The 72,089-nt window shown below is 40.7% G+C and overlaps 1 protein-coding gene across 7 annotated transcripts; it reads left to right on the forward strand.

Moving 5' to 3' along the window:
* Positions 1–4,243: 4,243 nt before the first annotated feature.
* glcci1a (glucocorticoid induced 1a) lies at positions 4,244–57,578 on the forward strand. 7 transcript variants are annotated; one of them, XM_055017690.1, is made up of 9 exons: positions 4,244–4,896; positions 26,182–26,333; positions 28,618–28,649; positions 28,752–28,864; positions 49,696–49,854; positions 50,653–50,805; positions 51,149–51,359; positions 52,912–53,032; positions 53,127–57,578. In XM_055017690.1, the coding sequence occupies exons 6-9, from the start codon at positions 50,662–50,664 to the stop codon at positions 53,440–53,442; spliced, it is 792 nt and encodes a 263-aa protein (XP_054873665.1). In that variant the 5' UTR covers positions 4,244–4,896; positions 26,182–26,333; positions 28,618–28,649; positions 28,752–28,864; positions 49,696–49,854; positions 50,653–50,661; the 3' UTR covers positions 53,443–57,578. The 7 variants fall into 7 exon arrangements, with proteins under 7 accessions (XP_054873665.1, XP_054873666.1, XP_023135908.1 ...); XM_055017691.1 differs by having other exon boundaries at positions 49,699–49,854; XM_023280140.3 differs by lacking the exons at positions 28,618–28,649; positions 28,752–28,864.
* Positions 57,579–72,089: the final 14,511 nt, after the last annotated feature.

The raw sequence follows: 72,089 nt of genomic DNA on the forward strand, positions 1-72,089 counted from the left end.
CTCCATGTTTTCAAAATTACCATCTTGTTCTTTTTTCTTAAGGTAGTTCTGGCATAGCTTGGACTTATGTTGGGTGAACCCCTGACCAACTAGGCCATACCAAAGGGTACTGCATGGCGCTGCAGAATGCTGTGGTAGCCATTTTGGTTCAGGGTTCCTCTCACTCTGTACAAATCACCGACCCTGTATCCAGCAAAACAGCCCCAGACCATCACGCTTCCTTCTCCATGTTTGACAGTTGTTGTCACACACTGAGAAACCATCCTTTCACCTACTTGACGGCATACAAAAATCATGGGTGAAGAACCAAAGATTTCATATTTTGATTCATCAGTCCCTTCTTCCAGTCTTCAATAGTCCATTGGTGGTGTTTCATGGCCCAGGCAAGCCTCTTTTTCTGACGTCTTAGCAATGTCTTTCTTGCTGCAACTCGACCTGTCAAACCTGCAACTCCAAGTCTTCTCTTCACAGTTGAAACTGAGACTTGCTTACTACAACCACTATTACAGTTTTTTTTTCTCAATTGATAAGACACTAAATTGCTTTCACTGCACACAGCCACCAACTGACTGCACACATTTCTCAAAAACAGGACTCTGCTGTCAAAATTTTGGACACTATTCATGGTTTGCACACAGTTTCCAAAACTCTTGCACTCTTATTGCAAAAGACTGAACATGTTTTTTGCTCATTTGAACACACTTTTTCACTCATAGCACACATTTTTCAAAAAGTGAACACTAGGAAGCAGAATTGGGACACTGTTCCAACACTGTTGTCACAATTAAGACACAACAGGTCAAAGCTGAAAACACTTTTGCCAATGAACTGCACACTATAAAACCTGCTGGGAAGCAGACTTTGCTGTTCAGAATGGATTTCAGAGGAGCAAGAGGTCATGTTGGAAGAAGAGGATGTGGACAACCCAGACCAGAACCAGAACCTGGACCTGCCCATGCACCTGGCCCTGGATCATTTTACATGGTATGTAAATGTTGTTTGTCACTTCAGTGACGTGTCTATACTGGAACAATAAAAGCAGTCAGAAATGTTCTGAGAATGCAGTAAAAAATCTAGTTCATAATTCTGGTTCACAAGTGCTAGTAAAATTACAGAAAGTGTACATGACTGACTTTTTCTGTGTTTTGTGTGCGTTTGTTCCAGAGAGGTTTTCAGTTGGATTCTGATGATAGACCACATGAACACACCTATGTGGATGAGGCTGGTTTCGACCTGGCCAAGAGGAGGAGAAGAGGGAGAAACATCCTTGGACAATGGGCTATAGTCAACGTCCAGGTCAGCGTAGGGGCAACGTAACCCTCTGTGCTGCAATAAACAATCTTGGAGTAATTCACCGTCATACAGTTCTGGACCCATAGAACACCCAGCATTTGTTGAATTCCCTAGATGGACTTAGAGGGCCTACTGACATGGGTGCAGCAGGGCGTTTGGCAAGAAGACACAGTTTTGTTGTTGTCTGGGACAATGTTATTTTTCATAGAGGACTATTGATTTGGGAATGGTTCAATATGAACCCTCAAGTTATTGTGATTTTTCTGCCGCCATATTCTCCCTTTCTGAATCCTATAGAAGAATTTGTCTCTACATGGAGGTGGAAGGTATATGAGCAGCAGCCATACTTTGGGAAAATCTCTTGCAATCAGTGGTCTTGGCATGTGGTGATGTTTCTGCTGATACATGTCAGGGCTGGATCAGACACACTAGGTCTTTCTTTCCACGTTGCCTGGCCAGAAAAAACATAGCTTGTGATGTTGATAAGGTCCTGTGGCTTGACCAGGCTGAAAGAACTGATGCAGACGTGGTGTAAATATTTGCATACTGTACCGTGTACAATACAGTGCTGTATTTTTTGTCTAGCATATTTTATTTTGTAATGTACAGTCAGGCACTGCAATGGCCCCCTCTGATTCATTTATAGGATGCATTTGTGTTTAAGTTTCTTGTTCCTTGAAAAAGGCCTTTTGTATAATTCTGAAATGTATATTATTTTTCAGTTTTGGGTAACCTTACCTTTTTTTAAACTCTGGCAGTTCACCATTTACTTTTGTACCATTTCAAGCTATTCATTTGACTTGACCTACTTAAATTTCAATAAAGAACTGAAAAAAATTGGGGCGTTACAAAACTTTTGACTGGTTGCTTGTGTGTGTGTGTGTGTGTGTGTGTGTGTGTGTGTGTGTGTGTGTGTGTGTGTGTGTGTGTGTGTATACACCGCCACTCACATTAAATGAATAACACTGATTACCTCTTCATCATGTCACCTGTTAGTGGGTTGGATATAGTTTTGTCCTCGCCTTTGAAGCAGGAAAAATGGGAAAGCATAAGGATTAAAGCGAGTTTGACAACGGCGAAACTGTGACGGCGAGATGACTGGGTCAGAGCATCTCAACTGCAGCTCTTGTGATGTGTTCCCGATCTGCAGTGGTCAGTATTTATCAAAAGTGGTCCAAGAAAGGAACAGTGGTGAACTGGTGACAGGGTCATGGGCAGCCAAGGCTCATTGATGCACATGAGGAGTGAAGGCTTCCTATGTGGTTCGATCCAGCAAACGAGCTACTGTTGCTCAAACTGCTTAAGACGTTAACACTGATTCTGATAGAAAGGTATCAGGATACACAGTCCATCGCAGTTTTTTGTGTATGGGGCTGCATAGCTGCAGACCAGTCAGGGTGCCCATGCTGACCCCTGTGCACCGCCGAAAGCACCGACACTGGGCACATGAACTTCAGAACTGGACCACGGAGCAATAGAAGAAGGTGGCCTGGTCTGATGAATCATATTTTCTTTTACATTTCATGTATAGCCAGGTGCATGTGCATGACTTACCTGGGGAACACATGGCACCAGGATGCACTATGGGAAGAAGACAAGCTGGCGGAGGCAGTGTGGATAATCAAATCTGCTGGGTCAAAAATCTACATACAGCAACTTGAATTATCAGTTTTGATGATGTAGAAATTAATGTTATCCACATGGCCTCTTTCGTTTGAGTAATTACGATTGACTACAGCTTCTGGCTCCTCAGAGGTAGTTTAGTTAGGATCTATTTGATGCACTCATTAGACTTATTCACAAACACCACTGTGGGACAGTCTAAGGAACAGAGTACAGATTTGAAAAACCACATCAAGAACTTGAAACAGTCATGAAAGTCACTTGGAGCCATTTTAAACCAGCTACAGATCCCACAATTAATTATGCAAAATTTCATTGCAAATTATTAGTAAGTATTAAGTACATGGTACAGTTGTGGCACTGTGACGACCAGGAAGAAAACAAAAGTTCTCACTTGCTTTGGGGAGAAAATTGGTAAGGATGATGACGAGTCAACCAAGAATCACCAAACAGCAGATCTGCAATGAGTGAATGAAGTGGAAGCTGCTGGAATACATGTGTCAGTGTCCACAGTGGTTTACATCACCATGAGCTGAGAAGCTGCTATGCAAGAGGGATCCATTCCTTTACCAGCAAGCGCTGTTCAGAACAAAGCTGCAAGACGAAAATTTGCAGAAGGACATGAAAAGGAGCTTGATATGCAGATGAGTTCCAGCATGTTTAGCAATAATCAGACCAGGACTATTGCAGTGAATGCATAGTCCTAATACTGAAGCACGGAGGTGGGAGTGTGATTATGTGGGGCTGCATGAGTGCAAAAGTTGTTGGGCAGAAAGCAAAGAACAGCTAAAAAAAAAACTAGTTCGAGGAATGACAGAACATTTCTCCAAAAATCTGGTATTGTCAAAAAAAATAAAGGTGGACTCAGAATATTAGACTAATAAATGTTATGACTCTCAGCAATAAAAGGTGTACTGACTTCCTACAGTATGGCCTACATTTTTGATACTACAGTTCTATATTAATATTAAATAGGATTCAAAATTTACTGTTCAACTTAGAAGTAATGTAGTTACTGCATGGTGATACAATGTCAAATCATTTAATATTAAAATAATATTCTACATGGGGTGCACTCACTTCTGTCATGTACTGTAATACAAATAAACCTCTTTCCCTCACTACAGCGGTCACCAACCAATAGCACGCCCTCAAATCATTTCTGGTAAACCTGATGCTCATTTCTATTGGTCACATCTTCCATATATCCAGTAAACAACTCACGGACATATTCTGGTGGCAGTTAAGCGCCAATCAGAGAGAAGTTAGTGATTTGGCCCCACCCATGGTCCAACCTCTGCTGTCAGTACTTTCTACTCATAACTGGACTGTGTTGGAGACTGTGGCAAGGCAGGAGTCGCGATAGAAACAAAGAGCAGTTTGACAGAGGTTATAAAGACGTTTAGGCTAGTTAATTCGCACTATAAATGCACTGTTTGTGCTGGTACTCTGGAAGTTCAGCAACTTAGAAGACAGAGTTTTTTGTAATGGACCGCGTTCAGGTCGTGCTGAAAACAAAAATGTTAAGCAACATTTTCAGCTGTTCAGTTAGACTTAACACTTTTATCACATGTATTGTTAACTAAGAAAACAACTTGATGAACTGAAAGCGGGTGGTCATGTCAACATCAACAGCAGCAGTCAGCTCATCCCAGCAGAGGGTGAACCACGGCGCCTCCCCGACAGCCTCCTGCTCTTCCTGTAGCAACACCACCTCCACGGTCCGGTTGCAGCCTGTCCGCGCCACGGTGTCGTACCAGCTTCTGCGTGGAAGTCAGCACAGCCCAACCCGCTTCGTTTCCTCCTCCTCCTCCTCCTCAGTGGCCGAGAGCGACACAGGACCGACGACGTCCCGTTGCTCCAGTCCCGCCATCCCCGGTGGAAGTGGCCCGGACGGCAGGCTCGTTCCCAGGAATAGGCTTTCACCGTCGCACAGCAGGAGCTCACCAGATCGCTCTTTCCATCCGTCTGTTTCCAAAGGTAACCTCAACCTCGTGTTAAGTTTGTCTTTAATTTACGCATCATCGTTCAGATAGCTTGATGCTATGCTAGGGGTCGTTCTGTCTCCTATGGCGCGATGCCAGACTAGCTTAACAAACCCAACAATTTAATGAGTTTGACGATAAATTAGCAAAATACGTGTGTTTCGAAGCGAGAACCCATCCTGTTTCCAAACAATTATATGTTAATCTTATGTTCGGCTTATGTATAGTTCACTGTCCATCATTAAACGTAAATAAAAGCTCAACTATAGTAATTCGTACCACCATTCGCGAACAAGCGCCACGTTGTGTTTTGGTAAGTCAAGCTAATGGGAATAACAGGCGAAGCAACTCAAAACATTGCATTTTTATTCAAATGTTAATAGTTATATTAACTATATATAAGCCGAATTGTAAAATAGACTGTCTTTATTCAAACGAAAACTGACAGTCTTTAAAGCTTGTATCCCTTTCTCAATAACTCAGACAACCTAAAATTGCCAAATTTTCAATTACTACGTTCAATTTACCAAAGCATTCTCTCAGTAGCTACGACAGAGCTACCAATATAGGGGCGATATGCTAGGCTACATCGCTAGCTCTCTATTTAGGTCATAATACAGTAGGGATCTGATGCTTGGTGCGAAAAACATTGAGGAGATACATCGGAAATCGCAGTATTTCCTACAATCACGTTCTTATTTCAATCATATTACCAAAAATATTTTAGCACGCTCTAACTTAGGTTATTAAAGCTCATTATTCGACCGTGTTACAATGGCGATTTAAACGGAACAATGTGTTATAATCAATAACTGATGGAGTTATTGTCTGGCGTTTTCCTGGCTGTGATGAGGTAAATATGTCAGGGTTATGGATGCCTGTGTAGTGATAATGCAGCTACTGTGTCAGAGATAAACAGGGCTCACTGGATATCATGACATGGATGATTAGCTAGATTTTCTAAAGCTGATGTGAAGATGGACACTACTATTAATTAGTTACACATAGACTGCTTACCATCATTGAAATGGAAAAAAAATAATTAGTCAGCTGGTAAGTGTATGGCTCCTATGGCAACACTGGGGCCTAGTAGTCACTGAGACATAAACTTAGCCCTCTGGGTAAGCAGGCCAGGCTCATGCACACATAAATAGTACTACCTGGCAAACATGAAGTAGCTAGAATGTGTGTACACAGAACAGTATGATGCTCTTCATTATTGATGATGTTTTTGTAATTCAACTAACACAAGCTTGTGTAATGGTTGCTACATATTTGTGTGAAGAGCTGTTAGCCTTACTGTCATTCTTCTGCTGGATCACTACAATACAGGCAGTCTCTTAGATATCATTGCTGGTAGCATGCCGTGTCCAGGGCTTTTTGATCGGGTTGGCCTAGGTGGGGCATGCATCCAGTCTGGATGGGACTGAGAATGACATTTTGTATCCTGGCCAAAAAAACAATAAAGGGACACATAGATAGCAGGCAAGGGCTGAACGGTTAATCAAAATACAATTTAAATTACAATATGAACAAGTACAATATGCAAATTGTATATATATATATATATATATATATATATATATATATATATATATATATATATATATATATATATATATATATATATATATATATATATATTAGTGGTGGGCCGCGATTAAAATTTGAGATATTTTTTGTTGTTTAGGTTATTCCTCCTCCAAGGAGGCAGAGCCTCGACGGAGTAAAAACTTAAACCACAAAAATGTTTCATTTCTATTTATCTGCATTTTTCATCTGTCTGCTACATTCACAGATTACTGCAAATCTAAGTGCAATTATAGCGATTTTATTCAACTTTTCAAGACTTTTTGTAAACTCAAGCACTGTCTAGAAAAGTGGTCTATTATGGGATGGCTACACTGTTAGCCGTTAGCATGACTCGTAGCTAACGTTAGCTCTGGTGCTAACAGCAACATGTTTTACATTGAGGTGATACCGTCGGCTTGAAGTGACGCGGTGATCAGAAAACTCTTTGTTGTACAATTTGCACACAACCAGGTTTTTATCCAAGCTGCCATCGGGAAGATTTTTAAAAGAAAACCTTCTGCCCAACAAGCTCAGTCTCTTCTTCCTTCACTGTTTACCAGTGCCTGACTTCACTCAATGCTTCCTGTGCTTCTTCTTCATGGCTACAAACAGACTTTAGGTTCATTACCGCCACCTACTGGGCTGGAGTGTTCATCAGAGTTACCGGTGTGCCAGAAATGAAGGAACTGAGGAAGGTGCAATAAATTGCGTTATTATTCTTAACGCGTTATTTTCACGGTAATTAATTGATCAAAATTAACGCGTTAAGGTCCCAGCCCTCATATATATATATATATGTATATATATGTGTTTATATATATATATATATATATATATATATATATATATATATATATATATATATATATATATATATATATATATATAAAAAAATATTATTATTAGACAGAGAGATAACCCACAAAACACAATGTAGTTTTTAAATGATGATTTATTGAAGAATTATTGAAAACCTATATCACCATTGTGAAAAAGTAATTGCCTCCCTAAACCTAATAACTGGTTGGTCCCTTAGTGGAACAACTGCAGTTAAATGTTTGTGATAACTTGTGATCAGTCTTTCTCATCACCATGGAGGGACTGACACATTCTTCTCTGCAGAATAGTTTTAATTCAACCACATTAGATGGTTTTTCAGCATGAAAAGGTTTTAAGGTCTTGCCACAGCATCTGAATTGGATTCAAATCTGGTCTTTTACTCGGCCACTCCAGAACCTTCATTTTGTTCTTTTTGAGTCACTCACAGGTGGACTTGCTTGTGTTCTTTGGTCATGCTGCATAACTGATTATTTTTGAGCTTTTGGTCATGAACTAATGGTGGATATTCTCCAGGAGGATTTTCTGATAGAGAGCAGAATTCAAGGCTCCATCAGTTATGACAAGTCATCCAGGTCTTGTGGAAGCAAAGCAGCTCCAAACCACCACACTACCACCACCATGTTTCATTGTTGGTATGATGTTCTTCTTGTGGAATGCAATATTAGCATTACATCAGATGTAATGGACCCATGTCTTCCAGAAAGTTCCACCTTTGACTCATCAGTCCACTGGATGTTATTACAAAAGTCTTGAGGCTTATCTAGATATCTTTTTGCAAATGCAGTATGAGCCTTTACCTTCTTTTAAGTCATGATATGCGCCTCGCAACTCTTTCATGGATAACATTATTGCCCAGTGTCTTCCTTATTTTGGAATCACATAGAGTGACATTAACTGAGGTGGTAAGGCCTGCAGATCTTTTGATGTTCGTCTGGCTTCTTTTGTGACCTTCTGGATGAGATGTCAACTCTTGGAGAAAATTTGGTAGGCTGCCCACTCCTGGGAAGGCTGACCACTGTTTCAATTTTTTGTCCCACTTTTTCACAGCATTGTGTATATACAGTGCTGTGAAAAAGTATTTGGACCACTCTTAAAAAAAAAACAAAAAAACATGTTTTAAAAAAAAAAAAAAAAAACTAACGCATTTAATCACACCTTTCTCAGTTCCCTAATTTCTCGCACACCGGTAACACTGATGCCCACTCCAGCCCAGTAGGCGGTAGTAATACACCTAAAATCTGTTTGCCAACCATGAAGAAGAATGGACAGGACACATTCAGTGATGTCAATGCACAAGAAAGTTTGATTAACAGTGAAGTAAGATGAGACTGCATTGAGCTGAAAGTTTTCTTTTAATAAACTTGCCGATGGCAGCTTGATAAAAGCGTGGTTGTGTGCAAATTGTGCAACAAAGAGTTTTCTTATCACTGCAGCACTTCAAGCCAACTATCACCTCAATGCAAAACATGTTGCTGTTAGCACCAGAGCTAACGTTAGCTGCAACAACGACAGTTCTGGCAAACGGTGTAGCCGTCCCATAATAGACCACTTTTCTAGATACTGAAAATGCTTCAGTTTCCAAAAAGTCTTAAAATGTTGAATGTAATTGCTATAATTGCACTTTGAGTTTGCAGTAATCTGTGAATGCAGTCGACAGATGAAAAATGTACAGATAAATATAAATGAAACCTAAATGTTTTTGTTGGTTAAGTTCATGTATATGTCTGTTCATTGATTCAGTCGTCAACCAAAATTTATTTGAATTGAAAAACTTTGCTTATTGTATCAAATATTGCTATTTGACAAAAATGCAATTAATCGTGATTAATTACAAAGTGTCTAATTACTTACAGAAATTTTTAAAATCATGTTCTACCAGTAATTTAAAGCTAAGTCAAAACGCATGCAGCACTGTTTTTTCAGACATGCAACTATAAACTTTGCTGGCTTTATTAATGTGTTAAATTCCAGTCATTCAGACATAGGTCAGTTTTCTGTTAATGCTCCTCATGGCTGCATTCAGACATAACCCCCTCAGTGCCAGAGAGAACTGTGGTATGCACATGATATTTTTCATTCACGCAAGACTGGACAATACACCAAGTGATGTGTAATAACATAGTGTAATAACAGACTCAAGCTAAATTAATAGCACCTAAACAAAGTGTCCAAATAAATAATAGCCCAGTTTATTTGTGATTCTTTAAACAGTGAAACTGAAAATGACAGCTGTGATGTAACAAAATATTTAACTGCAGCTGATAAACTGTGACTCTTAATAACAGCTCAGTTGTCTGAGGTGAACAAAGTACAGTGTGACCTGCTGTTAGATCGGTCCATAAATGCACACAGCTCTCTCTCTCTCTATACCAGACCTGGGCATCCTACGGCCCGCGGGCCACATCCGGCCCGCCAGACGACCCTGACTGGCCCGTATGAGGTCACTGGAAAATATTAAAAGTCAATGCAAATATATATCATCACAATACATGCAAGCAATACGCCTGCACTGCTTTTATTTTGAAAGATCTGCTAAGTTAGTGTTTTTCGCACGTGCTTTCCATACTTAGCGTAAGGTTCATGCACTGATTGGTTTGTTGGTCAGCTTCAGCCCGGGAACATGTCAGCTAACGGCAAAAAAGAAAGATTGATTCCGAATGCAGAGTTTTTAACAAGGCATGGACTTCCAAGTATTTCTTCACTGAAGTCAGAGGTAAAGCTGTGGGCTAGTTTGTGGCGAATAGGTCGCGGTGCTGAAGGATTATAATCTGAATCGACATTACGAGACCAAACATGCGGAGAAGTACAAACATTTGACTGATGCAGAGCGGGGAGGATGTCTGAAGGTTTGCTAGCGAAACTGCTAAAGCAGCAATGACTTTGTTTTACCAAAGCTCACATCAAGGGATGCAGCAGTCAAGATGAGTTTTGTAATATCCTACAAAATCGCCAAAAACAGTAAGCCATTCTCTGATGGAGAGTTTATAAAAGAATGTCTGGTGGACTCTGCAGCGTTTATATGCCCGGAGAAGAAAGGAGCGTTCGTTAATGTGGCCCTTTGGAGGCGAACCGTAACGAGGCGGGCGGAGAGCATTGCTGAAAATCTGGAGCTTCAGCTGCACAACAAAGTGAATGATTTTGACGTTTTGTCCTTGGCTCTGGACGAGAGCTGTGATGTCCGTGACACAGCCCAGTTACTCATCTTTGTACGTGGACTAACAAAAAACCTTTGAGATGACGGAGGAGCTGGCAGCTGTACAGCCAATGAAGGGACCATGATGGTGAGTGATTTGTTCACTGAGGTAAATACATGCATGAACAAGCTGGGACTAAAATGGGGGAATTTCGTTGGTGTTACAACTGATGGCTGTCCAAATTTGACAGGGAAAAATGTTGGACTTTTGAAACGGATGCAAGATAAAGTGACTGAAATAAACCCAGAACAGAAACTGATATTTTTGCATTGTATTATACATCAGGAGGTGCTGTGTAAGTCAGTGCTAAAAATCAACCACGTGACTGATGTTGTAGCTAAAGTAGTTAACTTCATCAGGGCAAGAGCATTGAATTACAGTTTGTTGATTTTTTGGAGGAGATGATAGTGAACATGGTGACCTTGGTTACCAGACAGCTGTCAGATGGCTCAGCCTGGACAAGGTGCTTAAACGAGTTTGGGATCTGAGAGCAGAGATTCAAGAGTTGGGCATTGTACATCATTGTATTGTTTCATTTACTGCTTTTATTGATATATATATATATATATATATATATATATATATATATATATATATATTGAGCAGAGCTTTTAAGTGTACTGGTCCGGCCCTTAACAACCGTCAAAGTTTCTCATGTGGCCCCATATGAAAATGAATTGCCCACCCCTGCTCTATACTGACACTCGTGTACTGTACCACTATCTGATGCTGCAGGTATGCAATAAAATACGAAGAAACAGACAAACAGCTGGAAACTAAACTCCAATCCTCCATGTGACAGCTCACCTTTCTGATGTGAAGACATGTAGGCATACAGTGTGACATTCCATCACATCCTGGTTTGGACTGATCCATTCCCACTGCACTCTCAGTGATAATTTACAATGAGATTGACATTACAATATTGAATGACAATAAAAATTTAATTAAGTTACCACTGCTGTTGCTCTGTGTAGAAATGTGCGCAACTCTTTCTTTGGAGGTGCATATATAGCTCCTACTGCTGTCTGATGCCGTACGTATAAAACAAACTTGGAGAGAACACTTCTTAGCAGCTGTAAGAAGGCCCGGAACATCTTGTGTGGGGGAAAAAATCTTTGGGCTGGTGATATATTGTAATTGTGTCTATTTTATTTTGTTGCCAAATAGATTTGAAATTGTAGAGCAAAATGCATTTAAAAAAGTTGTGATGTGATTTTGGTACGCAAGCTGTGTGATATACACCCTCTGCACACTCCATTTCAATACTTTGACAGCAATTTAACATGTTGACTTCATGTTTGAGTGCACACCCTAATCATGTTTTCATAAAAGTTGCGCCAGCTGTGCTTGTAGGTGGGATATAGTAACGTTTCCATATAACTTTCAACATGGCACAAGTCTGAACTGAACCGTCACATTAACGGCAAGGCACCTCACAAGCAGCGGTACTTTGAGTTGTGGGAAGTGATTTAAGGAAGAATTTTTCCACATTTCAGCATCAATATTCGCCCAAAAACATCATAGAAACACTTGATATGCAGTTAATGTGCCGAAATCACAGCGCACCTTTTTCATGCGCCTTGCTCTACAATTTCAAATCTATTGTGCTCCAAAATGACGTCCATGATAATAAAACTTTACTAACAGACACTAACAGCTTAATGATTAAGGAAACTCACCAATCATAAATGTAATCCAATTTTTTTTCCAGACAAGACATTAACAGGACAGCAGTACGATCCATACAGTCAGGTCCATAAATATTTGGACACTGACACAATTTTCAACATTTGGGCTCTATACATCACTACAATGGATTTGTAATGAAATAATCAAGATGTTATTTAAATGCAGACTTTCAGCTTTCATTTGAGAGTATTTACATCCAAATCACGTGAATGGTATTGGAACTACAAAACATTTTATATTTGCCCTCCACCTTTTTAAAGGACCAAAAGTAATTGGACAATTGGCTGCTCAGCTGTTCCATGGACAGGTGGGTGTTATTCCCTTATTTCATTTACAAGGAGCAGATAAAAGGTCTAGAGTTCTTTTCAAGCGTGGTATTTGTGTTTGGAATCTGGTGAGGTCAACTTTCAATGAAGTCCAAAGAGCTGTCACTATCAGTGAAGCAAGCCATTATTAGACTGAAAAATCCAAACAAATCCACCAGAGGGATAGCAAAAACATTAGGTGTGGCCAAATCAACTGTTGGGTACATTGTTAAAAAGAAAGAATGCACTGGTGAGCTCAGCAACGCCAAAAGACCTGGAAGACCTCGGAAAACAAGTGTGGTGGATGACAGAAGTTTTTTTTTTCTTTTTTAATTGCTTATTTTACCAGGTAACATCAATTGAGAACAATTTCCCTGGTCAAGAAAAAACCCTTCACAACAGCTGGCCAGATCAAGAACATTCTCTAGGAGGTAGACATGTCTGTGTCAGCAATTAAGAAAAGGATTCTCCAGAGTGAATACAGAGGGTCCACCACAAAGTGTAAACCATTGGTGAGCTTCAAAAACAGGAATGTCAGATTAGAGCTTGCCAAATACAATTTTAAAAAATTGAAAACAGCCTGTGAAGTTCTGTAACAAGATCCTATGGACAGATGAGACAAAGATCAACTTATTCCGGAATGATGGGAAGAGAAGACTCTTGCGAAGGGAAGGAACTGCTCAACATCCAAAGCATACCAGCTCATCAGTGAAGCATAGCGGTGGTAGTATCATGGTGTGGGCATGTATGGCTGCCAATGGAATTGGTTCTCTTTATTACATTTTTTTTGATGATGTGACTGCTGACAAAAGCAGTAGGATGAATTCTGCAGTGTTTCAGGCAATATTATTTGCTCATATTCAGCCAAACGCTTCAGAACTCATCGGATGGTTTTTCATTGTGCAGATGGACAATGACCTGAAGTATACAGCGAAAGCAACCAGTTTTTTAAGGCAAAGAAGTGGAATGTCCTGCAATGGCCAAGTGAATCGCCTGACCTGAATCCAACTGAACATGTATTTCAGTTTCTGAAGACAAAACTGAAAGGAAAATGCCCCAAGAACAGGGAGGCAGTGAAGACAACAGCAGTAGAAGCCTGGCAGAGCATCACCAGGGACCAAACCCAGCATCTAGTGATGTCTGTGGGTTTGAGATTTCAGACTGTCATTGACGGCAAAGAATTTGCAACTACTTATTTAAAGTTTTGATTTGATTTTTGATTATGTTTGTTTGCCCAGTTTACTTTTGGACCCAGAAAAAGGGTGGAGAGTGTACATATAAAATGTGTTAAAATTCCTACCATGAATTAATCTGCAATATATGAAATGATTTAGATGTGAGCAGACATGCTTTTTAGATTTCTGATAACCTCATCAGATCGATGTGTCCGAGTTGGCTTCGAGCAACTACGCAGCCTTAGGGCATGATAGTAAATGTTTAGCTCTCATCTGTTTTAAAAGCTGATTGGTTGTGATGTTGGCTCAACGGTTTATTCTGTTAACAGTGGGCTTGTGTGGTTGATTTAGTGCCAGAGATGCTGAATATCGTATGTCAGTTCTTGTCTGTTGTATGTTACCATTACAGGGATTTAATTCAACAACAGAAAAATGTCTAAGTGGATTGTGGTGATTCCTCAAATAACATCTGTGCAGATAAATCTGTGGATGTTCTCAGACATCCAGGTCATGATAAGTCTCAAGCAAGCATAAGTTATGGCAACTGGACTAACCTCGTGTGAGTCGAAAACGTTTCACCTCTCATCCAAGAGGCTTCTTCAGTTCTGAAAGCCTGGTGGGGAGTACCAGATATTTATCCACCAGGAGGGTGGTGGCAAAAACAAGTGGACAAAGACCCGAAACCAACAGACTCGTTAGGTGTTAATGTGAGTCGTTAGCCTTTGATGGGCGGTCGTTACCCCTCCCAGCCCTCTAGGAGGGTGGTTGGGGGTCACCTGACTGCAAGTGGGACAGATGGCTGCACCTCCTTGGGAGGGCTCTAAGAACGGCGTTGTAAGTGGGAGACAAGTGGTGTCTGAGGCCCCCTCCTCTGTTCAAAGATGGCCGTTCTAGTTTGACATGAATGGCTTCTTTTACCCCTCTCTCAAACCATCTGTCCTCTCTGGCTAGAATGCGCACCTTGTGGTCATCAAAGGAGTGCCCCTTCTCCTTGAGGTGGAGGTGGACTGCTGAATCCTGGCCTGTGGTCGTGGCAGATGTTTCAGCCCTCACTGAATATCTGACAGACCAGTAATAAAAGCTGTTGTCTTGTATTTCTGTCATCTGTATTTGACTGTTTATTGATATTTTTAGTATATGTGTACATATTTATGCCTGTACAGTATACAAAGAAGCATGGACATCCATGTGTAGTATCACTTAAATATCAATGATTCTAAATTGTATTTCTAATTTGACTAGAAGGTATTTGCTATTACGTAAATTTAGCTTTGCTCTTGTAATAATAATATAGGTCCAACAGTATGGAGACTCAACTGAAACTCAAATCTTATTTTCTCGATGTCCACCTTTATTTTTGATAACAGACTTGATCTTTCTCAGCATGGAGAATACCAGTGTTGCACAAATTCCTAGACAGATGATCTGTCATTCTTCAGAAACAATTTTTTCAGCTGCTCTTTGCTAGAGGGCTTGTGTTGCTCTAACTTTGTCTTTAAAGTTCCCAAGAGGTGTTCTATTGCATTCAAGTCAGGTGTCATACTTGTCTAGGGCATAGATATTACCTGTTTCTTCTTAAGAAACTCTTGTGTGAGTTTCAATATAATTGAATTTTATTTATATAGTTTATCTCCAACATTGTAAACATTGCACATTGTAAGGCAAAGACCTTACAAAATTTATACAGAGAAGCCCGGCACATCCAAAGTTTTCTTTGGATTTCATGTGAGCAAGCACTTGGCAACATTGGGGAGGAAAAAAAACTCCTTTACTGCGAAGGTCAAGACAAAACTCAGAAACAGGCTCAGGGAGGTGGCCATCTGCCTCGACTGATTGGGGTGACCGAGAGGATGGCAGATAGAGAATGACAAACAATGCCTAAGAGAACAATAAACACTTTGGAGATCAAACACATGTAATTACAGATCCATAAATACCTGTAGAGAGAGCAAAACCCAAACTACATTAGAGAGAATATTCAAAATTAGTGACAAGCTGCAGGCTGGGAGTAATCGTCACAGCCAATATTTTGGTATACCAACAGACAGTTAATGGTGCCATCTATAAATGTCATCACTCAAACACTCATGCAGCTCCATGTCATTGCACACCCATGCTGTGTTTCACTGCCAGGACGATGCATTCACTGTATTCACTAGTCCTGCTCAGATTCACGCCAGACATCCTGAACCACATCTGAGCTGAACAAGATTATCTTGGTCTCATCTGAGCAAGGAATGATGGCCCTGTATTTTCAGTTTAATCTTTCTAAAGGATTTGTGCTTGTTACCGTGGTCTCAAGCTAATTAATATTAATTTTAATAAAACAATGAAATACAGTTGTGAACAAAAGTTTACATACAATTGTAAAGATCGTGTTTATCATTTCCGTCTTGAGTTTTCAATGACTACTATAGCTGAGAATTTTCTCTTATGGAATTATATCCAACCTTCTGGCTGGTGATTTTAGATTTTCCTGAAGAATATGGAGGTAATCCTCCTCCTTCATTTTTATATTTATTTTGTGTAAAGCACCAATACGACTGGCACCAAAACTGCTCCATAATACTACCACCACCATGCTTGATGGTAGGTTTGGTTTTCTTAGGATTAAAGGCCTCACCTTCTCTCCTCCAAACATATTTCTGGTCACTGTGGCCAAGTGGCTAAATTTTTGTTTAATCTGATCGCAGAACTGTCCTCCAGAAGACATGTCCATGTGATCAGCAGCAAATTTGAGTTGAGCTTTAAAGTCCCGCTTCTGAAGGAAGCGCTTCGTACTCGCACAGCATTATCTCACCCCATTTTGATATAAAACCTGCCTGGCTATGGACACTGACACCTCTATTCTAGTAGCTTCTAATTCATTGCATGTAGGTTTTTGGTGATTCTTCCTGACCAATTGTCTCTCAGTGGCAGGTGATAGCTTGTGTTTTTTTTCTGATTGTAGCAGTGACACAACTGTACCCAATTGCACTTTATACTGACAAACTACTGTTTGCACAGTTGATTTAGGGATCTGTAGCTGCTTTGAGATGGCTTCATGTGACTTTATTGACTTGTTGAAGTCAAGGATTTCCTTTTTCAAATCTTTGCTGAGCTCCTCAGACTTTTTCATTGTCATGTTTGTGGCTGAATCTAATCAGTGTAGGAAGCCACTAGCTACAGTCAATGCAGATTGATTGATTATCGGGAAGACTGATTATCGAGGCCGAAGTTTGGACACACCTTCTCATTCAATGTTTCTTATTTATTTTAATTATTTTCAACATTATAGATTAATACAAAGACATCAGAACTATGAAAGAACACATATGGTATTATGTTGTGGAAAACAATGTGTTAAACAAATCAGAATATATTTAATATTTTAGATTCTTTAAAATAGCCACCCTTTGCTTTGATTACTGCTTGGCACACTCTTGGCATTCTCTCGATGAGCTTCATGAGGCAGTCACCTGAAATTGATTTCCAGCAGTCCCCCAACAGTGTCCCCGGCAAAGCACCCCACACCATCACACCTCCTCCTCCAAGCTTCTTGGTGGGAACTATGCATGTAGAGACCATCCATTCACCTTTTCTGCTACTTCACTCTTCACTCTGTGAAGAATTTATGTGGGCTCTAATCTGAGGTCCTGTTAATTTGTGGTTTCTCAGGCAGGTACCTTCAATGAACTTATCCTCTGCAGCAGAGGCCACTATTGGTCTTCCTTTACTGGGGCGATCCCCAGTTTCATCATAGTGTTTGACGGTTTTTTCAAAGTTCTTGAAATTTTCCTGATCGGCTGACCTTCATGTCTTAAAGTAATGATGGACTGTCATGTCTCTTTACTGAGTTGAGTGGTTCTTGCCATACTATGGATTACAACAGCAAAGAGAGCTATCCACTGTGCACTAATCCTACCTCTGCACAACTTAACTGATGGTCTCAAACACGAAGAAGGCAAGTAATTGTACAAACTGACTCTTGACGAGGCACACCAGTTAATTGAAAACCATTTCAGGTGACTGTCTCATGAAGCTGGCTGAGAGAATACCAAGAGTGTGCAAAGCTGTCATCAATGCAGAAAGGGGGCTACTTTAAAGAATCTAAAATTTACAAAAAAAAGGTTTTCTGAACACTTTTTTGTTTACTACATAAATCCATATGTGTTCTTTCATAGTTTTGATGTCTTCAAAACTAAACTGTAGAAAATAATTAAAGTAAATAAAAACCATTGAATGAGGAGGTGCAACCAAATTTTTGACTGGTACTATCAACCATTGGCATTTCTTGACAATAACTGATATTGACCCTGAAAGAAACATATCGGTCGATCACTACAAGATAGTTTGTGAGCCAGTGTTTTGCACATAATTCAATCCTATTTGTAGTGGCACCTGATAGGAGGATGGAGGGCACAGTCATAATGATCAAAGAATGATCTACCACAGAAACTAACAATGATTTCAGTCTCCTGAACAGTGAAGCACAGAACTTTGCATCCTCACTATTACATTCACAATATATAGAGTATAATTGGAATCTGTCTTGCTGTTGGAATATTGCAGCCACTATATTTGAGTTTATAATACATTTTTATTTGATTTGTAGAGGCTAAGCCAATGCTTGAAGCCCTGAGGTGCTTCACCACAATTTGAAGAGTTGACGCGCCGACAAACTTTACCGCATCTGATGAAGAGAGCCGAGACCAATGCTTGCAGTTCCAATAATCAGTGCTTTATTACTCCAAACAATTGTAGTCCAACAGTTTTTATCTAAAACAAACAATTCATTATTACCAGCTTCTTCGGCGGCTTCTTCAACAGTCAAAACTGTTTTTCCTTCCGGGCGGAACACATGCCCAGACAAAGATTCTATTTATAATATCCTATTTTATAGGATATTATATTTATAATACAACGAGCTCATTGGCTCCTACATGATTATTGTATTTTTACCAGCTTTTGCTCCCCCGAGCAACCCATAGATAATAACTGAAGTTTTGTGCTAAGTAATAATCTTTTAGTTTTATTTTAAAGTTTACTATGTTCCTCTGTTGAGTTACATAATTGTGGAGTGAATTCCATTCTTTCATAATGTCAATCTCATGTCAATACCTATGCTTTAATCTAATGAAACCTACCCGTCTATAAACCTTTCACTGCCATTCACTGCAAAGAGGTGAGAAAACAAGACAAAAACACTGTAATGTTGCATTATATAGTGACAAATTTAGAACATAGAAATGACAGGCAAAACTTCTGAAATGGTTCTTAAATAGAGTCTTCTGAATAATGTATGAGCCTCTGGAAGGAGAGTTTCTGCTGCGGTATGAGATGGTCACATGCCTCATACTCAGGCTGGATGACCTTGCTGTCCTGCAAAGGATTTCAGCCAAGTATAGATCAGTCTGTAGGCTCTGTTGATTCACTTGAAATACTGTAGTATAGTAAACATTGTCTTTGTTCTAACATTTGTCATGGGCTTGTATTTCTGAAAATAGATATTATATTGGAAATCTAAACCTGCTGGTTTGCGTAAAAAATCGACTGCTACTTTTGTCTTCATGGTCCATCTTATGTGTACTGCACGTCATAAATGAGGCTAAGTAGTGGCAGTCTGGTCAGCGGAGTTTTACCACCAGATATCACCAAGGGCAACAGAGAACAGAAGAAGCAAGTTAAACTGAAAAGAAAGTAGGGGTGTAATGTAAAACCCTAACAATAATAGATTTTGTGGACCAATACCTATTTTAGGGTGTTCAAAATCAATATATAGGCCAGTATTTTTTATATACAGCCGTGAACAAAACTTTACATACACTTGCAAAAGACTTAATTTTCTCTGGGGGAAATCACTGAAACCTTGTGTCTGTCACACACACACAAAAAAAAACATGCATATGGGTTGCTTCATAGACTTACTATAGGTCGTCTGGAAATATGACAAAATCTGCTTGGTCAAAAATGTTCAAACAGCAATTTGAATAGTTAGTTGTGGTGATATTGAAAGCTGTGTTAATCAAGTTTTGTTAGTGTCATGGCTCATTTTGTGTGAATAATTGTAACTTACTACAGCTGGTAGTCAGCAGCGAATTTAAATGGCATTCAATGATTTTTATTGAATAGGGCCCATTTGATATACTCAGCAGCAAACAATAAACTGGAAAAGTCTGAGGAGCTCAACCAAGATCTGAAAAAACAAATCACTGACTTGAGCAAAGCAGCTGCAACTCCCAAAAACAGTACTTTGTAAGTATGGCGTGCATGGCACAGTTGTATCACTGCCACGACCAGAAGAAAAATGCAAGCTATCACTTGCTGCTGAGAGACAGTTGACCAAGATAATTAAGGGTCAACCACGATTCAAAAATCAGGTTCATAATGAATTAGTAGCTGCTGGAGTACAAGTGTCAGTGTCCACAATCAAGCATGTTGATTGATGCAAGAGGGAAGCCCTTTCTCCAGAAATGGTACCATAAGTCTCTACTGAAAGTTGCTGCTGATCACACAGACAAACAAAAGGCCATCTGGAGGAAAGTTCTGTGGTCAGATGAAACAAAAAATAAGCTATTTCACCACAATGACTATAAATATGTTTGAGAAAAGGTGATACCCTGAATTCCAAGAACACCAAAAAAAACATCAAGATGGGGGTGGTAGTATTATGATCAGGGGCTGGTTTGGTGCTTGTGGAACTGATTGTGTACAAAGTAAATGGCAAAATTAATAAGGAGGACTATCTCCACATTCTTAAGGAAAATCTAAAATCATTTGTCAAAAGATTGGGTCGTGGATGCAGTTGGGTGTTACAGCAAAAATAATGACCCCAAACACAGCAAAAGGGGTAAAGAAATGGCTGAATTAGGCTAGGATAACAATTTGAGAATAGTCTCACTAACGTCCTGACTTAAGCCCTATTGAGAACCTGTGACTGGGCTGGAGAAAGGAGTCTGTGTCAGAATGTCAATAACTCTGTCAGGAGAAGCGGTCAAATATACAACTAGAAACTTGCCAGAAGCTTGTGGACGACTACTCAGTGCACCCAAATGAGGTAAAGATGGCTAAGGGATAAGGGATGTTTATCTAAATATTAGTATGACTGTGTGTAGATTTTATCATATTTTCAGAACATCTATAATAAATTAATGGAAGAACCAAAATGCATGATTGTTTTCGTGATGTAGACACATTTCAATCATTATATCATGGAAAATTAAGAGTTATATTAGTCATTGTGTGATGCTGTATATGTGTGAATGTCCTAATTATTACAAGACATGTCACCTGTATAAATGCAACATGGTTATTTAAGTATAACTGAGCAACCTTATGTAAACATCGTAACTGGGATCAAGAATACTTGCACAGCCAAAGTCACTGACAACACTGTCACAGTTATTAACAAAGAAAAGCAAAAAAAAAAAAAAAAAATTATCTACCTGTCGCTGCCAGAGTTCAGAAAGGCAAATGGGAGTAGAATTAATGAGTTCCTGTATCTTTTGCTCTTTAGAGGGGATGGCCGAACCAGGAGAGAGAACAGATAGAATCTGAAACCCAAAGTGTAAGGCAGGGGTGGGCAATTAATTTTCATACGGGGCCACATGAGAAACTTTGATGGTTGTTGAGGGCCGGACCTGTACACGTAAAAGCTCTGCTCAATATATATCTCAATAAAAACAGTAAATGAAACAAAAAGTAAATTTCAGTAAATGAAAATGTGGAACACATAACACAACTATTTAATGAAAGATTTTGTTTTTTCATTCAAACTATGACTGCTGCCTATTGAGTTGTAGATATTTACTATCATAAAGACATACTTAAAATGTGAGACTGATTTTCCAAGAGCTTTAATTACTTTTCAGCAGTCACTGTTTTTACAAACAGAGTAAGTAAGCCATCACTCAGAATTTATTCTACAGCAATATGACCATCAGCTGGCAGAGATTTGAAACTTGCCTTATCATGTCAGTTTTTGTTCATCATGAACACTATGAGGTGTTGTCAGTTTTTCTAAATCTACATTAAGATGACTGTGAAGCATAAAGAAAGACAACAGCTCCCCACTACACTTAGAGCAATGTTCAATATATCTCAATAAAAACAGTAAATTACACAACACAATGATGTACAATGCCCAACTCTTGAATCTCTGCTCTCAGATCCCAAACTCGTTTAAGCATCTTGTCCAGGCTGATCCATCTGACAGCTGTCTGGTAACCAAGGTCACCATGTTCACTATCATCTCCTCCAAAAGACAACAAACTGTGGTTTAGTGCTCTTGCCCTGATGAAGTTAACTACTTTAGCTTACGACATCAGTCACGTGGTTGATTTTTAGCACTGACTTACACAGCACCTCCAGATGTATAATACAATGCAAAAATATCAGTTTCTGTTCTGGATTTATTTCAGTCACTTTATCTTGCATCCGTTTCGAAAGTCCAACTTTTTCCCTGTCAAATTTGGACAGCCATCAGTTGTAACACCAACCAAATTCTCCCATTTTAGTCCCAGCTTGTTCATGCATGTATTTACCTCAGTGAACAAATCACTCACCGTCGTGGTTCCTTTCATTGGCTGCACAGCTGCCAGCTTCTCCGTCATCTCAGTTTTTTGTTAGTCCACGTACAAAGATGAGTAACTGAGCTGTGTCACGGACATCACAGCTCTTGTCCAGAGCCAAGGACAAAATGTCAAAATCGTCCACTTTGTTGTGCAGCTGAAGCTCCAGATTTTCGGCGATGCTCTCCGCCAGCCTCGTTACGGTTCGCCTCCTAAGGGCCACATTAGCGAACGCTCCTTTCTTCTCCGGGCATATAAGCGCTGCAGAGTCCACCAGACATTCTTTTATAAACTCTCCATCAGAGAATGGCTTACTGTTTTTGGCGATTTTGTAGGATATTACAAAACTCATCTTGACTGCTGCATCCCTTGATGTGAGCTTTGGTAAAACAAAGTCATTGCTGCTTTAGCAGTGTAGCTATCAAACCTTCAGTCATCCTACCTGCTCTGCATCAGTCAAGTGTTTGTACTTCTCCGCATGTTTGGTCTCGTAATGTCGATTCAGATTATAATCCTTGAGCACCGCGATCTGTTCTCCACAAACTAGCCCACAGCTTTACCTCTGACTTCAGTGAAGAAATATTTGGAAGTCCATGCTTTGTTAAAAACTCTGCATTCGGAATCGATCTTTCTTTTTTTGCCGTTAGCTGACATGTTCCCGGGCTGAAGCTGACCAACAAACCAATCAGTGCATAAACCTTACGCTAAGTATGGAAAGCACGCGTGAAAAACACTAACTTAGCAGATCTTTCAAAGTAAAAGCAGTGCAGGCATATTGCTTGCATGTATTGTGATGATATATATTTGCATTGACTTTTAATATTTTCCAGTGACCTCATACGGGCCAGTCAGGGTCATCCGGTGGGCCGGATGTGGCCCGCGGGCCGTAGGATGCCCAGGTCTGGTGTAAGGGATGGGCATTGGCTGAAAGGCTACTTGTTTGTTGCACAGGCGAGTGAGGTTCCTTTGCTTAACACCAAAGATTTTGCTGCAGACCTCCACTATTTCTAAATAAGCAAATCTTGCCTTGACCGCCAGGGTATAGAAGAAGTTTATACAGACTCAATGTGCAATTTGTAGAAGAGTCATGATGGTATTGTTACTGTGGCAGCCTTACCTAAAGCATGATGTGAACTGTAGTGTAGTGGCTTGCTATTTAGGCAGTACTAACCTTCTTCGCACATCCTTGGAACAATGGAACTTGATTTTATCCATTTATATACATGTACTCTTTGTGTAATAAAAAGCAGTATTTCCAACTGCATGAAGCTTTAATACGATAAACCTCTCCTAAAGCATATAACAGGGCTCAGATGCAAGCTGGTGTTATTTTTGTGTTGCCCAGCTTATTCTGAAAATAACAACATAAGGCATGCCAAGCTAAGACATGCAGTAACTATGCCAAAACCTCTAGACAAAGGCAATAAACTGAAAAAGTCCAGTGTTTAAATGCTGACTGGAAAGGTGTGTCCTTAGATGTAATCAAATACTTTTTCAGTCACCACTCTCAAATAGGGAAAGTGTACTTTGTTGTTAGATATAACATTAATACTGTTTGCCAAAAGCCATTTCAATTCCTGATAAAATATCTCACACAGGACATATCCCACAGCTGGAGCATGTGTTTTTCTTCAGTGGTGTGCTGCTTACTTCAACTCTAATTGCTCTCTGGGGTCGTGCAAGCAGACATCAAATGACAGGAAGTAGTAGGCCTGTTTCAGGGCAACAATTGTTCTTGAAATCTTGGAAACAATTTGACAACGCGAAGAGTCACTATATTTCTGTATACCCTATAGAAAAGTTGACATAGTGTACAGCCAAGATAGCTCACAATCTGCAGCTTGTCTTTACAGCGTTTGGCCCTTCCAGTGACGTTAAAGCTAGTATAAGAAACCTGTTTGAATGAAAGAGTCATTCTGGTTTATTCCAACTTGGGTCGTATTCTATAGTATGAGCTATCAGTTATATGGTTATCAAATACATTGTAGCGCACTGTATGTATAATTTAAAGCCATGCATCGTGTGTGTTGAAGTGAGGTTATAATGACAAGTTCAGATGTTGCATTCTTGGGCTTGGCTTTATGCAGTTTTATTAGCCTTAAATTCAGCTTTATGCAGTATTTGCTCAGTGTGTTATTGACCTATTCTTCGTGTAATGAGCAGTAGAAAACACAGGGCAGACTTTTTGCATGTAAGGATGGATAATATTTGTGAAATGCCAGGTGTCATGCCATTTAAAATTCTATTACAATACAAAGTATACTGTTTTCACAAAATAGCATATTTATGATTTAATCACGTGCTTACTATACTGAATATTTTTCTTCATGTATTTACTATCTCTCATGATATCGATGTTAACTTTGGGACACGTGCATATCTACAAATACAGCATAAGCAATACATCAGTCACATTTTAAAAGTTACATCTAACTGCTGCTGCTGTGTGTTCTGCATTTTTAACTTCGTGAGATCAAAATTTTCTCAGACCTTTACATCAGAGTAAATGACAGGAAACAAATGAATGTAATGTGTAAATTCTTGGTAGTCTGCATCTGGTAAAATGGTCACATTTCCAATTATGAAGCTGCTCTTCCTAGCAAATGTGTTCTCTGTTGCCGGTCTGACTAGAGACATATATTACAGATAATTAGATCCACAGCAATTGGGGCTTAGGTTACGTCATAGCTTAATTATTGTTAAAAACTTAATCATGGCAACTGCACTTGACTTACCAAGAGACTATGAGATTGGTAACCATGAAGTGTCACTGAAATGTCTTTCTGGGTAAAGTTGCATATTATGTCTAGATTCATGGTAAATGGTAAATGGTTTGTATTTATATAGCGCTTTACTATACTTGAAACGATACCCAAAGCGCTTTACATTATACATCACAGTCACCCATTCACACACACATTCACACACTGATGGCGGAATCTGCCATGCAAGCCGCTAACCACGACATTCATGACAATTTCTGACAAAGATGTGAAGCTGTTTCCCATGAGACTACGTCATTGACTAGTAAAGTTTGTAAAGGTGTCCCTGAAGGGTCAATTTTAGATCCTGTTGAATCAAAATATTGTTATTAAGAGCATTATAGGTTCAAAGACAGATTGTTAAATATCTGTCTTGCATATGTATTTAACTGTCACATAGTAAGAATTAGGTTGTATGTACAGTATACGTATGTATGTATATATATATATATATATATATATATATATATATATATATATATATATATATATATATATATATATATATATATATATATATATATATATATATATATAATCCTCAATAAATCATCATTTCAAAACTATTTTATAGGTTATCTCTGCCTAGTATTCAATAAATATAAATGTTAGTTTGATCATCTGGGTTCCTGCATTGAAGTGTGGGAAATATCCAAAAAGATATCAGGAAGTGGACAGATACTTTTCACAGCTGATTTTTTTCTCTCATCCTCTCTGTGCATTGTGTGTGTTTTCAACCATGCATTGTCAGACTGTGCAATACAAGTTTTAGCTGCCAATCTGTGTGACTTGAGCAGAGCCTTTCATGAGCACCAGCTGACAGCCAAATAGACAATTTAAGTCCAGCAGACCACTTTTTTATATTATTTTTGGATTCAAAACAGTAGTTTTGAGTCACAAGTTGTGATTCAATATTTGTGTACATTTTACAACCACCAGCCCTTAGTTGAAAACAATGTATGAAAACAGTTTAAGCATAATGACAGAGAAATATGTGCATCTGTCCATATTATTGCCCTCCATGGTTAACATTAATGTGTCGGCACACTCACCTGGGGAGTTGTGTCCTGCCAATCGCAGATACACTTGCATTCTGTACAGAAAGATGCATTGTCAGGCAAAGCGCAAACCTCATCCCGGTCTTGAGGTCTGCCAGAGATTGTTATGTTGTCTTGTCTTTTATCTGTGCAGTTGAAAGGACAAAGTCACAGCAGGTGTAGAGGTTGGGGGCCATTTGGCGGGCTTCCTCCTTGGGCGCTATCACTGGACCCTACCACTTTGGACAGTGGCCTTATGACCTTCATGTGCACTGCTCATCTTGTATGAAAGATCAATCTACACAGGTGAGCACATCCCACACAACCACCTTTTGCCTTCATGTGTCATGCTGTGTCCAGTCCCCTGCAAAAATGAAGTCATGTGGCATTTTGCTGACGTAGGTAAGACAAGGCAAATTTACTTATTAAATACAGTTCTTGAAGGAGATGATTGCCTTGGGCAACTTTACACATCCAAGTATGGCTCCTGATGTTGGGAGATGCTATTAAAAAGTTATGTAAAACGTGGTCTTCATCTCTGATGCAGGCTAAAGGCCACCTCCGGGCATTTTTGTCACGGTACAAGGGGAGTCAGAAGCCAAAGTGAGAGCACACAGAGCAAGCAGCAGACAGATTGTATTCAGACATGTTTTTATTTACAAATTATAATCCAATCAACCAAGGCAAAAGTCACTACAGGAGAGGGAGGGGGGAAAGGCAGGCTCCTGAGGACCGGCAGTCAGGGAGGCACACGCCGACGCTCACAGCAATCGGTGGCCAGGGATGACGTCGGGTCCTCTTTGGGGAGTGGGGGCAGGGTTGACCGGATCAGTCGGGGGGTCCACGTCCTCTGTCCAGAGGACTGCAGGGTTCAAGTACTCTATCTGGAGGAATCCTCCTGCGGTTCAAAGGATAGGGCTCGTACCGTCGTCAGAGTGTAGCTGAACAGGTAGGAGGATCTGACAAAGGACGGTGTGCACAGACCGTCTTTATTGAAGTGGTGATGGGGATGAGAAGAACTGCAGGTGCGCATGTCCAGCAGCTGCTCTCCATCCGTGCTGATTGCCAGCAACGCGGAGTGCAGCAAGAGCTGAAGATGCACAAACAGGCAGAGGAGCAGACAGCAGGAAGTGGGGGCCAGGCAGGGCCCATGACAATTTTTGGGTTGTGGATGATAGAGAAAACACGTTTGAGAAGAAAAAATGTGTAAAAGGAAAACATAAAAGCCTTTTTGTTTTTAATACTGACTGTTAACACTTCCTTTTATAGCACTATGCTATATTGTCATCAGTACAGTACCTTTGCAATACTGTACTGTATTTGTTTCATACAAGTTACAGTACTGTACTGTAAAAGGAAGCCTTTGTATGTTTATTTCTACGGTATTACCATGTTCTCACCATATCCTTTGTGACAGATTATTCCATTGTCCATGCACTCAGGATGAACTTGTGCCACAGTGTCACTAAGTAAATAATAGCTCAAGCTTATCTCTGCCAGTCTGGAGTACAGCAGCCTTCAGTGTTGATAGACTATCACCTGTAACAATCAGATAGTGCTGTGGCTCGGCCATTGTCCAAAACCACAGAATGATGATTACTGACATACATAGCCGGCTACATCAGAGTCACAGCCACACTATATTTATTTATTTATTTATTTTTTTAGGAATTGGTACAGCTGAAGAATTAGTCAACTTCAAATCAAAATTGCAGTTTTAAATAGGGCCAGACCAATTATTGTCCTGGCCAATAATTGTGGCCAATATTTGTCATTTTTCCAGTCATCGGTATCTATATTTTTGTTTACTGATTATTGATAAACTAAATGCACTACTTCAGGGGTCCATTTCACAAAGCAGGTTTAGTGAAAACTCTGAGTTTGTTAACCCTGAAATGAGGGTAAGTCAGAGTTTTCCGTTTCACAAAGAGAGGTAACTCAAACCAGAGAAAGAGGGGTAACTCTAGCCTGTTTCACAGAGACAGGTAACTTATGCTTTCGGTCAGTTACCGTAATAACAGACTCTATGAAACTAACCTGGTCGGGACCAGGTTTTTCTCAGTAAACCTCGAGTTTCTCTCTGTCTCCACCCTCTTTCAGACACACACTATTTGATTTCCTCATTCATTCATTCAGTCAGCACGCGAGTTTTGGCGAAGCCTAGTTCTGCCATGTGTCAAAATGGCATGTCCTTTTATTCACGATCCAGTGGATGAAGGAGCAGCATTACTGTGCAGAGAATTAAATATTCGTCGGGAGATTATCAGACCGCGCATAGATGTTCTCGCATTTCCGGACAATTATCTTTTTGAACGGTACCATTTCACGTCACAGTCCATAATCTACATACACAACCTAATCCGTCCTTACATTTGCAACATTACCAACCACAGTCATGCTCTCACATCCCAGCAAATATTGTGTGTTGCGCTGCTGTTCGGTTCTTTGCAAATGGAAGTTTTTTGTATAATGTCAGAGATGCAGGGCGCTTCAGTAAGGCATCTGTATGCAGGATGGTCAGAAAGGTGTGCCTGGCCCTGAAAAGGCTTTTAACCATCTTTGTCGTTTTCCCTGGACATAAACCTGTCAGAGCCATCAAGGAGGAGTTCCACAGGATTGCAGGTGAATGATGTAGAGATGTGTTAAATTAATTTTAAATCATATTCTGTTAATGACATTGTGCTGCAACCTCAGACTGGGATTAGTAATTTTACTTTCTTTTAGGATTTCCCAGTATGATTGGCTGCATAGATGGCACACCCATCCCCATCACAGCTCCCTCACATAATGAAGCCGATTATGTGAATAGGAAGTCCATTCACAGCATAAATGTGCAGGTAGGCTACAGGTAGATTGACTACAGTTTCAAAATGTTAAAGACTGCATCATAGTTCAACATCTGTCATTCTCTGCACTGTCAAGATCATATGTGATGCTGCATACATCATTTCTAATGTGGAGGCCAAGTGGCCTGGGTCTGTTCATGACTCAAGGATTTTTTGAGAGTCTAACCTGAGCAACAGACTGCAACATGGTAAATAGCCTGAAGATTTTCACAATATAATTCACTTGTCTCCCTCCTTAAATATACTCTAATGTATCCACTATACATTACAGGAGAGTTGATGGCCTTCTGCTGGGTGACAGGGGTTGTCCATGCCAGCCTAGGCTGATGACCCCATACGCTAACCCTGAACCAGGCCCCCAACAGAACTTCAACTGGGCTCATTGCAGGACAAGAGCCCGGGTGGAGATGACCATAGGCCTGCTGAAAGCTCGTTTCCAGTGCCTACGTCACCTCAGGGTGACCCCTGAGAGGGCCTGTGATATTATTGTGGCATGTGTTGTTCTTCATAATATTGCCACTATTAGAGGAGAGCAACACCCTGCCATACAATTTGAAGACCCAGATGATGACCCCATCCACCTGCCAGCTATCCAGGACAGCAGAGCAGTCAGAGACACCATATGCACAGGGATGAGAATTTTCCGCGTATCCGCGGAATTCCGAGTTTTTTTCCGCCGAAAGTATAGTTTTTGTGAATCGTGTAAATCCGTTGAGAAAATTGTAGAGGGGTAGGGGTAGGCAAGCGGCCGGCCGGCCGACGCGTCGCGAGCCGAGGCTTGTGATGGCCGCCCGCCGTGATGGCCATCCCGCCGCCGACATCTTTCGGCAACGCGCATTGCAAAATCAGATAGAGCTGTGAGAACGGAAATCGGCATTGTTATCTGTAACCGTCACTCGCTATTTATGTTAATGACATCTGCCTATTTTCAGCAGCAATTTGGCGCCAGTTTCATCTGATTGTTTCCTTCCACATGTTAAATTTCGCGGATATGCAAGCACACGATATTGTTGAGTTTTGATCATTTCTGGTGCGTGGATATGTATAGATCTATGGTTGTTTTGGTTACCTAAAAAACCTTTTTCGCCACCATGGCGAAAGTTTTGTATCATAAGGAGGAGGATCGTGCCAGGGAAATAGACAAGTCTAACGGCATCAAGAACTGTTTTCAATGAAACACAGGCAGGCAGGCAGACAGACATTTTCAGAGTTTTTTTCCATTTGTCATTCTCATCCCTGTATGCAGTAATCACTTTGGAGTTTAAGTCACCATCATCACCACCACAGCAGTCAAATAAACACGATACACATTTCATTTGGTCTTCTTTATTTCCTACAAATAAAAGAGCTAGTTTAGTTAATGTTCCAGTAGTTAACATAATTCACCTGTGACCATGCACCCACCTCTAACTTGTGCTCCAGTATTTCAATTTCCAGATCTGCCTTCTTAATCTGGCGGTCCAAGTACTGTATTTCTTTATCTGTTTTTTGTATTTTTCTCAGCAAGTGGATTTTGTATATTTGTTTTACTGGTAACTGGGAATACATAGAGGACATTAAATTATACAGTTGCACATGAATTCCATGGACTGAACCTCTGGTGTTTACTGAACATCCATCTCACTGTGTCAATCTGTGCAGTGGAAGTTGAGGGAGCATCCTGCTGCTGCCCAGCCATGCTCTGTTAAAAAGGATGAGAATGTGCAATACTTCAGTGTAAGTTAAATGTCACACTCTATATTCCACCAGAATGTTCAGAAATGTGAATGGGAAGAGAACTATCAGTAACATACCTCTGTATGCCTTTCTGGATCCCCCTCTGTAAAGGCAGCAGACACAGTTTCATCCTCTTCATCCTAGATGAGTGATATGTTTCAGTAGACTTAAACTACCATTTGGCAAAGTCTTTGGAGTATTGCCTACTTACAGTTACAAGGTCTGTTGTGGCGTGAAGGGGCTCCACCAGGCAGATAGCACCATCAGAATCTATTGGGCTAAAAGAAGAAAAGACACAAAAGAGAAATATTTGTATGAATATGCTTTTAAAAAATAACAAACACACACACATACACACACACACACACACATATATACATATACACACACACATATATATATATATGTATATATATATATATATATATATATATATATATATATATATATATATATATATATATATATATATATATATATACACACACATATATAGTTGGCTGATTAGAAGTCATTAATTATTTAACAGAACATGATATGGATGCAGACATTTAGGCTATGTGTGGGATAAAACAACTGCACAGTCAAACAGCCGCTTAATATTTAGGCTACTTCACAATGTAAAACGTGATCAAAATGAGGTAGCTCCATGAGATTATGCTGAGGTCTTACCTGTTTGAACAATGTTTTTATATTTCATCTTAAACTGCTGCCATGTGCACTTCTCCCGCGTGGGTTTGCACCTCAATGAAATAACTTAATAGGCTACCATTCAAACAGTTTTCCCCTGTAATATTATTGTGTTCAACTTACGCATTGACCTGGGCAGCAATGTTCTCCCACGCCATTATTTTGAACACAAATTCACCTCTCTGTCCTTCACTCCTTTCTTCAGGAAACACTGTAAGAGCTTGTCCCATTGCAGCTAGGTGCTTCTAAGTTTAGACACATCCTTTGATAGACAGCAACAGCATGGAACAGTTTTCTTTCATCTTTATGTGAATTTTCGGACTTTACGGCAGCGTCTTCGTCATGTCAAGAAACGCTTCTTAGATAAATACCTCCTGTGCCGCTGGAATGGTGAAAAAATAAAAGCCTGTACCATTAAAAATACGCCTTCAAAATAAAAGCCTGGAGGGAACGGTTATTTTAACACTAGCAAAACAAAGGCTTGCCAGAAGTGATGAACCGATCAACAGACCTTTATAAGAGTAATTTACATGCAATTCGGGATCCATACATAACATGCACATGCCTGTGCTCTGCACAAGGTCATTTTTCTATTAAAGATTTCATCCGGTGGAAATGATACATCAACTGAGCAGCCTCGGTGGAGTACTGGGCTCTCTGAGTGCTTTTCTTGTTATGTTGTGTCAATTGCTGCACAATAAAATGTGAATTGAAAACATTCTAGTTTCTGCATTTACTGTTCAAGTATTTATCAGTAATACAATGAAAATGAGAGGAAATGCGAATATTTACTTTGCAGGTCGATTTTGGTGTGCGCCCCTAAATTGGCTGCTTGCGCTCCTAAAATTTTAAGTTAGGGGCCACTGTGCTCCTAGGAAAAAAGTTAGTCTGCAGCCCTGCCATATGAGCGCATTAAGAGTTTCAATTCAAGTGGTGGAAAAAACGTAGCTCTCCGCTTCCCCATTGCCATGGTGACTCGTCGAATCGCGCTCCATTGATACTGGCTTTTCAGAGTTGTGGTGCACGCGCTTAACTCCAGGTGAAACTACTCCGAGTTGATTAAACCAACTCAAATCAGCCGTTCTGAAACCGAAAACTCAGAGTTTCTTATCTCAGAGTAGATCAGGGTTACACTCAGAGTTTGTTAAACCTGCTTTGTGAAACGGACCCCAGGTCTGATGCAGCCTCCTCTCTCTGTCTGTTGTCACTCTGTGGTCCCAGAAATGTCCCTTAAGCAGAGACTGCAAAACGTGAACAAGAAACACAAGACGTTTCCACAAACCAGGAAATTGGCTACTCTAGCAGTGCCTAAGACTATGCTAGCAGCTAAGTTAGAAGGCAGCTAAAAATTACCCCGAAACAGAGTCTTGAAAACGATAACTAATAATGCTTTAAGATCTGCACCTTAGTCAGCAATAAAAGTGATAGAACAGTGAAAGATTAAGAAAACAGAAAAGAACAGCAAACGTAGCTGCAGGAGACAAAGTGATCAATGTCAGTCAATCCCACATAAACATAGGAGATCACCCAAATGTAATCACTCCTGTTTCTATTTTACATATTCAATCATAGTCACTCTTATTAATGAAGAAGCCTAGTTATGAATGACAGGATCTCTGCTATCACATGCTATTAAAACATTGCATCCAATGTATGTTGATTACAATTATTGGATACTGGCCTTTCTTGAGTAGCAATAATCAGCATCAGTATCGACCTTGAAAAATCCATCTTGGTTGATCCCTTGTTTTAAATAATGATATTAGTAAATCACAAATATAAAAGGTTAGTGTTAGGTTTTACAACATTTTTTCAAGGAAATATAGTGATATGCTGATGGTAATATGTAGGTATAATGTTTTTTTCAGACTCCTGGATGTTGGAGTCACAAAACAGGAAAGAGGAGGAGCACACATCAACGCTCTGCATCGTGGGGCAGTGCCGACCACCTCAAAGAGGCATGACATTGCCATTATCACATCATAGTCAGGCAGATTCTTTATTTGATTCACAGTACTGCGGATACCCCAAAACATTTTTTTAAAGAAATGTTTATGAAAGTCATTCACATGCAGTCCAGAAATAATATGCAGTTAAGTATCAGGTGCATATATAGTGTATATGAATACACGCACTGGTCACTTTATTTGGTACGCTTGATGAAATGTAATGCAGTCCAATACAACAACTCCACCATTAACTCTATTTAGTTTTTCTGTCATAAAGGTGATAATGCTACTTTATATTTTTATTGAGGTCACGTCTGGGTGTGTATGCATTGTCTTGCATTATATTTAAAGGTGTTCTTAATATTTTGTCCACCACTTTTACATACCTGAATGGGGCAATATACAAGGAATACTTTTAAATGTGATGCAGTGCACTAAACCACCACCATGACCTCAGTAATAAACAATAGTTTAAATTATCACCTTTTAAAATTATAAATTCCAACAGTTTAACCAGTGATAATTAGTACTAGGTAATTGAGAAGCTTGTACCAGAATATTTTGCACACGACTCTTTGCTAATGGAAAAGGACAGAGTTAGTCTCAGCTTTATAAAATCATTGTCTCCTGCCAGTGCGGGTATACTAAAACACCTACATGCAGACACCAGCATTCACTTGCATATGCAACAAAATTCTGCACTGTCACAAAGGAAAGCAGAACTGCAAAATGAGAAAACTGTGATTGGCACACACTGGGATGACACAATACCTGTACCACTGAAAATTCTGTAATTCTCTATACAAAATTCTATATCTAAAACAACTGATAAATCATATGCATTTTGACATAGACTCTTTAATGTAAAACAAAAAGGATAAGGCTAAGACGGAAACAAAAACAAGGCAACTTAAGACTACATTAGCAGAAACAAGATAATGTTAGTCTAAACAAGATGTTAGCTGCTATGTTAACTTCATAAGATAACATGAGCTGCTGCTGTAACCGCAACAAAACTATTTTAGCCAAAATGAGCTCATGCTAGCCTAAACAAAATATTATTAACTATGTTAACCTAAGCCAGGTAACATTAAACACTACTTTAGCATGAATAAGACACATTTAGCTCCTGAATTAGCCTAAACAAGATAATGTTAGCCTATACATTAGCCTCAACAGGATAATGATGATTGCTAATTTAGCCTGAAAGGATAATGTTGGATAATGTAGGTGGCTCAACAGAAGGCAGGTCCATAAACTCTGGTAGGTTGCAGGTGGTTGGGAGCTGGTTAGTTAAGGAGCAGGCCGAGAGTCACCAAACTGGTGGCTATCCAGGTCGAAAACAGGTGGGGAGCCAACCAACAGACTAGGTAGACATGTCAGAGGAGACCCGAAAAAATCCAATATGACCTCCGGCAGGTAGCGAATTAGCCATGGTTTCTGGGCAGTCTGGTGGCGCCCCACAGACACAGCTGCATCCTTAATTTCAGGTCTAACGGCTCTTTCCCACTCAGCCAGTAAGCAAAATAAGGCATTTAAATAATCATAAGATTCGTCATCCTCAAACGTCCATGGAGGAGACAGAAGACAGGCTGACTAGGGCTCGACTGAGTGCCTACTTGGTTCAAGTTTGGCTGGATCATTCTGTGGGGGGGTTGAACCCAGAGTACAGACACACAGGAAGCAAGACAGACTCAGAACCAAGGACTTTATTCAAAGGAACACAAAACACCGACTGAGTAAACTAAAGCAAACCAAACTCCATACAGAAATTAACGAATTTAACAAAATCAAACGGAGCTCAAAACTAAATAAGAATAATCAGCATAACTGGCCACTACATGGGCTAAGAACTAACTAAACACAAAACGGCTTGACTCACGACTAGTAAGTCCAAACGGGGGGGCGGCAGACCGGTTCAGAAGCCGGCAGTCTGTGGGTGGCGGACGCCGTTGCTGCCCGACGTGCAGCAGAGGTTGGGGGCTGCAATGAGCAGCGGAGACAAGGGCTGCGGGAGTGCGGCGATGGGGAGCCGAGGCGAGGGCAGAGGGGGAAGCTCTGGGAACGAGCCAGGCAGGACTGAGCAGGCAGGGGGTAGTCCGGAGCTGAAGCAGACCTGGGCAGAGTGGCTGGCAGAGAGCCAGCAGGGACAATGATCCAGCAGTGGCTGGTGGGACAAGTCCGGCTTTAAATGCCACTGATGAGTGATCAGACACAGCTGCGCTCTCTCTGCAGCTGTGTCCAATCGGCCGGGATTGTCCACTGGCCAGGGGTGTAGCACCGAGGAGGGAGGGACCATGACAGTTTCAGTCTTGGCTACCCACTTCCCCTCTTTAAAATGGACAGTTTATGGTCTGCCGAGCCCCTGCTGGCTCCTCTCCGCCCCTGCAGCAGAGGCAACAGCAATAATAATAATACAGTCTGAGTATTCAGATCTCACATTTAATATTCAGATGCCACCACAACGACCGAATATTCGGATATTCAGATATTCAGGTCCAGCCCTACTTGGCGGAGTAACAAATGCCAAATAACAGGTGACAGCTTGTAAAGGCTATAAAAAATCACAAACTATAACATCATTGCCATATGACAAAAGCTAAAATGAACTAGTTACTATTAGAATAGTTTACTGCAGAGTTATACGCCTTAAATTCAGTTTGGGATACTAAGTCGTCTATGATTATTATGATTGGAGGATGAGCTGTGTGAAATAAGTTTGCAATAATATAAGGGAAGGTTGTTCACAATGGCCTTCAGCATATGAGGAAAATGTGTCGCATTAATGTATAACATGTCACTATAATCAAGAACTGGTGTTATGGTGGCAGCAACCAGCGTTTTCCTGGTTTCCAAACAGGACTGTCAAAATAAAATCCAAATTTTTAGTTTGTGTAAACCGGGGTGCACACACTTTTTCAGTATGCAAGCTACTTATAAAATGACCTAGCCAAAAATGATCTACGTACTATAAAATTGCAAACTATATATTTATTCATAAATATATTGAAAATCCTTTATATGAAGCATATATGTTGGTGTACCTTGCATAACTACATGAATCCATAATGCTCAATACAATGCTGTACATTTTTTGTCATGACCTTACTCTGATGACTTGCACTGAATGGAATCAGCCAGAGATGCATAGTCCGGACAGTAGCTGCTGACAGCCAGCCTCAAGCACACTTTCAAATGATCATCAGTCATGGTGGAATGGTACTTGGAGTTAATGATCTTCATGTGGGAAAAGGCTGACTCACATAAATAAGTGGAGCCAAATAATGCAGTCAATGAGGTTGCACATTTCCTCATGTTGGGGTACTTTTCCTCCGTGAGTAAGTTCCAGAACTGTCCATTAGCTCTGGACTTCAGCTCAATGTCGGCTTGTAGTGTCAAAATCTCATCCTCCACTCCAGAAGAGTTCAGGTGAAACAGTGTTGCAATTTTTGATGCGAGTGAAACAACCTCAGCATCTTCCCGAGAAGGGTAGCATATGAATGTAGCCATTGGCTTGAGTAAAGCAAAGTCTTGAAATCATTTGTCAAACTCTGGCAGACAATTGTCAATCTGTTTTGTGTAGCGTACACTGTCAAGCTGCACACGTGACTTCCCTTGTGTCTCCAGCTCTGACGCGAGGTTCTGGAAGTTTGCCAAATCATGGTGCTGCAGCTTTGAGGAGAGATGTTACATTTTCATTCGAAAGCATTAACTGAGCTTATCATATTGATCACAGTTTTTGCCTTTTCCTTGCAGCTCTAGAATAAGGTCATTCAGCATGTTGGTCAGATCGGTTAAAAATGCCAAGTCTAGCAGCCATTGGTCGTCATTTAGTTGCTGATATTCTGCATGTTTAGCTTCACGGAAAAAAACCTTAATCTCCGGACAGAGGTCTTGAAATCTTTGCAGGAATTTCCCTGGACTAAGCCATCGGACATCAGTGTGCAACAATAACTCAGAGTTGTCACTGTCAGCGTTATCCAGATGTGCACGGAATAGCCATCTTTGAAGATATCCGGTGTGAATAGACCAGGAGATCTTCACTGCCACATCCATTATCTCTTTCATGTTGAGCATTTTTGCGCATAACGCTTGTTGGTGTATTATGCAGTGATAATTAATAAAGTCTGGGAAAGCATCGTCCTCCCTACACTTGGCAATAAACCCATTCGAGCGGCCAACCATCGTGGGCGCTCCATCCGTGGTGATGGACACAATTTTGCACACTGGGAGCTGGGTTTTCTCAATAAAATTTTTAAAAGACTGAAATATGTCTTCTCCTTGCGTGTGTTCTTCCATGGGCAGGACTGTTAACAGCTCCTCTTTTGTGCTCATATCAGTAAGCACCATCCGAATAAAAATGCACAACTGGGCTGTGTCACTCACGTCTGTAGACTCATCCAATTGCAGAGAGAAACACTTGCAATCTGTGATGTTCTTCCAAAGTTGCTTTGTCAAATCCTCGGCCATGGCTTCACTGCGTCGTGTAACTGTAGTTCTTGATAGCTGGAGAGCTCTGATCAAAGATAGTATTTCTGCTTTGTTTTTAAAGTCTTGGAACAACGAGTCAGCTGCTTCAACAAATGCCTCTTTTACCATCTCTCCATCTTAGAAGGATTTCTTGTTCTTAATGATTAAGTGACTTACCTGAAATGAAGCTTCGGTGGCTGCCTTTGCTTTTGAGTTTAGCAGTGAGAAAAATGACTGCTGTCCGGACAACTGGGATCCTAGTTCCTTCATCTTTCTCCTTCTCAGCTTGCTTTTTGGAGGGAAGTCAGTGTAGTAGTTTTTATGAACAGTCCGAAAATGCCGCTCCACGTTTCCGTTTTTTGGTGTAGTGATGGCAGACTGGCAGATGAGGCAAATGCACTTTGAAAATGACATAGTGAAGAAAAAGTCCACCTCCCATTCCTTATGAAAGTGGTACGTTTTTGTCTTTTTACTTGGTCCAGCTTGGAGGCTAACTCACTAGCTTGCTAGAACGCACCATTATGTGCGCATGCGCAGTGACACCTGTGTCAGAAAAGGTCAGATTGGTCAGACCGACTGCCCCGTATGCCAATCAAGTCACAAATTTCATAGTGAGGACGGATGATAGGCTGACCTCTACGTTTTAATGCCATGTGATCTCACACTACCTTTGCGATGGACCAGTAGATCGCGATCGACGTATTGGGCACCCCTGGTGTCTACATGTTTCAGAAAGGCATTAATGTATTTTCCTCCCATGAGTCATCATCATACCCGCAGTGTTTTGAGGGCGTTTTTTGGGGTTTTTCTTCACAATGCGTTAGAAATATTGTTGTCTGGTTTTGTCTGCATTCAATACAAGCTTGAGCTAAATGAGCTGAGCCTGTCAACTTATATTAACCTTCATCCTGACTATCTCTGGGCTTGTTTTTCAAAGTCATGCACCTCTGTGTAAATGGCACCACCATGGCTAGAAGTATAAAAAATATGTCAGAAATCATAAGAAAGAAAATAAAATAGATTGTTGTTTAAATTTATTTTTCAAAAAATAATAAATAAAAAATACAATTAGAATCGTCATGTACGACATTATTTAAGGTGAACACAGGTGCTACCAATACTGGGTAAAGAAATAACTCTATATACTATAGTTATTTTATTGCTTAAATCTTTGGATTTTCTTCCATACTCGTCTCCTGTGTGCTCTGTATAAATACAGACTGCAGTTCAGTCAAGTCGTCCCAGATTTTTTATTTTATTTTTTTGTGGAATGTGGTTGGTGTAAGTGATTTATTTTTGATTTTATAAATTACGTTTGTAGAACAAGAAAGAGGATTTAGACCAACCATCAAACCCTAGATTTCAATAATTTTCTTAATTGAACCATATGACACAAATGACTAGTTTGAGGACTGTCAGAGATTCGAAAATCTGGTGATTCTTTCTGTTTTAACCGGTTTGGGCTTTTTTTTAAGGTGCTGTGCTTTTTTAACCTACCTGTCTTTATTGAAAAGAGTGCAGAGCTATGTAAAACAGTATTTATGGGTATGTAAAAGGCAGCCAACACCGAAACATTGAGAATACCAAGTTGAACTCGTGTGTGTGTGTGTGTGTGTGTGTGTGTGTGTGTGTGTGTGTGTGTGTGTGTGTGTGTGTGTGTGTGTGTGTGTGTGTGTGTGTGTGTGTGTGTGTGTGTGCATGAATCAATCAATCAATCAATCAAAATTTATTTATAGAGCACTTCACAATACTCAAGGTGACCAAAGTGCTTTCCAGTTAAAATCAAACAGTAAAATTAGAAATAGACGCAAATTAAAAGAAAGCAACAGTAGAACACGTCAAGAAAATAAAATCAAATAAAATAAGATAAAATGTCACCACATTACTGAGTATTAAAAGCCAGTCTGAAAAGATGTTTTGAGCCGGGCTTTGAAAAAGCCAAAGTTGGTGATGGTGTGCATGTCAGGGGGCAGTTTGTTCCAAAGTCTGGGCACAGCGACTGAAAAGGCTCGATCACCCCAGTATTTGTACCTGGCCCTAGGGACTTCCAGAAACAGCTGATTTGTGGACCTTAACGCCCTGTTAGGGTTTCGGACAGAGAGAAGCTCAGTCAAATAAATAGGCGCAAGGCCGTTGAGGGCTTTAAAAACAAAAAGTAAAATTTTAAAATCTATCCTAAAAGAAACTGGAAGCCAGTGGAGGGAAAAGAGGACTGGGGTGATGTGCTGACGCCTTTAAGTGTTCGTCAGGAAACGGGCTGCCGCATTTTGCACCAACTTATTTCTCTTTGCACTATATTGGTGAGTATATATAGAACAGTCAGTGTAAATTACAAACTGTTCGAGTTTACAGTGTTCCTACATGTTCATAATTCATGGGACAGTTTTGTTTCAGAATTCTTCCTTCCACAACGAAAACACAACAGGAAGATGGTTTGGTTTTATTTATCCCTTCCCTGGGATCTTTTGTTAATTGAATACGTATGTGTTCTTATAAAATATTTGTTATTAATATTATGGAGGTTAGATATGCGGATTATTACTACCTTCAGTATTACCTTCATAATTATGGGCCTCTGTAAAGGTGAATGGTACTCCTTGAAGAAGTAGAGAAGCTTCAGGGATTTTGTGTTTGTCATTTGGGGACAACACAAGGGTTGTTTGGGGGGAGATCTATGTGTCGATTGTGGTTTTTTTTTTTTTTTTTTTTTTCTGTTTTTGGGGGGTTTTGTTTTTTTTGCTATTCCTTTACCTATACTTTTGCATAAAGCAGTTACTTTTTATATTGTTTACATTATGACTTTACTGTGGCCTGTAATACTTGTTTTTGAATCTCATAACGGTGACTGCTGCATCCAATAATTTTTCGTCTTTTGTAAATAATGGTTGCCAGGTTAATTTCATCAGCTGGAATGTAAGAGGAATGAACCATCCGATAAAATGCAATAAGATACTTTCTCATCTCCATCATCTTAAGGGAAATGTAGTGTTTCTACAAGAAACGCACCTTAAAAATTCAGATCACCAGCGTTTAAAGAGAAGCTGGGTTGGACAAATTTTTCATTCTAAATTTAATTCAAGGGCTCGAGGCACAGCAATTCTCATTGATAAAAATACTCCTTTCATTGTCTCTAACACAATCACTGATTCTAATGGCCGATATATAATTGTGACTGGCTCTCTTTATAATACTCCACTTATTCTGGCAAATATATATGCCCCCAATTGCGGTTTTGTTTCTGTTTTAGCTTTGCTTGTCCAAGCGATTTTATCCTTCATAGACATGTTTTTCCCATATATCAGATCTTGTAGAGGTTGAACCATGCATGCAAATTCTGGGATCCATGTTCTACAAAAATTGCACAATCCTAAAAATGACATCATTTGTTGTTTGTTCTCAGGCTCAGGTGTGTTTTGAACGGTTTCCTTTCTGGAGTTTAACATGGATTTTCCTGAGGCTGAGAGATTGTGTCCTAAATAGACAACTTGTTTTTGAACTAGTTGCAACTTATGTTTTGAAACCTTGTGACCTTCATTGAACAAATGTTGTAGAACAATCAGTGTGTTTTGCCTACAGTCTTTCTCTGAGTGTCCTGTGACGAGGATATCGTCTACATAAAGTAGATATTGTCCTCTAGTCAGAGGCGGACACGTGCTCATAGATTGCGTGAGAGCCTGTGAGTACAAGGTCGGGCTGTTTGTAAAGCCTTGTGGTAATCTAGTGTAGGTGAACAGCTTGTTCCCTAATCTGAATCCAAACAGACCTTGAGACTCTTGGTGCAACGGGACTGAGAAAAATGCGTTTGATAAATCTATCACAGTGAACCATTTCTCTTTTGGTGTTATACTGTTCATTATAGTATGTAGGTTAGCCACACGCGGTGATATGTGAGACACTATTTCATTTACTGCACGTAGGTCTTGCACCATACGCCATTGTCCTGTACTCGCCTTTTTGACAGGAAATATAGGTGTAACACATTCCACCTCTTTTGTCTCTCTCAATATGCCAGCCTCTATCATGCTGGTAACAACTGGCTGTATGCCTTTTTCAGCCTCTTCAGATATTGGATACTGTGATAGTCTAGGCCTCCTGGTAGTTGTTGTTTCTACCTTTATTGGTTCAACGTTTTTTATTAAACCCATGTCTGTGGCACCTTTGGACCATAGGGCTTCTGGTAGTGATTTTAACATCTCTTCACCTTCTGTTGTTAGGGTGTAGAGGTTCCTTGTTTGTCAATCTGGCGAGTCCAGATGTGTGGCTGGCTTGACATGCACTCTCCAGCCTACTGTATGTCTTTTTATGTTAGAATATTTTCCCATGGACCTGGATCAGGCCCTGCTGGGCCAAAGGTGTCTTTTTGTGCTCTCATTAGCACTGAGTCTAAATGGCACCATTCCATATTTGGTGTTTTTGATAATGACACGTGAGGAATCCTCATTTTGAATCTTTTCATTTGGTCAGGACTGAGCACCACCCCTGCCACTGAATTCCCTTCTGGTGTCACGTAAATGTGTTATCTGCATGCCTGTTTCCTTCAAGTGGTGGACCCACTTATCATAATTGGTGTCTGGGCCTGGATCTGATTTGTACCACAATGTACAATGTAGATCATTTTTGTCCTGGATTTGTATGTTTGGCCGGTCTGGCAGGCCAGTTTTTAAAACATTTAATATGTCTTCGGGACCTTCGTTCCCTATGAGGTCTAGAGTCCAATAGTAGTGAGGCATGCCAGATCCTTGTGTTACATATACTTCAGGCATTACCTCAGCTGTCATTCCGCCATCCGCGGTAGGAATAATGCCTATGTTAAACGCTGTTAACACATCTCTTCCCACTAGGTTTACTGGACATGTTTTGTCCACCAGAATTGGTAATTTGGCTGTTTTTCCTGATGCTAGATCCCTTATTATTACAGGTTTAGTCATTCTGTTTTCTCTCACATGTCCTGTAGCTGATTTCACCCAAACTGTTTTGTTTGACATTTGTGTTCCTGGAGGGGGGTGTCTAACTACGGTAGTACACGCCCCAGAATCGCATAGACACTCATATGTTTTACCATTTAGTTCCATAGTTCTCTAAAGAAGTGGTAACCTGGACCACAGTCTCATTTTTTAATTCTAGTCACTTAGACCTTTGTTGGGGACATTCTTTTGCATAATGTCCGGTCTTGTGACAGTTGTAGCACTGATCTTTGTCCCTGTCCTCTTCTCTCGAGGGGTTCTGTCTGTGTTGATAATTATCTCCTCTGTAACCTCCTCTGCCTCGCCCCCTCCCTCTCCCTCGGCCTCTGCCTCGGGGGTGGAAATTCCCCTGGGGGTGAGAGTAAGCAACAGTTACTGTTTCTGCAGCATAGGTTGTCTTTTTCTGTTTCAGAGCCTTTTGTCCATGATTAGCGTAATTTACCGCTTCTTGGACAGTTCCTGTATCTTGGTGCACCCAATGTTTGTTCACAAAACGTTTTATAGGCTCCTCCAGGCCAGCGATAAACGCTCTTTTTAATTGTTGTTGATATGCACTGGTGTTATCATTATCGTGTGGAATGCCAGAGTTGGCTCTAAAAACCCTTTCCTGATCTTAGGTGAGCATGGGAAAGGGCGACCTCTGGTGTGGGGATTTCGGATTAGTTGCTCATGATCTGATTGCATTCGATGAGTGGAGGTAAGTCGAAGCATACTTCTCCATTCCTCGCTTCAATCTGAAAACCGACTGCCTTCCTGCCAGTCATTTCGGTGGAACCAGCACAGGTCTTCATCAGGTAAGATGAATGGTTGCCATGGATGCCAAAGAGCTCAAAGAACTCAGTTCTGGCTAGCGAGCGATTGCTTTGGTCGTCGAGGATAGCATACATCTTGACAGAGCGTGCTCGTTGTCCTTGTGGGAAGACTTGCACCAAGCATATTTTGGCACAGGATCGTGCTGGGAGACCTTCTCCACATACTTCAGTACACCTTGAAGTTACCTCTTGAGGGGAGTTGCTTCGCTGCTCCACGCTGGGCTCCATTGTGGGAGACACCGCTGATGGGAGAGTAGTGTCTAGATGCATGGCAGTGCAGTGCTGGTCACTTTCACACTCACTGCATTTCAGCTCCACTGGACATTCTCTGGCCATGTGAGTAGCAGAGCAGCACCTGAAACATCGCCTGTGTTCTTTTAATAACTTCTTGCGTTCTGCCAGCGGCTTCATTCTAAAGGCTCTGCATTTTTCCAGAGGATGAGATCTGTTGTGAAGCGGACAGTACTTTGCTGGATCACTACCACTTCTGTTGTTCATATCTGCTCTGTGAGTGGAGCTTGGATCTGGGGTCGCTAGCACATCTGTCTTACGGACAGATATAGCAGTCTTCATACCATCACGCTTTGCTATGGGTCTTTCCTCGTGGTAATGAGTGCGGCTGCTGTTTGTCAAAACAAAGCTTGGGTCGTTTCTGGCCCTTGCCTGACCACCGACAAAGTCCACAAAGAAAGAGAATGGAGGGAAGCAAACGTTGTGTTGTTCTTTATATCTTGAACCAACTGACAGCCATTTTTCCTGTAAGTTTGGTGGCAGCTTTTCTACGATGGGCTTAATGCCTCGAGGTGTGTCGAGGTAGCTAAGACCAGGTAAGTACTCATCTTCTTTAGCTGAGAGTAGCTCCGTAAGCAGGTCACTCAGTTCTCTCAGCTTAATATTTTCCTTTGAAGTGAGACGAGGAAAGCTGTCCAGCCGCTTAAATAGAGCACTTTCTATCACTTCTGGGGTGGCGTAGCACTCTTTAAGCCTCGTCCAAGACAACCGAAGTGCAGCCTGAGTGTTGGTGATATGGACGGCTCGAAGTCTTTTAATGTGCTCCGATGATTCTTTTCCCAGCCATTTTACTAGTAGATCCAACTCTTCACTGGGCGTTAGCTCTAAACCCTGTGTGGCATTAAAGAAGGAGGACCTCCATGCTCTGAAGCTCTCAGGTCGATCGTCAAATCTAGTCAGTCCCGTAGTCACTAACTCCCTGCGAGCCAAATACTTAGCAAAGTCTATCATGTTAGCTGCTGGAGTAGTAGAAGAGTCTGGTGCATTGTTCTTAGAGAGATGGTCTAAATAGCCCACATTCCTGAATGAAGAGGAGCCTTGCCCCTGGTAAGTCTTGTAGGGAGAGTCTGGTTGTGAGCTGGGGTGCTGAGGTGGATGCATCTGATATTGTAGCACTGGTAAACATTCATCATGTTCTGGGAGCCTTGGCGTTGTGGGCAAGGCATCATGACGGTGTGTGACGTCTAATACCGCAGCTTCTTGCTTTATTGATGGAGATGACTCTTTATTATGTAGATAAGAAGTGTCAGGATTGAGGCTTGCCTGAGCCTGATCTTCCACATATGCTTCTGTTCGCTGTCTTATTACCTGTGGTGAGGCGGCACTCCTGGCGCTGAGCATATCTTCACGTTCTAGTTCTGCTGCAGCCTCTAGAACTTCAGCCCTTGCGTTGGCGGCAGCAGCTTCCCTTTGAATTTCCAGTGCTTCTAAATCAGCTTCTAAATTAGCCTTTTCCAAATCTAATTTGGCTTTCTGTTTTTTCAGTTCCAGTTCTTTTTGTGCAAATGTGATTCTGGTGAGTGCAGCTTCAGCTGTAGCTCTAGCTATGGCAGCGGCATCGGCTACTGAACACTTGGAGGAGGAAGATTTAGAGCCGTACTTTGATGGCGCTTTCTCTCCTGTAGCTGTCGTCTGGGCCTCCATGACTGCTGCAGATGAGTCCCTCTGATATCAATGACTTTTCACTGTACTGTTCTCACTATGTGTTCTACTTCCAAAGTGTTAACATAGGTAAACAGCCAGCCAAACTCCTTTTCAAGAGCCAGGAAAATGAGCGTCCTGCTCCTTTATTATCCTCTGCAACATTGAATTGGAGTGAAACTAAAGAGAAAAACAGAAAAAATACACTCAGTACATTGCTGTGTGAGTAGCGAACAAATAGAAACAATTGAAGCTTTTGTCACTATCATGAGCCGCTAATTATATAACAAGTAAGTTAAATTCAATGAAAAATAAGGCAGGCACGTGTACCATACAACGGAACTGCTATAGTTATGTGGCGTAACAAGGTAATTATTATCATTGTATAAACTCTGAACTGGTCCACAAAGTCAATAATACCGATCACTACATGTGTAATAAACAGTCATTTCTTACAGTCATTGCTTCCTGAGGGATACACAGGCAGGATTGAGCTGGATTAGACAGCAGAAAAACGCACATGCCATCATGACCTCTCCACAGCTTACCGATCTACTTCCTGTTTTTCCTGCTTACCACTTCCTGTTTCCTGCTACTTTGCAATGTCAAAATAAAGGCACAGTCTGAACGGTTTTCTGCACAGAACAATATAAAACGCACTTTGACAATTAACTCAATGTCTATTGAAACCACTCAGGGCAGAACAACAAGGCTTGCCTGTTTACTGGAAACCATTCTAGAGACCGGTACTGCAAAGCTTGATTTGAGGATATTGATGTAACTTCAGGTTTCGCTCTGTGTTTTTGGTACTATGACGGTGGTTCACTTCTTAAGTGGATGTGTCAGCAGTGTAACTTGACAGGGTTCCCACGCGTCCTGGAAAAACCTAGAAAATGATTGACCAATTTTCCAGTCATGGAAAACATGGAAAATGAGACAAAAGGTCAAATGTCCTGGAAGCGGTTAACTTATCCTGGAAAAATATTTATCCTCCCCCTATCAGTGCAATCAGGGTAAAAGTTATGCGCATGCATGTCTGTTACCACCTTATCTTTTGGGCAACATTGGCATAGCGCTTCTCTGCTTCTAGCTGGCACAGCGCCCCACGTGACGCTACCAGCCAATCAAATTTGCGTTTCCGCTTCGAGCAGTTCTGCAACCCAGTTCTACGAAGTGACTTTGTCACGACATTTAGGGACTTTTCAGACCCCGTTAAGGACTTAATCGCCTAGAGGCAAAACTAGTGACTGTAAGCTGAAAAGTGTCGCTAGTGTTGGTCGACGAGTGTGAGGGTTTTCTCTCCCGTGGGTGGCCACAGGCTCCTCTCTGTCCTCCGTTGAGTGACAGGCAGAGGAGAGAGAGGGCTGGGGTGGGCGGGTCCTCGTGCCTCGGGCCGCCTGGGTCCGTCTTGGCGCGCTGGGGGTGTCGGTAGTTGCTCCCTCTTGTTCTCTGGGTCCGCGTGGTTTACGGTGGCCCCGGTGGCTGTCTGGGGGTGCCGCCCTGTGGCTCCTGCGGCCCGAGGGGAAGTGGTGCCCTGTTGGCTTGGCCCTGCCTTGCCGTGATTGCTGTTCTGGGCTTCGGGGTCCTTCACACTTGCATGTTCGATCAGGTTTCGCCAGCTCCTGCCGAGTCCCATTGTCAGCGAATGATCGGACCCGCCAGAATGTGCTGAGAATCTCTCCAGAGTCTCTACCCTAAACTCATTCTTTCTTTCACTAGTATCCTCTTCCGGCCTGTTCTATTCTATACTGTCAAGACAGCCACAATTATGGTGCTCAGTACCGTTTGTTTAATTATTTGTTTAATTATTTATTTATTGAATCTCTTTTTCTTTTGTGTTGTTTTTTTGGTTTTTGTTTTGTTTTTTTTGTTTTTTTTTCTGTTTCATTGATGGGCAGTTAGTAGTTGGGAATAACACACCACCTCACACTCTTTAATTGTAATAGCACCGCCTGTTAGTTTCTATCCCTGTTCGTCCTGTCCAGTCTTTGTTTCCCCTGCACATCACTGAGGTGTAGCACTGTCCTCCTTGGCTCATAATAGGGAATTCTAATAAAGAATGTCTGCTTAGCTTTCAGGGAGGGCTGGTGATGGTCACACACATGCACTAAATATTAAAATATTTGGCTGCAAGACTAAAATATGCATCAATCTCATAAAATCTTGACACCTCTTTTGTGGAGTTAAACAATGAGAATAAATGCAGACAAAAAAAAACATCAGGAATTCTGTTGTATTACTATGTGCACAGATGGATGGAGAGAAGAAATTAGAGAGATTAACGACTTTTCATGTCGACTTAATCTCGTTAATTTCCAATAAAAGTAGTTGTCAACAGAGTGAGATGCGTACAGAGACCACAGCGAAGAGGGGCACCCATACAATGAGAAGACTATGACATGTTCATTTGAACCGTTAGCATGGGTCAAGAAGCTAAAGCAACTGAGCAACTTTTTTGAGGCCCATTTTTATTAGAATGAAATTGCTTTGTTTTGTATTGACCTTATTGCACTGCAGGATAAAGTTTTATTTTGATATTTTAATTATATTTCTGAGAATTTATGATTTGCTTGGGTATTTTGGCAGTGATTTTGATTTTAATTATGTTTGAGAAATGCAGGTGCCAGATGTGTAAAAAAATCTGATTTGTGCAGTAAACTGACATGAAACAAAGGAAATTGTTTTTCATGTATTTATTGAAAATATATGAATATTTTTAAATGAATTGCTCCAGAGAAAGTAAGAGAGAAGAGAAAGTTGAGTTGGGAATTACCCAGTTGAACACTGTAACTTCAGTTTGTCATACTAGTGAAGTACTGCACTGTCATCTGTGGGTGTTTGCATTATTCTATGATACATTTGTCATAATTATTTTTCATAGATAAATTATAGCCATAGACTGCACATCAAATGTCTGAGTAATAAATATAGAAACAATCTGGGTAAATGCAAGTTACAGCTGTAGTAAAGAACACTTCCAAAGAAAGAGGGGGATGGGAATGTATTAGTGTATGACGTGATAACGTGTATCTGTACCGGCTGAATATGTCCTGGAAAAGTCCTGGAAAATAATTTCAGGGAAAGAGTGGGAACCCTGCTTGAGCTGAATACCTGACCTGCTCCTGAGCAGTTTATGTTCCTGATAAGCACACATATAAACAACATCTACTGATGAATGAGCTCCCTTAAGAGCAGCAGAAAGCGTTTTTAATCAAACTATGCAGTTCTCTTTTATATGCTTTTCTTTTTTCAAACAGCAGTTCCAAGACTGCTCTCTAATTCTGCAGCAGTAAGATCCAGTGGGGCTCTGTGCACAGATAATGAGATTAAAGATATGAGTTTAGGATTTGCATCAAATCTATATATTGATTTCAATGATGTTTATATTGTTTTTCTTTACTTGCTCTAAAAACTGTTTAACATCACCACAAAACATGAAAAAATTAAACTAAAGGTGTCTTACATCCGTAAAAATCAATTTTAAGTGTGGGGTTAGTGAATTCATCTTTCACAACATCATGAAAATTGTTTTATTTTTATTGCTTAGCAATTTTTTGTTAAATAATTTTTTTTTTCACAAGTAGCATAAAAGGAATTACAATCTTGCAATGCTTGGTGATAATTATGCACAATGGAGCAATGCTATTGATAAGCATATTAATTACACATTCACATAGTCAGCAGTTTTCTGCAGCTTTCTCTGCTGCAGCAACAGTATTTTTGTCAGCATTATGTGTTTAAAATCTTCCTGTTTCTTTCTGTTTGCCCTTTCTTTGTAAAATGTGCTGGTAGACCTGTCTTGTGTGGTAGTGGTCATCTGGTGCTAACTCCGCCTGTGTCAGGCGAACATGCTCATTTCTACGTTAGAAACTCTGGGTTGACTGACTGAGTTAATGACCAACTTCGTAAGACCACTTATTCCTACGGTGGTTGTTAGGTTTAGTGAAGTCAGATATGAAAAGGTACCCTGGATACGTTAAACTCGGTTTGTAGTACAGGTGCCAGGTGATGGCCTCATGAAACTGATTTCGATGTTCCCATCAGTGTGCTGTCACCAAGGCAAACAGTGGTTGCTTTGAGGAATGGAACTAAACTTTTTTGTTGTTTGTTCACAACATAATTCCTCATGTGTTGCTTAATAGTTTTGATGTTTTTAGTTTTGTTCTACTCTGTGGTAAATAGTGAAAGTAAAGAAACACACACAAACACATTTTTTGACTGATGCTTTACATATAAACTTCTTGTGTATTTGTTGTCATGTCTTCTCCTCTTCTCCTGTTTGATTCCAGCAGATTGGAAAGCTCCGGCAGCAGCTCCAGTGGACTAAACAAGTTGGACGTCACAGTAAAGACAAGGACTGACCCTCTCTGCTTCAGTACAACACGATCACCTACATAGCCCTGACCAGCACCACCAACCACAGTTCCACTACAGTCAACCACATTCAGGTGTCCTTATTAATAATCTTTTGCTTAAATTATTTCCTTTTGTGAGTCAAGGGGTTCATAATGCAGTCCAGGTGCATTTTGTCAAATCGTGAATCTCTGAGAAATCATTGTATTTGTTGTCTGATATTAAGAGTGAAAGTATTTGATTTCCTGCTCGTAATAGGCTTGTGCTGATTGATAGTCTTGGAATACTTGGAAAAGACTGCTGATGCCCCACTCATTTTTAGGATGAATGATTTATCATAATTATTATTATTTATTTATAGGGAATACAAAACATTTGTAAAATGTGATAAATGATATACAGTCATTTCTCATAGACTGACAGGCACAACCATTTTGCATATATATATGTGTGTGCGTGTGCGTGTGCGTGTATAGCTTTTACTAAACTGTTACTAAGCAGTGACAGTAGAGACATGGACTGTTTACTTTATGACACAGAGATCCCCAGGCAGAATTAAAACGAGGACTCTTAACCACTTGGTTTCCAGGGTACATTTCATGGTTGTAACACAATCTGAGACAAAAGTAACAAGTGCAGGCATTTTGTTACTGTTACTGCTCCGTCTCCCCTTTTACGTCTCTACAGCTGCATTAACAAGTGCAAGCATTTTATTACTGAGGTTGAAAAGAGGTTGAGATGGAGCAGTGTCTCAGGAGAGTCCAGTTAGAATTTTTGTGCTACTGCTACAATGAGGTACAAACTCTTTAACACACACGATGCCTTAACCATGTAAAAAGGGAGAGGCCATGCTGTTCCTAAGTAAAACACCCTTTCCTTACATATGACTGCAGCAGTTTTCCATGTCGAAGTCGGCCCAGATGCCGCTGTCCAACATCACAGTGCCAAAGCCATCCATCTCCAGGGTGCCTAGCAGCATGGAAGGCATCAACCATGAGTTGGAAAAGGTTTTCATCAAAGACAATGGAGAGAAGGAGGAGCTAAAGGTAGGGCTTTCTGTCATCTTAACCAAATGTCACCCCCCTCTACCTCTTCTGTCCCTCTCAACCTGCTGGCCAGCAGCAGATGGGTCCTCCCATATGAGCTGGGTTCTGCTCAAAGTTTCTTCCCATTAAAAGGGAGTTTTTCTTGCCACTGTTGCTTTAGGGCTTGCTCTGGGGGTTCAGGCATATGGATTCTGTAAAGCATCTTGAGACAATTTGAATTGTAATTGGCGTTATATAAATAAAATTGAACTGAATTGTTTCAGTAAGGCTATCTTTTACTTGAACTCTGCATGTTGTCTCAGCTCTGACTTCTATTTTGTCCTTCTGCTCTGGGACTCTGAAGTCCTTGGAGGTTCCTGATGGGCGACGAGCACCCTTCCCTCCCCAACAACGCAGCAGCAGCACCCGCAGTGTGGATACACAAACTCCTTCAGCCCCCGGACGGTCCAGCAGCTGCTCCAGTGTATCGCCATGCCCCTCGCCAGCCTGCCCACCAGGATCACATGACGGCAGTCCATACTCCACAGAGGATCTACTGTACGACCGGGATAAAGGTAAGCAATGTCAAACTCATATTGAAGCATCCACGTGAAGGGCCAGTCAGTGGGCCACTGGGGTCACCCAGTTGAAGTTCAAACCTACCTACATCTTTCAATAGTGGATCACTGAAGATTTTGCTATTTTAGAAAGGAAGACAATAAATATAGGACAGACTGAACTGGCATGTGTGTATCTACTTTTCTTTGTTTTATATACCACAACAGAGATTTCCAGCTTACTATTTTAATGTTGATAGTGTTCATTCTATGTGTAGGTGGTACATTGCAAGCTCCAACCCCTAAAAAAAAAGTAGTTTCCTTTTATAAGGCTGAAGGTAGACTAACTTTACCTAGCATAATACTTTTTTGAAAAGTAATGTCTACAAGCCAGTACAGCTTGCGTCACTGTGCTTTATAGCTCCCAAATCTCTGTTCAATGAATATTATGCCAGTTAAAACATCAAAACCATTTCAGTGAACCTCACTGTCACTGGATGACGTGTTTCTTCATTACCATGAACACGTAGTTTATTCTGACTCAATCTCACATACCGCGCACTATCCTATTGTATAAAATAGACACTAGTGTATCAAATGTGTATCAATCCATTGCTGACAGTACGACCAACTCAAAATCTGTTTGAGTGATTGTAACCAGCTGTTATAAAATATTTCAAGTTTACAACTGAACTGAGGAGAGTAGTATTGCTTGTGCAATATCACTCAAATGTCAAAAGATGTTCCATTTTAGCACCTTACTACAATTGCATCACTTCCAAGTTGAACAGTAGGATATTTGTTTAATTGTAATGTGATCAAAAAGTTCAGCATATGCACATCAGCGATACACTGCTCACAGCACTACTACTTGTAACACTCACTGGAAGTTGATCTTAGAGACTACAGGGTCTCCCTCTGTGAAGACTGTTCGGTATGTGGGTTACAGCCATAGACCTAACTCTCATCACCAGTGATAATCCCCAAAATGATGGTTGAGTCATCTTGGGCCTGTTGGCAGAGATCCTCAAAGAATTTTACATGGTGCTGCCTCTGAGGATCAGTGGTGAAATCGCAAATGTGCTGCTGCAAGTGGTTTCATAATAAGTAACACAGGTCCAGGTGTTGACCACACAATGTCTCAAGGAATGCCGACTCATTGCAGTTTCTGCTCGTACCTATTGCATGCCAATGATTGCTCCCTTCTCATGCACTACAGAAACTGAATCAAAATTTTGTCATCGCACTTCATGTATAAAATGTAAAAGTTTTCAACTTTCTGCAGACTGTGAGTCATCTTCTCAACCAATATTTGGTATAACCACATACATTCGTGGTGCTATTGATGAATGTCATCTTCTTTTGTTGTATTGCGTTTCTACTTTGAGGCAAAATTATTGATGTAGTATTTCTAAGCTACTTGCTTTTGATTTTTCATAGAAGAAAGTACATTGCTTCACGACTTAGAAATAACCCAAGTATTGTTATGCGAAACTATTCTGTAAGGCACTTAGAAAATACTACAAATGTTTCCCATGAGCCAATGCCCACCCTGTCTCTCTGTGCTCAGACAGTGGAAGTAGTTCACCACTTCCAAAGTTTGCTTCCTCACCCAAACCCAACAACAGCTACATGTTCAAGCGAGAACCACCAGAGGGCTGTGAGAAGATTAAAGCTTTTGAGGAGATGAGGTATAGACTGTTTGATACTTGTGCTGAATTTCAACATCTCTTTGCTGCCTCAGGAATGTACGATCCTTGCTGACACTGCAATGTTTCTCTGCAGCTCCAGGCAGTCCATATCGACATCAGTCCCCCTCTTCTCCTGCCCTGACAAAAACAAGGTCAACTTCATCCCGACGGGCTCTGCATTTTGCCCTGTCAAACTCCCCGGCTCTTTGCACCTCACCACAGCCTCAGAGCCTGAAGAGGATGAGGACAACGCAGAGGCAGGCTCCAGCTCAGAGCCTCAGGGGGTCACCTCATTCTACAGTGCCCCCACTCAGGTCTCCACGAGCACCAGCACAGATGACCCCCCAGAGGAACCAGGTTCACCCTCAGAGACTGCAGAGCCCCAGACAGACAGCCCAGCCATCAGCTAGACTTAAGCAGGGCTGGCCTCTGGCTCTGGAATCAATGCTAGCGACCACCAACCACCACCACTGACTGTCCTACCAACACCTCTGTCTGCTCTGTCAGGGGAGCCTCTGTCTCTCTGTGCTGATCCCTCCACCCTCGTTCTATCTCTGCATGATGAAGCAACAATGTCCCAAATATCCACCACCGCCACCACAAAGACTCGCCACCTTAATGTACTGTCCTAAATAATGTCTGAGCTTTTGTTGGCAGGAAAGGACCTGATGGTTAAAGGTATCATATGCAGGCATCAAAGGGAAGAATGGAGCGCTAATACGGATGGGGGGAGGGGCATACATTTTAAAGTCGTAGTATATTTCTGATTAAATTATGTGTTCTCTGTTTCAGCATTCACAGTATGAATAAGCTCTCCAAATACAGACACACACACACACATTTTTTTCTTTTTTTTAAACACATATGATTCTATGAAAAGACAGAAATGCTTGTTTTTTTTTTTTGTTTTTTTTTTAAAATCCAAAACTGTGTATTTGCTGTGTGAAATACTGAACAGGAAAGACAGCTGTACTATTCAGGATTATGTTTACGCTATCCAGGTCACATTGTTAAACCCTGTCTCAAAGAAATGGAATGAGAAAACAATTTGGGCAAAGAGAAAAACAAAAGACAAAATGACTACAATCTGTTGCACACTGTCTGCATCTGGCCTCGCTTCAGGTATTTAACAATCAGAGTCTATACTCAGGTAATTTGGAATGTATGTCCATACGAAATATCTGCAGCTTCACAAAGCAGAACTGATTCACTGTCATTTATTCCTGTTTTTTTCCTCATTTCCAGACAAATCACTCTTACAGTCTTACGCTTACAAATTCCAGTCTGGGACTTGAATGGTGATAGTGGCTGCAAAAGGTAAAGGGTCGGAAAAGTTGCTGCCATCTTCTCTTGCTGGTGGGAGGATAATGTACAAGCCACATGTACAGTGACTGATGGCATTTGCAGATGTGTGAAATACTGATGGAAGCATGCTGGACAGACTTGGATGACATACATGGGTTGTCTGTTATTTAAGCTTGATATAATGATTAACTCCGGAGCCTGCTGACAGTGGACCAGATATGATTGAGTCTGCAGTTGCATCACATGAAGGTACAATCAAATGATACAGACTGGAGGTGTCGTACAAAACTTTCTCTGATTGGTTTGTTATTTTGTTTTGCTTTTTTTTTTGTTTGACGTTATCAAGACTAAAGCCCAACTGACACTAGATTTGTAAGACCGATGTCAGCATTTTAAACACACACACAGCTGCTGGGAGCTCACACATTTTTCCCTCATAAATGTTGTTTTGTGCAACTCATTGTTTCCTCAAATCTCTTCAAAGTTAGCATGAGTGAACAAGTGAAATGTATAAATAACACCAATACCTAATACAGTCAGAAAATCGACTAGAATTTCAGTTGCAAAGCATCATATATCTAAAACTTGCTAAATTGCTAACAAGCTACTGGTCATACCAAACTGTATATTGAATTAAAATTGGAGTCGACAGTATGTTTATTTGGCATCATTGAGTAAAAATCCCATGCTAACCTTGCAGCATGTTGTAATCTAAGTGAGAGGAAACTAGACTTCTTCACCTCCTCCTGGCTGTGCTTTCAGGCTTTAGAAAATTTATCCTGTGGTAGCAGAATTTAGCTTTCCACAGATCATGTCACCCAGGACTAGGAAATACTACAAAGAGCAACAAATTCTGTGGTACAAGTAGGCTGCAGTAGGACAGTGGGTTAAATAGAGGACTTGACTGTCTTTATAGATTTGGAGTGAATGCTCATTTGGTGGAAGGTAGGAGGGGCTCAGGACAGAGAAGATTTTAATTATGGCTTCTTCTTTTGCCTTTTCCAGATTGCTGCTTATACCACCTTTACATTCTAGTGTGTTTTGCTTATTAAGTCCAAGTTTAAATTGCAAGAGGAAAAATGTTTGATTTCCTCTTTCATTCATATCTGTTGTCATGATATGGTCAGATAATTGGATGTCCTCGGGTGGTATCCATTCATAAATAACTGTTCATCACCGCTTGCATAATTTCTTTAATTTTTAGACCGTAAAGGAAACAAAAGCCTTCAGACAGAAATATCAAGGCACTGCCTGCTGCATGTATACACTGAAATCTAATTTGTGACAAGTTATTACAGTTGGAATGTGTACATTTGTACATGTTTGTCATAACCCGACAAGGCATTGTTTGAGCTCTAAGACAGAATTATGGCAAAATTTTAAAAAACAAATATGCACCATTCATGTTTTTATCACCAAAATGTATGACAACAAGGAAAACCAGCAGGGCTGGGTATTTTTTGGAAATATTTCAATAGTAGCACTGATGAGAATGTTGAGTTTCAGTACAAGCACCAGTATGAAAACAGTACTTTTTGCATACCTTACTTTATGAGAGATAGTTTTTTTTTTTATTTCTACAAAAAAACATGTTCGAGTGAAATGTATAAACACAAGAAGCTGCAAGATAGATCACATCCAGCCAAATCATAACTCTAATTTGCAAAATGATTTGAAGCTGCACTAATCAGTATTTTTGCATTAACAATGACACATCAACTCTGCAGCGCATCTCTGCCTGTTACTTTTAAACATGATTTTATGTTTTGTTTTCTTGCCAACCTTGTTTGTGAAATTTTCTTAGCTTTTTTCCATCAAGAAAGTACAGATACACCCACTGCCCACCTGTAACTACTTATCAACAGCAAATAGACACAGTTAGTACTATGTGGTAAAGAGACAGATATTTTTCTAAGGACTTAGAGACCAAAGTAGCTATTGGATGGACACAAATACAACTCCAAACAAAGCATCCCTGCTGAATGTCTTAATAGAGAACTGAGTGCTGACATATTAACACATTTTTCAGTGATGATTTGTCAATGTTGTGGTTTCAGGTTGTTCAGCTGCCTCTCAGGAGCCTAAAACAAATTAATGAAAGCAGATGAAAACCAGAAACTTATCAAATAAGTAGGGAAGTTACAAATCTGAGTGAATATATACCACCAGCTTTCATTAATTTGGTTCTGCATAGTCAGTGCCACATACACATTCCTGTCAGTACCAAAAAAGTATTGAGATTTGATGCACAGCCCTGGGCTATCTTGGGTGTAGTTACATAGTCGTCCATACAAGACAAATGTTTGTACAGCCTTTACCTCCAGTCTGCATCCAGGTTGATATCCAAACTTAGACTGTTCTAATATTCCAGAAAATTGCAATTCCATTAAATGCATTCCATGATACTTTAGCATCTAATACAAAACTAGACTAATGACAATTTGTTCCTAATATATCTCTTGGCCTTTTGATTTGATCGCTGTTAGAGACTAGCTACAGTACTAAGAGAGGTTTATTTGCAGTCACACAATCATCTGTTTGACGCACAGATAAAAGCATTGTGCTGGAATGCCTCACTCTCACTGTCGATCTGTTATTAAACAATGTTGTAAACACCCTGATGCTACCACCAAGCCACTAAACCTTCTTAGCAACCTATGTATTCTGTGCAAAGCACTACTCTCTAGGCTGTTAAACAGACATCACCATGCAGAAGTGTAAATGACCCTTATATTTTCTTTTGCAAGAGTAAAACATAATCCACATTTATTTTTTAATATCTGATGTGCTTGTGGAATCCCTGCATTGATGATCCATTCATATTTAATATATGTGTGGCTTTTAAAGAGGTTCAGTGCAATGTTGTGGTTTTTTAAAGACATTTCAGCACCTTACAAAGAGCTATAGCCTTCCCAATGTCCCATATATAATTGGCATTGGTAGACTAGATGTGTGCAATAATAAGGGGAAAAAAAACAAAAAGGTGTTGTCCTTCGGGATGATGGTCTTTGACACAAGCATCTCGTCTTGCATTCCTTTGGTTTTGAGTATGGAGGCTGGATCAGCAATGTAGTTTGTTGCAAAAGTCATTAACCAATACAAAACCAGCACTGAGAGTGACCAGAGCACATTACTGGCAGGTCAAAGTGTTCATCAACGCACTACATGATACTCCTTGTGTAACCTGCAATGTCAAAGTTCATGCACAATGGCAATAAAAAAATCTTGGTTGTTTTGTCCACTTTTTAGTGTGTGTACATCAGCGAAGGCCATCTATGAGAATTACTACTGGTGCATTTTCAAGACAACGGGCCTTTTAGGGTGTTCTGGTACTCCGTAGCTGGTACCCATCAAAAGTGGCCCAAAGAAGACAAACTGGTGAACTAGTCACAGGGTCATGGGTACCCACTGATGTGTGTTTGGAGTGAAGATTGGACTGCGTCAAAGCACACAGTGCATCACAGCTTACCATATATCAGACTGCGTATCGTAGAGTGCTATTGCTCACCTGACCCATGTCCACCAGCAAAGGCACCTAACAATGGAGAAATTAGCATCAGAAATGGATCATGTTATTTTCCTTTTTGTGTCTAGGCTCAGATTACCATGAGCTGTAATTAAGGCCCAAAAATGCAATTTTGGAAAACCATGTCCCTAACAAATGAGACTGATTTGAAATTTGATGCCTAAGTCAACCTGAACATGCTATACAAAAGCCTCTGGACCATAAAGACACCACAATGGATTTCTGGCTAATTTGCATGACTTAAAAAGCAATGACATCTACTTTTTGAGCTTTTACAGTAACCACACCAAATTTGGTAACCAGCACTGCAGAGTTGAGGTACATATTTCTACTATATATGGACAGCATCGATTAAAAATGTTTGCAAAGGTCAGGGCTTAGCAGGTAATTGGCTATAACTTCTTGACTATTTGTGCAATCATCCTAAGTCTTTGTAGATACAGTTGTGAAATTTTGCATACCCTCGGTAAGACCAAGCATATCACAGCAGTGATGAAGTTTCCAGTGACTCCTATAACTCAGAATTGTCTATTATAGAATCAATGAAACGCATGTGTCTTTATCACAAATAACAAAAAAAGCTATTGCACATTTTTGTTCTTTAACTGATTTATTATAGGTCTTCTGGAGGTGAATGCTGGATCAAAAAATACAGCAACTGAATTATCAATTTTGGTGATGCAGAAAGCCATGTTACTTAAATTTTCTTAGTGGCATGGCCTCATAACCTACCAAAAGTGATTATGACAGCTATACACAGCTAGTAACTTCTTTGAACCAATTTAAATAGAACCCATGTGATCCACTCATTAGCTACAAACACTACAGTGGGAAAGTTTGAGGAGCTCAGCAAAGATCTGAAAAAGCAAATTATTGACTTGAACGAATGAGGAAAGTCACTTGGAGCCATTTCAAAATTGTTTGTGTACACAAAGTGCATGGTGCAGTTCTATCCCTGCCACAGCCAGAAAGAAAACACAAGCTATCACCTGTTACTGAGAGACAATTTGTCAGAATGGTCACGAGTCAACCAAGAAGCAAAAAGCAGGACCGCAATAATTTAGAAGCTGCTGGAACATGTGTGTCAGTGTCCAAACTGAACATGTTGTACATCACCACGAGCTGAGAGACTGCTGTGCAAGAAGGAAGCCCTTTCTCTAGAAGAGACACCCTAAGGCTTAACTAAAATTTGCTGTTGATCACACTGACCAAAAAAAGGCCTTCTCGAGTATAATTTTGTGATCTTTCTTTTTTTTTTTTTTTTTTTTTTAATTTAATTTATGTGTTTGGCCATAATGACCAGGAATATGTTTGACTGAGAGATAAATGGCACTGGCATGCACCTCAAAACAAAGTTTCCACAATTTCAACAATTTTGTTACACATGATCATATTAATTGATGCATGGGGTTTTGGCCTTTTTATTTTCCACCATTTTATGCATTTACTCAATTTGCTCTGATCTGGAACTATCCAGAGACATGAAACATTGTACCATCACTAAAAATGATGTGTAAATACTTCACAGAAATATGATCATTTGGTGTGATGGTGGGGACAGCGTGATGCTGCAGTGGCTAGCACTGAAACCTCAAAGTATCCTGAGTTAGAATGTTGGCAGGGCTTTCCTGTGTAGAGTTTGCATGTTCTCCTTGTGCCTGTGTGGGATTTCAGCAAGTGCTCTAGGTCTCTCCCATAGTCCAAAGACATGCTTAGGTTAATTGGTGATTTTAAATTTGCCTTTGGTGTGAAAGTGAGTGTTCGTTGTGGTCTGTCTCTCAGTGTTGGTCTTGTGTTAGACTGGTGACCTCTCCAGGATGTACACTGCCTTTACTCTAAGTCATATGGGATAGGCTCCAACTGCCCTGCGGCTACAGAGGATAAAGCAAGGTATAGAAAGATGAATGGATGGATAGCTGAGCTGTCCCTTGGTTATGCTGCTATAGGTTTAGACTGCTGGGGGATTCCCATGATGCACTGGGCTCCTCTCCTCTCTCTATACTGTTATATATCACCATTACTTGCCACTAACTTTGTGTTTCCCTCAAAGGTCCTGTGCTTGTTCTCTCTGCAGATGTCTCTGGATCTGGAGCTACATGTCTTTGATCTGCAGCCGCTGACCTCACCCCCTTCTAACTTGCCATCCCCACTCTCACCCAACCAGTCAAGGCAGATGGCTGCATTCCATGAGCCTGATTCTGTCTCAGTTTTTTTCCCCCCTCCTTATCCCAGCCTTTTTTTTTTCTTTCTACTGTTGCTCAGGGAATCCAAAGGCAACTTCAGATTGTTGGATTTTCTCTTTGTAATTTGTAAGGTCTGTACTTTATTATGCAAAGCTCTTCGAGATGGCATATGTGGTGAATCTATGTTATTTAAATAAAAATTTCATTGATTTGAATTTGGGCTGCACAGTGACGTAGTGGTTAGCACTTTCGCCTTGCAGCGAGAAGATCCCTGGTTCGCATCCCGGCTTTCCCGGGATCTTTCTGCATGGAGTTTGCATGTTCTCCCTGTGCATGCGTGGGTTCTCTCCGGGTACTCCGGCTTCCTCCCACAGTCCAAAAATATGCTGAGGTTAATTGATTACTCTAAATTGCCCGTAGGTGTGAATGTGAGAGTGCTTGTTTGTCTATATATGTAGCCCTGCGACAGACTGGCGACCTGTCTAGGGTGTCCCTTGCCTTCGCCCGAGTTAGCTGGGATAGGCTTCAGCCCCCCCCCCGCGACCCTAGTGAGGATTAAGCGGTGTATAGATGATGGATGGATGATTTGAATAGCCTGATGGCGGTGCTTGACTGACAGTCAAAAACTGAAATTTTTTTTAAGACTGGCCCCCTCTCACCATGAGTGCTGGTGTACTTTAGAAAAAATATCTTTGACAATAATAACCAACGTGTTACGATTACCCAGGAAGCTCAGGCGCAGGAAATGAACAGGCTAGTGATAATGCAAAAATAGAAGTTTATTTACAAAGTCTCAAAAAGATGATTGAAGACCAAAACTTAAGTTTTCTACTTAGATACTACAAACTGAAAAGGGACGAAAAGCCCTCTGAAAAACTTGAGGCAGGGACAGCTGAATACAAAAACTCAAAACAAACAGACTCACGTTGGGTATAACCCAGGCAAGAGAGCTTTACCAATCTAAGGTATGAAAATACAAAAAGTGTTTTACTTAAGTGAGGCAACAACTAGGAGGCCTGAATTAAAGTCTATTCTTACCCAGACTCTCTCCAGGAACTGAACCAAATTCAAAATCTTCAGTACACAAAGAACTCACTTGAAGCTAAGAATTAAATCAGGATTCTAAACTTACTAGATTCAAGACTCAAGATTATTACTAGACCCGATAACAAAATTCAAGAGCTGCTACTCAGATAACAATCAGAAAAACAGTTTTCTATAACTGACTCACGACTACAAAAAGATGCTCGGACTGGGCTCATGACTGAAAATGGCGGAGGGATTTAGACGAGTGGTTCTCGAATCCGGATGACGGGTGGTGAGTTGCAGGTGAACGTGGAGGAACACCAGGAAGGAGGAGGACGACACAGGTGAGTATTTCCAGAACACTTGAACGGAGTAGGAAACTGGAGGTGACGAGGAACCAGGAAGAATAGCAGCAGGAGCAGGTGGAACCGGGACTGAAACAAAAGGAGGACAAACGGAGTTACCAGGAGAGCGAGATCGCGGAACGTTGTGGCAGAAGTAACATGCAGAGTTCTTGTACTGGCTGTGTCACGATCCGGCGCTGAGAGGTGAGTGGCGTCTGATTATATTGTGGTGAGAGTGGAGCTTGATTGGCAACTTCTCCACCTGCTCCTGCACCAGCTGATGATGATTGACAATGAGAGACACCTGCCACTGCAACTGCACTGCTGACAAACCTAAAAAGGAAAAAGAGGCGGAGAAAAGAGGGAGAGAGCACTATCTAGGCTTGGCAGCAGCCAGCCTGACACAACGTGATAAAAAATGTGAAATATTTTAAAGTGACGTCAACTTTTTAGTGGCATTTGCTATTTATATTTTGACTCGATCGACATCAAATCTGATATACAGCATTGCAGAACTGACTTACGCAATTCTACTAAAACAAGCAAGATCAGTAAGTGGCCATTATTGATTAAAAAAAAAAACATTTGCAAATGGTATGTCTTAGCAGGAAATTTGAGACGACTCATTTGTCCAGTCATCAACAATCTCGGCAGATATGTTCAGGTGGTGTTTGAAAATAGGTCTACTATAGCATTTTGAGCTCAATCCATAGTTATGCCACAAATGCAACAGATGTGTATCGCAAAACCCCATGGACAAAATTTTATTAAATATAACGATAAGAATCTTGCAGCAAGTATTAATCCAAATTGAAAGTTTCATATTGATTGGGGTTTTCTTTTATCATCATCGAATGGTCAAGCAGGCCTGCCTGATCTGAATCAGATCAGTGTTCTGTTATTGGACTTCTTTGCTAGTCATGGATTGGCCATAACGAACACCATGTTCGACCTAAAGGTGGCTCAAAAGAGCACCTGAGGCCAAAGGGGCATGATCGACTTTGTAGTCATGTCATTAGGCCTGCTGCTGTATGACTAGGACACTTGGGTGATAAGAGGAGCAAAGATATCAACTGATCACCACCTGGTGGTGAGTGGGATACAGGGCAGGGAGGATGCCGGACAGACCTGGTTAACCCAAATGTGTAGTGAGGGTGAACTGGCTGTGTACAGTCAGGGGATAGAAGTGCTGACAGTACTGGGGACTTTATCAAGCGGTGAAAAGAGCACTTTGAGGAACTCTTGAACGCAATTAACACATCCTCTCCTGAGGAGGCAGAGCCTGAAGACTGGGGGGAAGCTTCGTCCATATCTGTGATAGAGGTGGCAAGTCTAGGTGTGAACAACAATGTGCAGATACTGAATGCTTTGTACAGTGTGGGACAGTTTCTGTGGAGTGGCAGACCAGAGTGGTGGCTCCCATTTTTAAAAAGGGGGACCGGAGGTCATGCTCAAACTATCGGGGTACCTCACTTCTCAGCCTCCCTGTGAAAGCTTACTCCAGGGTGCTGGATGAGAGGCTCTGACTGATTGTGAAACCTTGGATTCAATGCAGATTTGGTTCTGGCTGTGGAACAGTATACCAGCTCTTTTCCCTTGCAGGGCTTCTGAGGGTGTCATGGCAGTTTAACCAACAAGTCCACATGTGTTTTGTACATTTGGAAAATGCTTAAGACTGTGTCCCTTGAGGGGCCGTGTGGGGGGTACAGGAGTATGGGTTACCAAGATTGTTCTTACAAGCCATCCAATCCTTGTACAACCAAAGTGAGAGCTGTGTTCATATTTTTGGCACAAAATCAAACACATTTCCTATGGGTGTTGGACTTCTCCAGGGCTATCCCTTGTCTCTGATCCTGTTTGTGGTGTTCATGGACAGGATGTCAAGGCACAGCCAGGGTGAGGAGAGTGTCCAGTGGGGACTTCAGGATTGCATCTCTGCTTTTTGTGAAGGACGTGGCGCTATTGGAGCAGTTTGCAACTGCTCCAGTGTGAAGTGGCTGGAAGAGGAGTTAGCACCTCCAAGTCTGATGCCCCATTTTCTGCTGGAAACTGTTGGATTTCAAAGACTTACAACACAAAACTCAGAGTTACCAACTCCACATTCACCACTGAGGTCCAGTCAAATTCCCTGCAGTAAGGATCACCAGAATACATTGATGTAATGCTGGGAATAATATTTCAATAATAGTTTTAATGCTATAAATATTGGGTGTTGCATGTGAAATTAACTATGTGATGAGTGAATATAACTGACTACATAACAGAAGCTGAATAGCTGAGAATTTAACCGCTACTAATGCACACTAGCTACAAACTAGCATACAAAACATTATAAAGGCTAAAGCTTCTGCTTCCCTGTGTGACCGGCTGATTAGCCATCATGCCATACAGTTGTGGGGGAAATAATGATTGGTTTGGCTGTTCCAGCAGGGGGTTCAAATTGATTGACGGACGTAGCTCCAGTATACTCCTGAACACTCCTTGACAAGAGCACATGTGTGCTCTAGATTTTGTATTAATATTGTTTCTTCTTTTAAGACCAGTCTTCTGTGGCTGCAGGGCAGAGTCCGCTGACGGTGTCTCTGCTTATCGGCGGCGTCATGCGCGTGTAGGGTCGGATAGCCGAGGTAACCAAAATGTTTGTTTATGCTTATTGTTATCGTTCTGTTGCTTGATTGTGGTTAGACATTTCTTAGTTTCATTACAGTTTTGGCTCTGTTGCCTTGTCTTTTGCTTGTTTATTTTGTTGTTTCTTTTTTTTTTTAGTTTGTAGTCATTTTGTCTAGTTTTGTATCAGTCTGCTTGGTTCGAGTTTAGTTTCTTTTTCTCCCCGTGTGTGTTTATCCTCAGGTTGCCATGGCTGGTTCTCTGGCTCAGTAGTCAGGTTTCTCCCTTCCATAGCTGTGTAGGGCCTGTGTGACTTCCAGTTTTAACAGCTGCGTTTATAGTAACATTAGTGTGTGTGTGCAGAACATATTTTTGTACCAGAATAAAATTGTATTTATATTTTTCTATACACGTCTCTGTATTCATTTGTGCATGTACCTGTGTTTAGTAGGGGAAACCCTCTGTTGAGAGGAAGGATTGTTAACATTCTTAGGGTGAAAGTCCCTAGGTGGCGTTGTCGGTTCCATGTTAAAAGAAACCAGAAAACCCTCACCAGTCCTAACTTGGTTACACCTGCAAGACTCCACAACAACCTTGACAGGAAAAACAGAGGACACTCTGCACATGAACAAGACACCACATCCACGTCACTTAAGACAACACATTGCACTGGTAAATATCACTACATTATGTAATATTTAATAATAATAAATAATTATTTTAAAATATATGGTAATTAATTCATTTTAACATAATTAATTGCAGACTACATTGTGCTTCATGGAAATGGATGGAAGAGGAGACCTCTTGAAGAAGTTCTCTTTCAAAATCTTAGCTCCTAGAAGAACTGTCTCATAACCTTCATATGTCACAGCACTGATGTTGTATCATGCCTTCAAGGTATGCACCACAACCACATCTTACTATGCCCCCATTGATGTGGAGTTTGTGTTGTTAAGACTAAAGCCGTGTGTCCACTAGATGCGATATTTCCTCATCTGAAAATCGCATGCATGGTGGACGGTCACTAGCGGGGCACAACATTGTCACATGACGGCGCTTTCAGTTTGACAGTCCGGCAGATGAGTCGAATAAGCAAAACAGCTCGGCCGCCAACTTTCTCTTTTAGTTCGGAAACACTTCAGACACACCGCAACCGGACCAGCATACCACATTCGGTGCGTTTCCAGCTGCGATCCAGAGTTTATCCAGAGTGGGCAGCAGCTCATTTGCATAAAGTAGACTTGACTTCTACTTTATGCAAATTCAATGCAGCGTGCGGAGATCCCACACACAGTGAAACTTTCCTCAGATGTCTAAACTAGCCATCGGCGAGCAAAAATGAGGACAGATTCAGCTGCTGCACAGCTTATTTCTTGCCTCAAATGCTTTCAGAAATAGTTTTTGCTGAAGTGTTCTCGAAATAAAAAGGAAAGTTTGCAGCAGAGCCCCTGTGTTTTTCTGACATTCCTGCCAGACCATCAAGCTGAAAGTGCTGTCACGTGACCACATAGTGGCCCGCTGAAGTTCAAGCACTGTCACGTGACAATGTTGTGGCCCGCTAGTGACCGCCCACCATGCGTGCAATTTTCAGATGCGTCGCGTTTACATGTGATAAAATCGCATCTAGTGGACACGCTGCTTTAGTCTTAACAACAAAAACTCCGCATCAATGGGGGAATAGTAAAATGTGGTTGTGGTGCATTCTTTGAAGGCAGGATACATCATCAGTGCTGTGACATATGAAGGTACTGAGAAAGTTCTTCTAGTTTCCTGCCGCGACCAGCTAGCAATTTGGTAGTACCATGTTCGGCTTGTTTTATCTTGGTGTAATGAACCGCTGTCTGGGAGATCTTCAGTTTTTTCACTACCCGTCTCTCACGCATACCAATTTCCAGCAGTGCCAAAATGGCTGCCTTTGTGGCTTCATGTAATTCTTTTGTTTTAGGCTTTATGTGAGAGCTGACAACTTCTGAGTTGTGCTACAGCTTGAATGCAAGCAGGAAACCACTCTAGGTCTTTGCATGTGCAGTGCTGCTGATGACATGAGATGGCTTCTTATGTACCCTGAGAATACAATTAAGCTTAAGCATGTCAAATAGGACATAAAATATTATTATATACCATCCAGTTGGAAGTTATTTATATTTTTGTCATGCTATGTATGATGACAATAAAGCCATTCTAATTCTAATTCTAATTCTAATTTAATCAGCTGCGTTTTTTGTCGTGTTGTAACACTTGAGGAAAATAATGCTAAACCAAAAAATAGAATAAAACTACTTTAAACATCTTTTTGTTTCCTTGTGTGCTGAAGCAAAGAGAAGGTAAATCACACCAACAGAAAAGCAAATAAAACATTGCTTAATAAGGTAGGTTTTACCTATAGTGTGACATGTGAATGTACTGGTTTTCTTAGAACTGTCACATACCAGGCTGTTGCTACAAAAAGCTGGTCAGTGCCACAAATTTCTGCTGGGACTAAATGGACACAATAGAATCCGTTATATTGCTTGTATTTTACCAAGGAAAATGAGGAGAATCAGAACACACACATTCCCTTGGTTCATCTGTCTTGGAATTAGGAGTGCTGTTATGATCCCTGTTCCAGTCTCCGTTCTTCTCCCTCTTTGTCCCTCTTTCTCCCTCCTTGTCCCTCTTCATTTGTGTCTTTTGACCTGTCTGTCCCTCTGGTTTCCTCTGTCTGCCTCTATATCTGTCTGTCATCTGTATCTCTCACCTGTGTCTCTCTCTTCTGTGTCCCTCTCTTCCCTGCATGTCCTGCCTGCACTCTGCTGATTACCATTCTTTTTTGAAAATACCATTTTAACCTCTTGACGCCCATTGTCGTGAATTTGCAACATACCACTTTCATTCAGACTGCCATTTTGTGCATATTCAATGCGAACCTTGGAACCTTTTGCAAGCACTGGTTTCTCGTAGGACCGGTCGGAGTGGGACCTAATTATTATATATCTGTTCTTATTATTATATATGTATGTATCTATGTTCTATGTGTAATAGGTACATTAACAATCTCCACTTATTTTAGCATCAGCAGGAAAGCAGAAACACACAAAAAATGTTTTTTATTTAATTGTAAATAAATTCAGGCATCAAGGGGTTAAAAAAAAATTATTAAATGTGTCTAGAGAGTGTCTCTTCTCAACCTTGCATTTCTACCCTGCAGAGGATTTAGAAATCAGTGACATCATCTGACATGCAGCAGTGAGTTGATCCAGCAGATGTCAGTAGACAACCACCAGTAAACTGCATCTAAAGCAGATTTCCTCCCAGGAGAACTAAGATTTCCACAGGTTTTTGTATTGAGTGTAAATTGATGAAATAGTGTTTTGTCTCTTATAAAGACCTGTCCAAACCCCCACCTGTCTGTGCTAAAGTCAATACACATTACAGTTGTAGTGCATTATAGTAATCTATAATGCCATATAATTCACATCTTCTCAAAAAATTTGAGCAGGAAATGAAAATATTTTGCTGCTTGACAGGAAAAATGCAGATTCTCTAACAAGAAAGGCATTGTTGGCCCTGTTTCAACTGCTAATCGGCTTTGTCACAAACTCAATTCTCTGTGCTAATCTCAACCTCCCAGCACATCCAAACTGGGCACATAGAACAAAGGTAAGGCTCTTTTAAAATCAAATTACGGTGCAAAAAGCCTCTTGTAATCCTCTGTTTCCTTGCCTTCTTAGTAGTGCTGCTGTTTCTCCATTCAGATGCAGCTCTGTGCAAAATGCTAATCCCTATTTATCAAAGAAAAAAGATAATGAAACACATCGAATCAGCACCGACTGCAAAAACACACGTGATGTGGTTGTGTGAAGACATTGAGAGTTCACCATGCTGCCACACAGTCTGTTTGCCCTTCACTCTGAATTCACACCCTGATCAATCAAGCCTTTAAATTAGCAGCTAGTTAGTGAGAGTTGTCCCCAATCAGAGCCCTCTCATCCAGCCAATCAGTCCGGCTGACATAGACGCATGGCTCACAGGTTAAACTCACACTTCCACAGCCTGCTCCATTACTGCATCTGAATAGTAAATTTTAGATATTGTTTTTTGCCGTTATTAAGATACAGGCTAGAGAAAGTTTTTCCCCAAAATGTACAATAGCCCAACCAATTATCAATTACTAAACGTAAACATTTCTAATATGATTTGTCTGCAAGATTTCATTTCATTTACACTGTAACGCCGTATTAGTTGTAATTCAGTTAATACTAACGCATGTCTCTGTTGGAGACAGGTCCTGGTTAAAAAGTATTACGTTTTCTTAAAAGCAAATATGTGGATATAACCCTTTAAGCTGTAGTATCTGACCTGAGACGTGTTGCTTATCAGAATGGAATGTGTTTTTCTTGTTTTTGGTCGATTGGGTAACTCAGTGCTGTGTTTAGATAGGGGTCCCTATCGCTAGGAGGTTGATGGATGGGGCTCTTTGGGAGCCTCTATGTCTAGGAGGTGGGTTGAAGGGGCCCTCTGTTTTTACTTTGGTCTTTTAACAGAAACTATATGTTATGACTTCATACTTGACCAAACTTATAAAAGCGGGCACATATTGTTGTTCTGGGAGGTTCATATTGGCTGAATCCTTCCAGGCCAGTCTCTGTCTGAGCAATGGTGTTCTTCTTTATAATAAACTTATTATTAAGCGAGTCAGTGTCAACGGATGTTGACACTGACCTGCACATCATGGATGTCTGAGAAACCACGACAAAGCCCAAGGCAATTTTTAAAAAACTTTCCAGTGAAAAAAAACCATCCCTAAATTCAGTGAGCAAGAGCTCCACAGCTGTGAGGCCAGAAAGAACAATGCGAGGCTCTATAGATCACAGAGGTTTGGGAACATTTCCAAAATGAATTAAGCCTTCTTGTCCCCACCACCAGGCAGAGTGAAATTTGAAAAGCTTCATCAAAAATTTAAATTTTTATTTGAACAAGAAGAGGCTGCACAGTGGCTTGGTGGTTAGCACTGTCTGTTGGTGCGAATATGAGTGTGATTGTTTGTCTCTGTAAGTAGCCCTGTTATAGACTGGTGACCTGTCCAGGTATCCCCTGCCTTCACCCGAAGTCAGCTGGGATAGACTCTACCCCCCCTTCACTTTGCTTTTATTGTTACAAGAACCTTTTCACCTCAGTTAAGTATAAAAGTGTTTTTGGGGTATTTCAATATTTTGACAACAAGACAACAATTATACGTTGGTAGAGACTGTATGTGTTCCGTTACAGCTAATGTAACATGTTATAAAGTTCTGTGTTTTTCTGATTGCATGTTTTTGTATTTCACTGAGAGCACCTTATGAGTGACAGGAAATTGTCAGTGACAGGAAGTTGTCAGTATCAGGAAGTAAGTCAGTATGTAATGGAAAACGGCTGTTCTGGTTGCATCTGGTCTTAATCTAACAACATCTACATACATCTTATGCCTTTTGCAGCATCGTGGTTATGTATTGATTTATATTGTCTTAATGTACGATTGCAAACGTTTATTTTTGGAACAGTTTTACATTTAAGAAGTTTGTTGTTGGAAACGTTCTCTAGCTAATTGATATTCTACGGTAAGCTCATATGAGAGTAATTGCGAATAAATAGATACAAAAACAAGTGACTTGTGTTAAAATATGTTGTCATATATTTCATGTTTAGGTTGAGGAAAACAGAATTACTACTTAGAACTTGTAATGTTAAAAAGTAACATCTATGAATATATTTCATTTATTTCAGATAAGTTGCGATGTTTACAAAGTATATTTGTACATGTTAAAAGAAAGCATGGCATTCATCATGCCTTTTGTCTGTTTCAGTTTCACCCTTCTTTCAATGTCACCTGTGGACAAGGAGCCGAATGTCTTCAGAGTCTTGATGTTTGGAAGGCATTTATCTGACTGTAAAGTTATATTAAGTACGTATACCGAGGGCAGTACAATATGCAACAAGTTCTACAGAAGTGAGCCCTTCACAGAAAGGCTACCACCAGCAAAGTTGCTCCAAAATGTCCTTTCAAAGCAGCCACTGTAAAGCTGATGCATTACAAGCAGGTCATTGTGCCTCCAGAGAAGCTCAGCTTAACAGTCAATGATCGCCTAATAAAAACAGTCACCAACCATTAAAAGCAAAGCAGCAGACTCTGGTTTCAAAATGGAAACATATGGAAAGCAAATCAGGCAGACAGCAACATACAGTAAAATTTCATCCCCTTCTATTTAAATGAGTTTATTCCCTGTGTGACCGTAGCTCTGTGAACTGAGTCTAATGTGTCAAATCTGTCAAATATTCAGTACAATGCTGAAGGAGGCTTTTGTGGCTTTTGTGAAGGTGGAGGAGCTGGCAGCCAACTCGTCATCTCAGGAGACGGTGGCCGGCCGAGTGGATGGACTGTCAGATTCAGCTCTTTTGTGTGTCCGTCTCGTCTCGTGGGTCCATTGTGGAGGCTGGACAGGCTGATCCTACCTCGGGAATCCAGCCGTTCTCCCTGCCTTGTATGCATGTCAATGCATGTCACCCTCCCCCTTCTCCTGTGAGGAATTTTATTGTCCTGCCCTCCCCCTTTAAAAATCGGACGCTTTGAATGCTACACTGATCAAGGAAAAATAATCAACTGCCCTTTTGTTTTAGCAGCCATTTTAACAGAAGAAAATAAACTTATGGTAATGAAGCCTTATCGTATGCGGTTCAGACCTGGGTGTGATGTGATTTGCCTTCCAGTGGTGTGGAGCCATCCAGCTGAGGCTCCCTGCTGCGAGCAAAGGCCTGCTGCCAGCTGACAGAGCTCTAACGCATTCTGTTCTTCCCCTTTTTCACCCCCTACACAGCTCCTACCTATAGTTAATACACAGCTAACAATTGTAAGTGTTGTGTGGATGTGGAGAAGAACAACAATATAATAATACATTTTCATTCAGTTTCAAATCCTACTCATTTTTAATTGTGATGGGGCAAGAGTCCCCTACAAACATCTTAAATTTGTTATAACTACTAATATCTGAATTACGCTGTCTATGAAAAGTGAGGTTCAGCAGTAAAATACAGTTATGTAAAAACAATAATAATAATAGTAATATTAATAATAAATTTATAAAAACTATAAAAATTTGATCCAGATTTCAATAATTTCCATATTAGTTTTAGTATGATATATAAAAAAATGGAAATGTCATGTGGGCTGCACAGTGGTGTAGTGGTTAGCACTTTCGCCTTGCAGCGAGAAGATCCCTGGTTTGCGTCCCGGCTTTCCCGGGATCTTTCTGCATGGAGTTTGCATGTTCTCCCTGTGCATGCGTGGGTTTTCTCCGGGTACTCCGGCTTCCTCCCACAGTCCAAAAATATGCTGAGGTTAATTGATCATTCTAAATTGCCCGTAGGTGTGAATGTGAGAGTGATTGTTTGTCTCTGTATGTAGCCCTGCGACAGACTGGTGACCCGTCTAGGGTGTCCCCTGCCTTCGCCCGAGTCAGCTGGGATAGGCTCCAGATCCCCCCCCCCCGACCCTAATGAGGATTAAGCGGTGTAGAGATAATGGATGGATGGATGGATGGATGGAAATGTCATGTAAACATGTAACATTTTGAACAGTTAATGTTCTGTTTTATTAACCTAAAATATACCTGAAACGACACTATTTAAAGTAGGCACTTTAGATTTTTAAACTGTCACCCACCTGCATAAGATAAGATAAGATAAGATACACTTTTATTTCTCCCCCCAAGGGAGAAAATTCACTTTACTCAACAGCTCCAGTTGAGAAAGAAACATGTAAAAATACAAACAGGATGCAAATATGCAGAATATATAGAGTGCACTAAAACAGAGTGCAAAAATGTACACGTATTGTGCAAATTCCAATGTAAACTGTGCAGCTGGATTGTCATGGATGTTGTAAACTGAGCAGACATGTTCAATAGTTCTGGTAACACTCTCTGCTGTTACGATGTTCCGAGAGCTGTCGTGTTATACAGTCTGATGGATGTTGGGATGAAGGAGCCGCCCAGTCGCTTTGAGACTTTTGGTTGTAGGAATCTGTGACTGTGCATGCTCTTGCGTTTCAT

This window comes from Amphiprion ocellaris, chromosome 15 (assembly GCF_022539595.1).
Source record: "Amphiprion ocellaris isolate individual 3 ecotype Okinawa chromosome 15, ASM2253959v1, whole genome shotgun sequence".
NCBI lineage: Eukaryota > Metazoa > Chordata > Actinopteri > Pomacentridae > Amphiprion > Amphiprion ocellaris.

What these genes read in the sequence shown, in the direction of transcription:
- glcci1a (XM_055017690.1), top strand. Translation starts at nt 50,662, where the DNA reads ATGTCGAAGTCGGCCCAGATGCCGCTGTCCAACATCACAGTGCCAAAG. An exon ending in GAGAGAAGGAGGAGCTAAAG is followed by an intron (nt 50,806 to 51,148) that starts GTAGGGCTTTCT and finishes GGGACTCTGAAG; the next exon opens with TCCTTGGAGGTTCCTGATGG. An exon ending in AAAGCTTTTGAGGAGATGAG is followed by an intron (nt 53,033 to 53,126) that starts GTATAGACTGTT and finishes GTTTCTCTGCAG; the next exon opens with CTCCAGGCAGTCCATATCGA.